Source organism: Lagopus muta, chromosome 1, assembly GCF_023343835.1.
Source record: "Lagopus muta isolate bLagMut1 chromosome 1, bLagMut1 primary, whole genome shotgun sequence".
Lineage (NCBI taxonomy): Eukaryota > Metazoa > Chordata > Aves > Galliformes > Phasianidae > Lagopus > Lagopus muta.
In genome coordinates, this window is record NC_064433.1 from 41,914,965 (window position 1) to 41,987,053 (window position 72,089).

Consider the following 72,089-nt stretch of genomic DNA (forward strand, 5'->3'; position numbering starts at 1 on the left):
AAAAGGGAGATGATAATCATTTTCAAATACCCACTAGGATTCACTTGAGTGAAGGATGAAACTCAAGTAAACTGTATTCTAAGTGTCTTTTTGTTTAATATGGTGCAGGAAAATTGATGTGCTCTAATCCCCATAGAAATCAACTGTATTGAGCTCTTTCCTGATTGAGATTAGCAATACTGACAAAAAAAGCCTCTACAAATATTTAATTGAAACAAGCAAATTTTCATGAAGAGTTTTCATAGTAATAAACTACCAAATAAGGAATTCTCATATGGTTTGTTTTCAACTATATTTTTAAAGACACTGATTTTTTTTTTTTTTTTTTTTTGTGTGTGTGTGTGTGTGTGTGTGTGTGTGATTTCTTAATATTCTGCTTGGTAGGGATCCTGTGTTATTGCAATATATTTCTGTTTTTGCCTTTCTGCCTTCATCAATTCCTACTTGATTTTTTTCCCCCCTTTTTTAAAAAAAATGTGAGTTCCAATTCACTGATCACATACACGTACTGAACATGGAGTACATTATGTTAGTGAAAACAAAAGCCAATCATCTGAAATATCATTTCATGATAGAAAATTAAATATGTAAAAACAACTTCTCCTACAGGAAGCTCACTAGTCCTTACTCATAATCATGCCCCATAAGTGATGCATATACTTACAACTATAACTGAGTTGAGCTGTTTTAAGCAGTTTAAAATAAATGCACAGCAGTGTCATATACATCTTATCTGAAACAAAGGAAAATAAGCTGCCACGGGATATATCTATTTTAATGCAATACAATACCATTACATGGTCTTACATTAATATTATCTGTACGTACAAAAATCAGTATTTAATTTGTATTTTTTACATTTTATTACTGTGAGATTATCAGTTTGATTATAGAAGAAAATAAATCATAATGCATTTAATGGAATATTTTAGATAAATTCTATTACTTTAGCTTGTAGAACATTAAAAACTGCTGAAGTGTTTGTTGCTTGACAACAAGAAACATAATTAAACTCTAGGTTACACTTAACTGCAAGATGGATGGTACTCAGTCACAGCCATTTTAAAGGATCAACAAATAGCAAGGGTCAATGTTACAACCTAGATAATTACTAATCACTTACTAGAAAAAGGGCAAAAATTATATTATTCCAATATCTTGTATACCCTTCTCACACACAGACAGCTGAATTATGTTGCATATCTAGCATGAAGCATTACAGGATAATTTACACGATCAGGTCTTGCACTACTGGAGAAGTTAATAAAGCACCTCATAAACTTCCCTTCTGAAAGATATATGGTGCTGTTCATCGTTGATAAAGAGTAGCTTGGATTGAAATACCTACATGCATCCTGGTCCCTGATCTCTCTGGACAAGCTGTTATTTATACTGTGCAAATAACATTGCCTTCCACATACACTGCAGTACAGTTGTTAAGTAGAATACATATTACATACTGGCAGTCTTTGAGCACGTAAAACCTACATTAAAGAGTCACACAAATCTTTGTAAAATAACATTGCATAAGAAGATATTTCATTATTACACTCCTATAGATGCATAAGGCAGTTAATTTTATCTTCCAGCTTATAGGCAAAGAAGTGTAACTTCTTTTGAATTAGTTATTTTTTGTTTTATCTTTATCCCTTTACAGCTTTAAGGGAAAGGAAGATCAGCGCTGAAATAAGTTCTAACGGACATCTGCGTGGACTAACTGGAGGGGAGAGGGGAGGAGCAACAATAGTCAGAAACCTCTAGCAGGAACCTAGTCTCTTTGGATCTAGACCCTTCACTGTGATCATAATTAGCCAAAAGTTTATTAAAAAAAATAAGGACAGCATAATGTTAGTGTCAGATCTTTTACATGCTTATTAGAAGTTATACATATTATCATATCAAGCTAGTAAACTTTCGGTCTTAAAGATAAAAATCACTTGTGATTGATTACATCATCTTTTCCACAAGATAATGAGCTGTTCACAACCATTATTTTAATTATGCATCAGAGTAATCTAGTTAATATTCCTATCCCATACTACTTACCCTCACATTTTATTTGACACATTCCCAGCTGGAACACAATGGAAAACACTGCAAAGCAGCAGAATAGCAAAGTCCAAGACTGCAGGAGGTAAGGACTTAGCTCAAATGTAACAGATATGGGCATTCAAACAAAGAAAAGAAACTACTTACATTCCAAAGGTCTCACATACAGAAAAAAAAAACAAGACTTCCAACAAGATCACCTTGCCTCCACTGTCAACTTTTAAATGAGGTCAGGGAGGGGGTGGATGTTGACTACACCCCTTCTAGTCACTCAAATGTATTGCACGCACTGAGGTCCTCTGGTTTGGCCCTGCCTTCCTGTCAGAGGCTCAATCACTGGTTCAAGCTATGACATAGCATTTCTTCTACATCACCTATTTCTGACTGAACATATGATTACAAAAACATTCAGGCTGCAAAAAGTTCCTTGGGTGTGTACTAAATTCTGAAGAAAAAAAATATTTCTATTTTATTAATCTGGAGAATCTATTTTATTAATCTGGCCTTCTGGAGAAGGTCCACATAGTAAATACTAATTCCAGTTCTGACAGAGGTTACAATACACAAGGACTTCATATAAACCTCAAAGGCAATTTTATATATATTTCAATTTCTCTATAAAACCAAACTGCAGAAGAAAAGATAATTAAAAATGGCTACTTTCATTGCCATTTGCACATTCATTTATTCTCTGAATTGTGGAGTTTTGTTTTTGTTTTGTGTTAGTTTATCTGTTAGTTTCTTTTTTTTTTTTTTTTTTTTTTAATTGTAGAGGAATGAGACAAAACTGCTACAGCCAGAGATCTTTTAGTCTTCAGACTAAAACAAGATATGTGCAGGCTGATTTTCAACAATATTGTTTTGTAAGTTTTTTCCCCCCAAAATCAAATAGTCTAAAGTTCTTTACCTGATAAGTATTAATTAAATCCATGATTCTCTGTTTCCTTAGTAACAATTCATAGTATCACTGACATTCAAGAGAGAGCAGCAGGTGCAAGAAACCGTAAAAATGAAAAATCTTATTTTGCCAGTTACTTATGAAATATTAGATTAAAGTATATATTACCAGCTTCCTACTGAATTCAGTGCTTTCTAAGTGCAATCCTTTATCAATCTCTTAAACAGGTATGTACTGCCAGACTTTAATTCAATAGATTTTTTCTTTGTTTGGAATTCCATATTTCTGTGTCATAGGATCGTGTACTTGCATCCATCCTTGTGATAAGATACAATTCCATGTTTCAGAGTCACATGCATAGTCCTAATATTATTTCAATATTCTTTCAGAGGTGAAATGTTCGGTTTTTATTTTTTGTTGGTTTTTTTTTTCATGTAAATTTGTGGTATTTGTAAATTTGTATGGAACTACAGAGTGCTTTAGAAACTGAGGAGATTGAATCAACATCAGCTCTGCAGAGAAAAATAGTTTTTACAGAGTAAAAGCAAAATTATGCAATCAAGGTAGATTAAAAATGGAAATTGGTAGGGCATTACATTCTGTAGTTCAACATATGAGTTGCAATGTTTTGTTTGTATTTATATTATAACTACATTTCACAAGAATCATTTAGCATTATAATTCTTTCTGCCAAAGAGAAGTCAGTTTACATCAAGACAATGTTTTTTAAAAAGTAGGGTTACTGAGTAGGGTCAGTTGGATGACAATGAAAGAAACAAGCTCATGTACTGCTTCATTGACTTGGCTAGAAGGATGAATACGACCCAAACGTAAAGGAGGCAACCAGGCATCAGATATCAGATTGGACTACCAACATCCTTATCTTATGCAACATTTGATGTTGGCTTCATTTCTAGTAAAGTGACAAAAGCCACTAATTTGTATAATTAAAACAAACAAACAAACAAACAAAAAGCACCTAGAAAGTACTGGAAAAGTATAGTAGAACTGAATTATAACCAGAAAAAAAAATAGGTCAAGATAAATAAATGTGTAAATTATCGACATATTACTTTAATTAGGATGTTAAAAAGAATTAAAAAAAAAAAAAAATTTAAGTTGAAATAGAATTCTATGTTTAATGATTTTTTTTTTTTTAATTCACTGTAACATTTAAAATGACTAAGTGAAATTTTCATGTGAAGAGATAAAATCAAAGTGTTGATTTACACCACCATATAAATATGTCAGCTCAGTGACAAGTTTTCCCCTCTGCTTGGCACTCGTGAGACCCCACCTGTAGTATTGCATCCAGATATGGAGTCCTCAGTACAAGAAACATCAAGGACAAACAAGCAAAAATCAAAACAACAAAATCAAAAAACATTTCTGGCAGTGATGTCTAAATGTTTCTTGAACTCTGGCAGCTTGGTGCAGTGACCACTGCCCAGGAAGCTTGTTCCAAAGCCCAACCACCCTCTGGTGCATAACCTTTCCCTAACACCCAATTTAATCCTCCCCTGATGCAGCTCCATGCCTTTACCTTGAGTCCTGTTGCTGACATAAGAGAGCAGCACTTAGCACTGCCTCTCTGCTCCCTCATGAGGAGCTGTAGGCTGCCATGAAGCTTCCCATCCATATTCTCTTCCCTGGGCTGAACGAACCAATGACTTCAGCCTCTCCTCAAAAGTCTTGTCTTCTAGAACCTTCACTCTCTTAATAGCTTTCCTTTGGTCATTCTCTAATAGTTGTATATCCTTCTTACATTGTTGTGACCAAACCCACCCACAGTGCCTCAAGGTGAGGCTGCACTAGGGCAGAGAAGAGAAGGACAATCTCTTCCATCAACAGCAATGCTATACTTGATGCACCCTCAAGGTTTTGCACCCTCTTTTGGCTGCAGTGGTACACTGCTGATTCATATTTAACTTCCTGTCAGCCAGAACCCAAGATCCTTTTCCACAAGGCTTCTCTGCAGTCCCTTGTCTCCCAGTCTGTACATCTAACCAGTGCTGCATCACCCCAGGTGCAGAATCACTCTTGTTAAAGTGGTCAGTGATTTCTCCGCCATCTGTGTTGTCAAGATCTCTCTCCACGACCTGTCTGCTCTTGAGAAAGTCAACAGCTGCTCTTAATTTGGAGTCATCTATAAATGTACTTTGTGTATCTTCAAGTCCTGTATTCAAATCATTGATGATAGCATTAAAGAGAACTGGTCCTGAAATGGAGTCCTGCAGAACTCCACTGAGTGAGTGGCTGCCACACTGATGTTAAACACATTTACTATAACCTTTTGAGCCCAACTCATTAACCAATCCTTCACCCATCACATTATGTTTTAATCTAGCCATGTGCTGGACTTTTTGTTGGAAAGTACACTGTGAGAAACAGCTTAAGTTTGCTCAAGTCAAAAAGGTTACATCAACTGACTTCCCTGGTCAACTAGGTGGGTAACCTTGTCATGAAAGGAAATTAAATTAAAATAAAATTTTAAATTAAAATAATTAAACTGAACTTTCCCCTTGTGAGCCCATGTTGGCTGTGACAAATTTTTTGCGTTGTCTTTCACATAAATCCCACAGTAATCTCCTCCATAATTTTACCAAGCACTGGGGTGAGTCTGATAGGTCAGTAATTAACGGTCTTCTTTCTTGACCTTCTTGAAAACTTAGACAACATTTGCCAGCTTTCAGTCAGTAGGAACCTTTTCAGATTGCTAAGACTGTTGAAAAACAATTGAGAGAGTTATTGTGATGGTATGACCAGTTCTCTGAGTACCCTTGGATGAATCCCATTAAGACCCATCAACTTATATGCATCCAGGTGGAGCAGCAAAGTCTGCAAATGTTTAGTGTTGAGTGGAAGTTCATCAATACCACAGTCATGGTCCTTCAACTTAGGGCTCTGAAGAGTTGAAGACAGAGGCAAAGAAGGCATTTAAATCTCCATTTTGTCTGTGTCTCTATTTTTGAGGTGACTATCTTCATAAAAAAATGGACTAATAATATCTACAGTCCTCTTTTTGCTATTAATATATTTTAAAATCTCTTTTTCCTTTCCCACATATTGCTAGCCAGCTTAAACTAAGTTTTGGCCACTCTAGTTTTCTCCTTGCTATGGAGAATAGCATCTCTGTAGTTCTCTCATGCCAACTAATCTTTTTTCCAGTGGTCACACAATTTCTTTTACTGTCTAAACTCTGAAGAATGTCCCTGCTCAGCCAAGCCAACCTTCTTCCTTATCTGATGATTTCCAACATTTTGGAATTGCCTGTTCCCGTAGTCTTAAAAGTGACCTATCAATACAAGCCTTCTTTTTTTCTTGATGCAATCGGTCAGGTTATGGGGGATGCATTCACTAGCCTTAGGTGACTCCTCCAAGCTGGATGTACTTTTATTATCATTTTTTGCCTCACAGCTATTGTGTAAGAATCCCTTCGGGTGCTGAAGTAGGCAGGAAAGAGATTTGCCTCTCCCCAAGTAGATTTCTGTCACCAGGTTGAGCAGTTTTTTTGTTTTGTTTTGTTTTTTACCTCTGTGCACTGTCCACAGGTGCACTTATGCTGCCATCAGATACTGATAGGAAGCTCCAGCACAACCTAAGACCTGAATGGCAGCATGTTCCCTTGGGAGCTCTGAGTAGGTACATGTGTAAGTTCCTGTGGTTGGAAAAGCCACTGAAAATGCAGAGGACATGGGTTTTTCTGAATATCATTACTGGAGCTCATTTAAGCCTAGTAAACATAAGAGGAGAATATCCACAATGCTGTTTCTTCCTAACATCTTTAGTTTTTAAAAAATAATCTCTCCATCAACTCACACAACTAGCTCTGATGTCAATGACATAGAAGTGTGCATTTTCATCCTCAAAGGAATAGTTCAGTAACTGTCTAAAGAGTCATGAGAATTACATAGTAAAATACTGATCACCTTACTGACTAGAACTAGACCCAAATTCTTCAGCAATATACTGTGGTCCTTGAACACTCAGTAACAGATTGCATAGTGATTATCCTTGATCTGATAATTTCCAACAAATTCTTTTAAGTTTTCTGAGATGAAAGTTAACAAATGTGTTCATTCTTATTGTATTTGGGAACAATGTAGTAATTTGTAGGGACTGAAAATTAGATTCTTTATTGAATTTAGATAATTAACTCACTGAATAACTAAATCAGTCTAAAAACAATGTTAATTATGCAGTAGGTGTTTTCTTAGCTATAATATCTAAAAATACCTCAGCACTATTAATTGAATAATAATTTAATTATTTAACAGGAAAAGTGCATCTCTTTTTGTTGAAATAATTTCATTTCTTCAGAAGCTAGCTGACAAAGTCTTGGAATTCAAATAACATTTATTTTCAAGGAAATTATTTCTGTGTCATACATGATATCCTTAGAAGAAGATGTATCACTTCACACTACGAATTTCACTACAAAAAATACCTAGGCTCTAAATTGCTTACTTTCAGGGCCTGAGTGAGGATGAAGACAATGCGCTGTAAGAATGTACTAAATCCAAATTTGTTTAGTAAAGATAAATTTAATATACTATATTCCTACATTTTTATTCTTCTCAGAGCTCTATTTTATCCCTACTCCTTCTGTTTCCGCTCACTTGTGGGAACTAACTGACACTCTAATCAAACGTGCACACTTAATCTTTATACAAAGTCTGCTCCAAAAGTAATGCCTCATATTTTATTATGCTGGCTCAATATCAGCGATAGATGTTGGTAGTATTTGCAGTAGAAGTTGAATCTTCCCACAAATATTCCTTTACATTTTGTTGCTGTGTGACAGATGGCAGCAGAGAGGCAGTCAGACAGAACAGCATCTGACATGGAGGAACATATGAAGCAAAAGTGTATCGCTGAATTCCTCCTTGCAGGAAAATAAACAAATAAATAAATAAATAAAATCATCCATTGGCATTCATTAACACTTGCTGAATGTTTATGTAGACTAAACAGTGGATGTGATCACAGTGAGGGAGTGGGTAGTGTGCTTCAACAGCAACAGTGATATGAAAGACAAACCACATTCCAGATGGCCATGAAGACTTGTAGGACCAATGCATGCAGGCTCTTGTTCATTGTTGGTGAAAATTCATAGCTAATGGTGGTAACTATCTTAAAAAATTAGCGTTTAGATGAGAATTTGCTCTATCAAACAGTGCTAGTGTGCTTTTTGTATATGTTGTAGTTTCCATGGTGATAAAAAGGAGGCATTGCATTCAGAGCACCTACGTATCTTAACTAGTTAATATTGTACATATATTTAGATATTTCAAATGCTATGCCAGTACAGCAACTAGATAATAATTAAATATATTAAGATCGTCTAGGACACACACACACACACAAACATGCAAAACATTTTTGAACACAGACATATAAGAACCAAATTTATTTACAATGTAGTTCAAGTCACATACAGTAAACAAATGCTATCTCTGTTACATGTCAAAGTACAATAACTATTGTAACATGCATTAAAATTGTTCTGTTGTAACAGACACCTAGCAAGAATGAACTGAATAAGAAGAATTTCCAGCTATAGCAGTGAGATTAACAAATGAAGATTATATTACCCCTCCCCCCCCACCCCCAATAATTAATTTTCACTTTTCTTGAGAACATCCCAGGCACATGACAAGATGTTGCTGATGTTTAAAGACTTCTGCATCATCTGGGAAGAATGTTAGATGATTCTTTGATAGTCTTCTCAAAGCATTTGTACTAAATCCATGCTGCTTTGGGAAAAAAAAGTAATAATTAAACAAACAACAACAACAAAACCCATAGATGATTTTATTTCACTTCTATCCTTATTTTTGTAATTAAATCTGTCATACTACATGGTCCATTTCCTGCATAACAAAGAGTCTGTTAAATCTAGAGTACAAACTAATTCTAAAGGTACTTCTAATCCAGACTTGAAGACCCGTGAGTTGGAATCACTGATATTAAAGTTTAATCAGTGCACAGTCGTTCACTGCACATAACCAGTTATTATACTAATTTCAGACTGACTTACACCCACTGTTTCATTAAAAAGTAATTTATTCTCCAAGGATAAAAGAGAAGGAAGTCCTGCCTAGCTAATTTTCTGTGCCTAATGTTGCAGAGAGCTCTGAGTGCCCTTATCCGGAAAGCACATCAGAACTACAGTCTTTGCACTGATGTTTCTGGAGCAGTTTCAATTCTGGTTCAGCGCCAGATTCACCTCCTCGCATACAGTCCATGTGGCTCCACTTCGGGAGCAAAAGAAGGGCTCAGTCAGTCAGTTGCTAAAGAAACTATGTTCTGGTTCTTCTTACCATGCAATTGTTGCAGTAGCTACTTACAGATATTCAGAGAACTTTGCAGCACAGAAACAGTGAATCTGTTCTCATTTTGCGTGCATCTCTGTAAAGATGCATATAATAGAGATTTCCAAACTGTTAAGACATTGTTATTCTGAGCATGTCTGGATGTTCCTCAGTGTTTACACTTTTGCATCTGCCTCTTCCATAAATCCAGTTAAAATGAATAAAATTGTTGTACATCAACCAGAATTGCTCGAAGCAATCTGGTGTGTTCTGAACAGATGTAGAAGATCAGATTTTCAGTCCAAACACACCTCAAGGATTTTTAGATTTAGTGAGTGGCATCTCAATTATTTTCCTTGCCTGAAATGAGTCAGGCTTCCCACACTTCCCTGCTAATTCCTTAAATATTCTAAGATGATGCTCTAGAGGAGAATATCACTAACAACAAGGTCTAACAGTGAGAATTTCAGACTGCTTTCACATTGTATTAATAATTAAGCATGTAAATTATTATGGCTCTCCATCCTGCTAATAAGGATGTTCACTTAGACCATAATGCTACCTGCATGCTTTCTTTCCCTCTTAAAAGCAAATTTAAATTTACAAATAAAATTGTTTTAGCTGGAGTATGTGAACGAGGATAGACATTGAGGACCTACTGGTACAAGTCCTAACAGAATCTTTCATCCTCTTGGCTAAAAGATGACTAAAACCTAATCAGTTCAAAAATATTAAATGGGAAAATGAAATGTAAGCATGCAGTATCTCCTGAACTGTGAGGTAAGAAGAAAGCACGTCACATCTCTGGATATAATTTGATATTCAAAGTCACAAGTTGCTTTTTATTGTTTTGCTTTGTTTTGCTTTGTTTTGTTTTGTTCTGGTGAAGATTGGAGTTATGAATTCAATTTGGAAGACTTTAGTTTCAGAAGACCAGATCCTGTCTGCTGAATTTCTTGCTAGCTAACCCTAGAAACTTTATGATAGCTGTAATTTATCTTATACTATGGAATCCCTCCATCCTTCAAATTGCTTAGGATGCACTGTCTTTCTCTGGTAGTCAGTGCTTTCTCTGTAGTGAAGTCTAAAACTTTGATTCCTTATAGTTCAGTGCTGTAGTAAAATATGTAAATATGTATATAGAGAGAGGTTTATTTTGTTTCTATTTCTGTCACATCTAACCCTGTTGTTTAATATTGTTACAGAGTACTGAGATTACTGATTTTTTTAGAATGACATGAATTTCAAAATTACCTTACTAACTCTTCATTCAAGACTTGGATTAATTCATTTTGATAACCTACCCTATTTCACTACTACTTTTTGCAAAGTTGGGAGCTATGGGACCAACAACAGGGCACCAGAACAGGCACACTCTGTCTTTAAATTATATAAAAGGCAACTGTGCCATAGAGGCTGAACAGAAGATATATTGGAAGTTCTACTAAAGCTAATGATTTTAGACTGGAAGTATCTGAAAAGAACTGTACACTCCTATTTTACGCACTAATGGTAAACCCTTGAAATATATACTAATTACTTGAAGAGTTAATTCAGGCCTTACACAAATAACACTTCAAAAAAGTAAAGTCATAAGAGTGTCTGTAGATCATATATTTCTCTGCTGCACTGTTTAATTACGCTACCTGAAAAGAGGTGTAATTGGAGCTGTTAGCTTTCCATGTTACACAGAAGTCTACAAGAAAACAGTTTGAAATGAGAATACTTAAATGTTCTGTGGATATGATGATTGATACAATTATTTGGTATTGTAATTAATAAGAGATTTCAAATGTTTAGAAAGGAATTATTTGGATCCTTAACCATTTATGCTGGTTTGTAAAAATTTAACTGCATATTTAGACTTCTCTATTATTTAAGGTAAAAAAAAAAAAAAAAAAAAAAGAACAAAAACAAACAAAAAATACTTATTTTCTATTCATATCTGAATATTAATGGAAAGACATGATTTCTAACACTAATTTTTATCCATTCTACACGAACTATTGAAGTAATATGTTGCAAGTCTATCAGGACTTGTCTCCGCAGACTGAAAATGAGGATCCATAACTCTTCAGTGCATACAGGCCTCAGTACAAACAGGAAGCATTCAGCATACCGAAGATTCAGACATTCCGTTTTGTGCCTTTTGTTGGATTGGACCACTTGAAATGTGAGCCTCCTAAAGAAAAGGAGACATCTATTTTTATATAGAAATTGCAGCGTTTGATATTGATTCATACTGCCTACGTTCCTCACACTGAAAATACTATTTACATATATTACTCACAGCATTCAAATGTTTGCATCTTTTGAATGGTTGCTTTAGTTGTCAATATATATAGAAACACTTGAATGCTGCTTTTTTAGTATATGTATATACAACAATATTGTCCTTAGCCCATGTATTAGAGGTAGTGGAAGTGAAGAGACAAGGAGATGAAAGCAGAACAGGATTTTTGAGCAGGTGGTTTATGATGTTCATTGACAGGTCCTTAAAAATGCCTTCATGTTTGCTTCCACAAATGCTATGCTCTATATTTACATAAATCAGTACTTCTTATTTACATTTCAGTTTCATAAATGCAGCTAACTTGGCATGCATCCCAAGGTTTCACCATAATGAGGATTTTCATATATATATATATAGCTTAAAATTTCTGTAAATGTACATAAGCATGTCAAAGTTGGCTTTGATTTTTTTCTCATTATTACCCCAGAAACTCATACACACTTTCAAAATCATTTAAAAAGAAAATTTCAAGGTTCAGTAGTATGAAATGCACTGTTGCCCACTCCAGAGACTGATATTACATATTGCTTCTCACTGAGACTTTCCTTCAACCACTGGTTGAAGAGCAAAGGTGGACAAGAAGTCAGGATGGTGCAAGTGAATACATCCACTGCCTCTCCCAGGGTTGTGCTGTGTAACACCCTTGATCTTTTATGCACGGGAAGGAAGTTATCTGAACTTTGCTGTCTACCATCTCCACAGGCCAGGCATGCTAGCATCTATTTCCAGATAAGTACTTGTGCATGTACCTCACTATAACATTGACAAGTTGGTTTCTAAGAACAATTTCAGCTACTGCTGCACTGTGAGCAATGTTCAGTGACCAGTTTCCTCTCAGCAGAATCAATCACTTTTTCACAGGACAAGTGAAAAAGTTTACTTGCCTTTTGTTCTGAACATAACCATTTAAAATAACAGAAATTGCAAACAGCATACATCTCCCAGATTTATTATCTGGCCTGAACAATGGACTATCTAGAAATACATAGTTGATATATAAAAATAAGTAAACTTCTACAATAAACCTGGGCTTCCACAGTGAGAAATATATAAAACGTTTGTGTCTTTGAAAAAATTCAATGATTTAAAAAGAGAGAGCGGAAGAGAGAGATGAAGATTGGGTGCAAGATCACTACCAGTAAGTAAACACTTTCTAGAATAATATCCACCTCTTCATAGGCTTTTGTATTGGGATCAGTATCTCACGATCTTAATTTTGGAAGCAGAGTAGCTGTTGAAACACAAATTTGTGCACACAAGTAATTTGTACTTATACTACCTTGTTATAACTACCTTGTTATGTTGCTGTAAAATAAATATTTTGTACAAAAATATTGTGTTTGATTATTTACATAATGTATATGTAATATTATACATTATTTACATAATGTATATGTATATAATGTATTTGGTTGAAATTTGCAATCCTTATTCAAATGCCATCCATTTTTCATCACACTGTTCTTTCTTTTCTTTTAAAATAAATTCAGAAGAACTGGAAGTCATATTAAAAGTTTTAAAAACACGATATTTCTCAGTGTGTACCTCTGTTTAGCTTGAAACTGCAGAGAGAGATTCATCGTCAGTTTTAATACACAGTGAAACAGTGATAAAAACATTTGTCATGGTTTTATGTTTTTTGGTTTTCAGCATTCCACATCATAACATCATGTAGTGCACTGGGAGTTACAGTGTTAATGCTCCAATTCTGGTTACCTATCCCTATACATTACAGAAGTCATGGGATCTGGCCCTTCCGAGTGTGGTGCTCTCTTACTGCCTGGCAGTGAGTGCTGGAGGGTGTTTTCCTAGCCCTTCCAAGCTTTTCAGGTTTGACTCGGTCGCAGGAACTCTCTCTCTCCTGTCTTATTTATTAGTCTCAATTTCAATTAAATTGTATTATATTGTGTTAGCTTGCATTCCGATATCATAGTTTGTAAAATAAGTTTTCCTCCATAGATCATTGCCTTTGTTTTTTCCTCCCTTCCTTCCTTCCCATTTTGTGGGGCTGGGGGGAGGGGGCCAGGGGCCTACTGCCCCACTGTCACAGGTATAGATTGATCTAGTCAACTCTGTGACAATGTTGAATCTAGAAAATAGCGATGCGATATTGAAAAGCTTTGAAAAAGATGAATCTGTAAATTTGTAGCACCTGAAATTTGATAATAACTTTTATAATGACCATAATTTATATTTTATTCTTGCAGTTGTTGAGTATCAGCTATAGCATCTGTTTTCCTGGAAATGTCCTGGTAACACTTTTATGTGTGACACTTATTTCCAGTGCTGGTAGTTCAGATAGGTATGGGAATTGACATACTGGACTCTACTCCCTTTTATGTGAGAATTTATGTATTTGCTAAAACAGACACTTGAGTACTTGCAATTCCTGTAAAAACTAATTATTTCTCAGATTGGTCAAAATGTTTCTCATATTTGACATGTGAGATGAGCAATACAAAGAAAACATTATTAAATAAATAAACAAGGAAAAAAGTAAAAAAGTAAAAGTTTATTTATACTTAGATCAAGAGAAAAACAGGCTGTTTATCACAGTTACTGAATTGCATACTACAGTTGCTGTGAAAACTGCCCAAGTTATTGTGATAGTTTTGGTTCACAGATGCTACCTTGACAACACTTCTTATGCTAAATTAGCTGTTGAAGTATTGTCCAAACTCGTACCTCCAATCTATAAAACTGAAGTATTGTTCTACATGAAATTCTATCACGAATGACAGAAATATTACGCATAAACCTCTGTTAACAGCATGAGCTGAAGACTGCTATAGCTATATTTTATGGCTAAAATATCTGTACACAGATGTATATTTTTTTTCAAGTCTGGAAATTTTTAATCTATGATAATCCACTGAAAACTATCACATCATAATTGTATCTATTACAATTGTGCACGCTTACAAAATATTGCTCTCATAAACTCTTTTATTAAATACCTAGTCTTTAAACCATGTTACTAAATATTATTGTATTCAAATAACTCACTTGGCAAGCAAACATACTTTTTTTTTTTTCTGGAGTTGAATATATGAATGTTCCTAAAGGACATACAAATTAATTTTGATTAATGAAAGAACAAAGCTAAATCTAATTACACACACTAAAGACGGCATTATACAAGAATCCAAAGCTTGCATTCATTTAATTGACTTTAAATTATTTCTGTAACCTTATTACTATAGGGAATTATGCTTCTGATTTTAAATTAAAAAGTAATTAAAACACTTATCTAGTATCTGCACATATCTTTAGTTTCAGAGAATACAAAATACAAAAGATAAAACTGAAACTGTGTAAAACTTAGAAGGAGTTCATGCTTCAGCTCTGAGGGTACACAAGCACCAAGCCAGACACTATGTCCTAAAGAATGCTGTTATTAAAATAATTGTTATTTTCTCTCAATGCTCTGTGGAATTTCATTTATTGTAGGTAGCCTTGAATCTTTTCTCATCTCAGGCACTTTGTTTAGTTAACACTACATGTTCTGTAACCATCCAAATATCAGTTATACTCACATACTAACATGCTATTGCTGGATAAGTATCTCCCCAATGTTGATTTAAATTCATGAAATCTTTTCCAGGCTTCTAACTTCTAGGGTGATTTTTCCAAGAGGATAAATCTTACTTCAGTTTTTCCAGTCTCGTGAGTCTGTTACTGACCTACAATGTAAAGTCATTATCAGTAACTGAATGAAGCTCTCCAGTAGAGACATATTCTAATGTGATTAAAAAAAAAAAAAAATGAGGGCAGAATGATGGGGGTTTTTTTGTTTGTTTGTTTGTTTGTTTGTTTGTTTGTTTTGTTTGTTTGTTTGTTTGTTGGGTTTTTTTCAGGAAATTGATTACAATTTTGGTTGCTCACTTTTTTGATTTTGTTCACTCCCAACATGCCCTCAGATGTAGAGAAAGCATTGCGCTATAAATATGGCCTGTGATACTTAAAGGTGTGTAACACAAGGAATACATTTTGCCCTTTCTCATCTCTAAGTCCCTTGCATGCACATAATAAGAAAATAACTGCTTCTCATTTAGGCAAAGATTTTGAACTTGAGTCAGAAAATTCCCCCAAAAATTACAGTTTCAGAAGAAATATTTTGCTTTCCTATCTACCCTCTACACTTCTGAAAAGGGGTAAACAGACTGCAGGATACCTTTATTTACCACAATCTTGCTGAACACTTTTGTTTATCTCTAATTGGAATTCACTGAAAGCTAACTAATCACTCCTCAACACTGATGGTAAGATAGCAAAAGAAATCTGGACTTTTTTTTTTCTATATTAAATATTGTAATATATACCTAACTTTACCTTTTGAACTGTAAAGTATTACTGTTTGCGTCAATAAAACAATTACAGTAAGTTAAATACACCCTGAAGGTAGAATTATTTAAAATGCTTCTTAATGATTCCTCTGATATTATGTTGAATTTATGTACTAGAATGCTGCAGTAGGGTAGTAAGTATAACATGTGAGAAGTAACATTGAAGTTTTTGATGTTTTTGATGTTTTACAGCATCTTTTCTGTCCTATCAAAATACTATCTTTGGAATGAAAGATGAGATCTATTTTCCACTCTGCTTCTTACTGAACATACTGTGGTGGTGAGAAGTGTTCTTTATGACATTCTTGTACGTGTCTGTAGATGCAAGTTCTTAAAAGGAGAAAGCAAATAAAAGGAATTTGTTATTTGCTCTCAACTATATAATTAGGATGGCAGGAAATAATTATTTTTTCAGAAAATCCCATGCATTCAGACAGAGAAGGAATAATAAGTTTGTCTGAGTATGTAAAAGTTTACATAAGCACACCTGAGACTGAATATACTGCCTATGGAAAACAGTGTAGTTTCCTCTTATTCCTCTTCTTCTTTGTTATTACTAGTAATCTGCCTCTGTTGCTACTAATAAAGGTGCTTTTAAACCCTACCACTGTTTTTAACCTTAGTATAGAGCACTTACCCTCATAAATAATCAGAGCTGAATCTGCATGTTCATTCAAACCTCCAAAATCACCAACAGTAGAAAGTATTTTGCCACTAGGTCTTCTTATTCCAGATCAGTGCATTTGTCAATATAAAAATTCTCTTTTTAACAGATTTGAGGTATGTTTTTGAATTCTAGTGACTATTTATTTACATGAATACATTTACATTTTTTTGAGAAATGTCCTTTTTCTATTTTCAATCACTGCAGGGAAAAAAATATACTGAAAAAGTTACTGAACAGTAAAAGGGGGAGGAGAAAATGAAAATGTAGATTTCTAATTATACATACACAAGATTTAAATCTGTCTTTATAAAAGTAAAACAATTCCTTATAGCACAGTGAGAAATTGTAAAATGCTAAAGCACCATCAGGATAAAATGTACTGAAAATGGAATTAATTTATTGAAGTGAAAATCTTTGGGAATGAATGCTTAGCTAGCAGAATTCCAGTAGCTACTGCCACACCTGAAAAGGTGCTCAGTCCTACTGGAACAAACTGCAATTGCTCCAAGAAGAGAAATAGGACCTGATGTTATAGACTTTGATATAGGGAGCTCAATAGTTACGAAAATAATACATCAGGGTTGTATGGGAACTGCTGAGTCACAGCCTGAACCTCTGATTGATCACCTGAGGCAAGCCATGAGCCAGCCAGAAGAGCGCAGGTGAAGGAAATTCACCTGTGCTGCCAGAAGGGGTGGAGCCAGGCTCCACCTCTTCTAGACCTATTTAAGAGCTGACTACCAGTAGGAAGGGATCTCTTCTGGAGATTGCCTTTACTGGTGTTTTGTGGTGAGCCTAACTAAGGGTAAGCCTTCCATTTATTCTCTTTTGTTGCCACAGTCTACTTTGCCTTAACTCTCTTGTTTATTTTGTGATTGTAACAGCATAATATTCTTTGATTATACAAGGGTAGACAAGAACTCACTAGCTCACCAGTTGCTGTTGTGTTATTGCTGCTGTTTATGAAATGCATGCATTTAATTTAACATTCAAAGTATTTGGTGAAGTAAGTGTCTGTGGAATCAGTTATGAATGAAAAAAAAATAATCAGGCTTCGTAAAAGAAATGTGCCTCTTATAAACAGTTCTCATTGTTTGGTAGTCATAAAGAGTACCTTGAAAATGTAAAGAACTAAGGTAGTTATTATGTCTTTTGAGCAAATATGTTTAATCTGGGCTTATTAATGTGATACATTGGTATTTGGGATTTCAATGTGCAGTAGATGTTGTGTACCTTGACTTCAGCAAGGCATTTGACACTATCTCCCACAACATCCTTGTTATGAAACTTAGTAATAGCTGGATAGATGAGTGAACAGCGAGGTGGATTGAGAAATGGCTAACTGGCAGAACTCAAAGGGTTGTCATTAGTAGTGCAGACTAATTAGAGGTCCATAACTAGTAGTGTTCCCAAAGGGTCAGTGCTGGGTCCGGTCTTCTTAAATACCTTCATCAACAACCACAATGGAGTGACAGAGTCCACCCTCAGAGAGTTTGCTGGTGATAGAAAACTGGGAGGAGTGGCTGACAACTTAGTAGGCTGTGCTACCATTCAACAAGATTTAGACAGAATGGGGAGTTGGGCAGGGTGGAACCTGGTGAGACTTAACAAGAGCAAGAGCTGAATCTTGCACCTGGGAACAAATAGCCTGTAATGTATCAGTACATGTTGGGACATGACCTGCAGGAGAGGAGTTCTGGGAGTCCTGGCAGAAAACAGGTTGGCCAGTAGCGTGCCCTGGTGGTCAAGAAGGCCAATGGAACCCCTGGGGTACATTAAAAAGAGCATGGCCAGCAGGTCAAGGGAGGTGACCCTCTACCCTCTCCTGGTGAGGCCACGTTCAGAATTCTGTGTCCAGTTCTGGGCTCTCCAGTTCAGAAAAGACAATGATCTCCTTGAAGTCCAGTGTAGTGACACAAAGATGATAAAGGGCCTGGATCATATCCCATATGAGGAAAGGCTAAGTGACCTGGGTCTGTTCAGCCTGGGGAGTAGAAAATTGAGAGCAGAATTGATAAACGCCTATAAATATTTAAAGGGAGGTGGGAGGCAAATGAATGAGACCAGGTTCTTCTTGGTGGCATGTAGCAGTAGGACAGGGAGTAATGGCCTAAAGCTTGAACACAGGAAGTTCCATGCTAACATTCAGAGGAACTTCTTTATGGTAAGAATGACGGAGCACTGGAACAGGTTGCACAGAGAGATTGTGGAATCTCCTTCTGTGGAGATATTCAAGACCTGTTTGGATCCTTATCTATGTGATCTAATGTAGGGTATCTGCTTCAGTAGGGGGGTTGGACTCAGTGATCTCTTGAAGTGACTTCCAACTCCTGCAATTCTGTGATTCTATAATTTGTCTTTTTCAAACAAGCTACTAGGAATTGTAAAATGAAGTGTTTTTTGATGAAAGATTAGTAGAATATTTCATTCTCATTGCTTCCAGAATTCAAGCTCAAGAAAGGTCTCAGCACCAGTGCAACTTTGCCTCAAGTATTTTGTACACTTTTTGGTGCCCCAATATAAGAAGGACATCATGCTATTAGAGGGAGCATCCAGAGGATAGCTAGAATAATGGTGAAGGGTCTAGAGGGCAATAGTTATGAGGAGTATTTAAGGTCTCTTGATTTGTTCAGCCTAGAGAACAAACTAAATTTTCCTAGAACAATAGTCTTGTCTCCAACCATGCCAGACATCAAGAAGTGTTTGAACAATGCTCTCAAACATAGTTTGATTTTTGGTCAATCCTGTGTGGAGACAGAAGATGGACTCAGTAATCCTTGTGAAATCCTTCCAACTTGGGATATTCTATGATTCTTTAAGCATTCAGTGTGTACTATCAATCATGAAAGCATATACACTAAAATATAATTTAAAGCAGCTTCCAAATCTGCCTAAATAAACCTTAAAGTTAGAGTAATAAACTGGACAGAGAATAACTCATGCTTGAGCCAACCCTTTCTGAACACTATCCTCAATAAAAAACTGTTAACTGCCTAATTAGCATCTTCTTGTCAATTATAAAGCTGGATAAGAAGAAATAAAAGGGTTTGCTTTGTGTAAGTTATATAGCATTTGCATAGGATTCTTATCATAGTGACAGGAAAAGATGAATTTTACATTAGAAAGAATCTTCTCCTCAAAATGAATGTTTTACCACTCTTTAAAAATTTTTAGATGTTGAAATAATTTTTTCACACCTGTAGTAACACTACTCTTTTTCCTAGTATTAAAAGAGGTGGGTAGATTTTCTTTCATAGTCAAGAAATCCCAACACATTACACAGATTAAAAAAAAAAAAAAAAAGCAATTAATGTGTTTTAAATTACAGTATTCACTAAAAGTCTAAGGCATTACTTCCATTATTCTTCATAAAAGCTTAACATCTTACAATTATCAATTTTAAAGATGTTCTCCTGCAGCAAAAAAGTTAAATCCAGTCTATACACATATGTGGTATCAAGGGCATTGTAGAGATGCTCAGATACTGCTCTTTGTAGAACAAGCACCCTCATTTAATCTTATTTCTTTCAAAAAATAATGGCCTCAGAAGGTCTTATAAAGACATTATCTACTTAATTTTCCTACAAGGTAACTAATTCTGAAGAATTTCTCGCAGGTGAACAGGATGGACCCAGACAGAGTACTGCAAGTGGAATGTCCAAAAGATTTCACTTATTAAGAAAAATGTCATAATTGTTGATATTATGATTGTAATGCTTTCAATTATGTCTATTAATACCCTTCAGGAAGTTGCTTTTCATGTAACAGTATAGATCCTCTCAAAAAATATTGATTTGAGAAACTAGAAAAAGAAATGATCAAGAAATTTCTGAAAGACATAATAGCATATTAATAAAATACAATTGTGAAGATACAAGCCTTGTATATTTGGTTAAGTACACATGATAGAAACATCTAACATGAGGATGCATGATAATATTACACTGAAGTGTAAGAAAAGCAACAAGATATGATAAAGCTAAGCATATTTAGCTCATTACAGTCTAGAAAAGAATTTCAGATATCCCAATATCTTTCCAATCTTTGCCATATTTCATAATGAGGTCCCCAATACAATAGTTTCTCAAAAGTTCCTCTTGTCAACAAACAGTAGGAAAATCATGCATGGTGCAACATTACAAGAAAAAAGAGAAAAATAATTTTAATTCTTACAGACTCTGCAAAATCTTCCAGCATTCTAACTAGTTGGAAACAAATCATCATTTATGGGGACCAAACACAGGATGTGAGCACAGTGAAGCAGTGGGCAGTGTGATTCAGCAGTGGTGACGATAACACAAAAGACAAGCCACATTCTGGGTGGCCATGTGTCTCGCTCCAATTTATAAGAGGGAGATGAGGTTCTTTTAATATCTGTATACCCGGCGTGAGATTAAGAAGCAATGGTTCAAATGTTGGTCAAACCAGTTTATTACAAATCTTAATTAGGGAAATGTGGAAGGGGAGAACGGACACTATTATGAATTAGGATAATGGGGAAGGGAAGGAGGGCAATAGAAAAGATAGGAAAGAAGAAGCAAGGAGTCTTTATAGGCAGCAAGAGGGAGATAGTCACCACCATGGATCCAGCGTGGTTCGTAGTTCAGTCTTTGATCTTCAGTAGCGGGGGGTCATCAGGCATTGCTGTTCTATTGATGATGAAGGACGACAAAGGACGAAACAAAGAAGGATTCTCACACCATGCACAGCTTTCACACCATGAAATGGGGAGCATCTTGGTCAGCTCATCTGTTCAAATTGGTTAATGGTGATGACTGTGTTGAGAAAAAAAAAAAAAGTGCTCTATCAGTGTTACTGATCTCTTTGTAGCTATTGTGGTTTCCAAGGCTGGTGGATATTTCTTTTCTTGATCAATATTCTGTATAGATCATTTAAAACTGAGCTTATTATTATTTGGATACCTTTAGTTCCCTGGAAACATATTTTCAAAGAAACACTTAACAGGTAAAAGAACATAAGAATTTGTCTGCACTGGCTTGGATCAAACCTTCCCTGTCTAAACATTTTATATAGAAGTGATGAGAATAACACTAGGAAATTCAGTACTGAAACAGGTAAAAGTGATCCTTTAGCTCAAAGAGAAGAATTCATAATATCAGTCACTACGTCACAGAGGCAGAGAATGGCTTGAGAGCAGTCCTGAGGAGAAGGATATGGGAGTGCTGACTGATGAAAGGCTCAACATGAGCTGGCAGTGTTTGCTTGCAGCCCAGAAGGCCAACCGTATCCTGGGTTGCATCAAGAGAAATGTTGCCAGGAGGTTGATGGAGGTGATTCTGCCCCTTTGTTCTGCTCTTGTGAAACCCCACATGCTGTACTATGTTCAGTTCTGGAGACCACAACACAAGAGGGGCATCAAGCTTTTGTAGTTGGTCCAGAGAAGTGCCATGAAGATGATCAGAGGGCTGGAGCACCACCCTACGAGGACAGGCTGAGACCTGGGACTCTTCAGCCTGGAGAAGAGAAGGCTCTGAGTAGACCTTATATTGGCCTTCCAGTACCTGAAGGGGACTGAGAGGAAAGCAGGGGAGGGACTTTAAGGTCATGTATTGACAGGACAAGGGGAAATGTCTTCAAACTGGAAGGGAGCAGATTTAGACTAGATATTAGAAAAAAAGTTATTTATTGTGATAGTGGTGAGACACTGGAACAGGTTGCCCAGAGAGATTATGGGTGCCCAGTTCCTGGGAGCATTCAAAGCCAGGCTGGACAGTGCTTTGAGCTACCTGGTCTAGAGGGAGGTGTTCCTGCCTACAGCAGGGGGGTTGGAACTCGATGATAAAGTTTCCTTCCAACCCAAAGCATTCCATGATTCTATGATTAAGCCAGCAATCAGAAAATATAAAATATGTGCTAAAACTATTTTTTGTTGTTGTTCTGGGTTAGGCACATCACTTTGGGTTAGGTATAATAGAAACCAGGTAGTCACACTTGTGATTAAAACTCATACAGAATTCAGGTACCTCAGTAATTCTGCTTCAACTTACAGCTGTGGAGATTTTCATATTAACCTTTTGAAAATTGATTACTGAATAGGAAACTTAGAAAGCACAAAGCAGCCTTATTTGCTACTCATTGATCAGACTCTCAGTTGATTAGGACAGCTGACTCTTAACACAGCACATAAATTTTATTTCAAATAGTTACTGAATAAATAAAAGTAATATCAATAATAATAAGCCTAGATGAAGAAACTGGAAACACAGTCCTCCTTTTCCCAGCCCAGTGTTCTAGCCTAAGGACCAAACTTCAGATCTTTATCTTAGCATTCCTTTTATTTGTGTTCCTGACTTCAAAGCTTTCAACTTTCAGTTTGAAGAATGTAGAGTATTAAGACTTAGTAGATAGGAACTCTTATAGAACAAGACAAAGGAAGCTTAAAATCCAGAACTATCGTTTCCTGAATATGTACTCAATAAATCAACAATTATCAGAAGGTAAGAATTAGCATTATCATCATTTTTGGGGTGTTTGTATGCTTTATGCATATTCATGACTGGCAAATCAAACTGTTTTTCCGAGCCTTGGACACCTGACTTTTAGATACAAAGAATGCATAGGTTATTATGCACAATTAAGTTAAACAAACAATCAAGTCAGTAGATTTTCAGAGTTTTGACGTGTAATTTTCAGGTTGGTAAGTGCATTCTTATATGTAACCTTTAATGATAACTTAACTGACAATCGCATTAAAGTGTGTTGCCTCTTGTTCAATCATATTTGCCTACTAATTACAGCAACTCATCAAGGCAACTTAGTGAGGCAGTGTTTTAAGATCTCAAAGTGTAATGATGTCCAGTTTCATATCACTAATATTTGCGTTATCTAGCTCATAAGTTAACTCTGTGCACCAATAGTTAACAGTGATGGAGACAGTAAAGAGACTTGCAAAATGCATGCAGAAAAAGGCAACAGTGCTATCTACATGCACAGAACTTTTCAATTTTCCTAAGATTTCCAACAATACAATCATAATATTTTTGCTAACTATTTATGCCACTTACTGCTGCTTAAATGGTCATAAATGGGAAAATCAGACTCCGAGTGCTTGCCATTTCAGTGTATTTCCAAGTGTCTCCTATGTAGTGCATATATCAAAACAGTTTTCTCTTTTTAATAGCTTTTGATAATAATGATGTTATCACTTAGCTCATCACAAAAATAGTCAGGTTTGTAGATGAAATCAGACCAATCATTATTTATTACACTGTTAATGTTACACTGTTACACTGTGAAGCCCTGGACCACAAGACTTGTTCCTGCTGTTGTATTATTTTTGGGATATTTAAATTGTTATTTATGCACACAGTGGAAATTATGCCAGAACCATGGATTATGCATTTTTAATTTTCAAAGCGTGAGTATGAACTAATTGGTGGATCTTAACTAAGGTGGTGTTGTGCTGGTAAAGAAAATAATAAAAACACAACCAAACAGCGATTTAAATTTGTTTTTTGTGGTTTTTTTTTGTTTGTTTGTTTGTTATTTACTAAATTCTTTAGCAGAAAGTAGTATACTCTGAATCCCTTGCTTTTCTTTTCCTCTACTGTTAAGCATCTTAGACTCCATATGTATATTAAAGAAAAAGGCAAGGCTTTTTGTCCTCATCCATGTCTATCAAAGTAGAACTAGTACATCAGAAGATGATTTTGGAAGTACTGCAAGTTTACAAACTATGGACAATTTTCATATCCATGCTGCAGAAGCTATTAGCAAAAGTGATGATAAAAATATATGCTATGTCTAAATAGTTAGCTACTTTGCTTTTTCTCAATTTTCAAACATGATTGCAGAGGTGCAGTCACTTGGGTCTTAATATCTGGTATGAGATAGGTAACATATATTCCCTATATATTTAAAATCAAAACACCTTTTGGGCAAAATTACTGCAGAATTTGATAGCTGAATTAGACAAGAGTTGTGAATGCTGAGTTCTGACTTAGTCATAGAACTTTGTTGTGACTAAAGACTGTTAATATGTTAATTTTCCCCAGACCCCCAACAGCCACTAGTAATACCTTGACACCTAACCCATGCCAACTAGTGAGCAATAAAGGTAAATTCAAAAATTTGTGTTTCAGGTATGGGCTGTTGTTTGCATGTCTTCTGGCTCTGATCATTGTGCAGGATAAATCTCATTTCAGCTATTTGACTTTAGGTGTACTAGAAAGTGATGCACTGAGGACAAAACTAAACCCTTTGTTTTTTGGCTTTGTTATTTCTGCTTTTGTTTGGAGTATAACTGCAAAAGGTTTGCTAAAATCAACTGGCCTGTATCTTCTTGATTCAGAAGTTAATTACAATAATTACAGCAGATACCTCTGTGAGAAAATGCCTGGAATTACTACCTTATTTCCAAAAGTTTCCAGCCAATGTTTTTACAATTTAATAGTTGTCACATCACAGAAGAGCAGTAACCAAAGAGGCTAAACAATACAATGCTGTTATAATTCAGCTGAAAGTTTTACTGTATGTATTGCTTACACAGTGCAAGATGAAAAACCCAACATAATAAAAATAAGAATATTAGAATAGAGTACTCACTGCTCTACAGCAATTTTAAGTCAAAGCTAATTTAATTTAACAAAAAATTCTATTAAGAAAACCACGTTATAAGGTTATCTTTTCACAGCATAAAAAGGATGTCTTTGCCCTTTAACTGTCAAAGACATTATGCATCTATATATTTGTTATAAATACTGTTTAATGTAGAACTTTTCTTGCTACTATTAAGAAATAGTTTTTTCTTTTCTTGACTAATTTTTTCACTAACACCACTATTCAACACCATTCTTAGAGTCCACTTGTTTTGATCTTACATCATATCATAATTTCAAATTCTACATTAAAAGCTACACGTTCTTACAAATTTGTATGCAGACTAGACAAACAATAAAATAGGATGTAAATAAACAAATAAAAATCTGGAACACATTCTGTGCAGAGGTAGATTGCACTTATTTCTGCATTCTCATGAAACATCTATGTGAGAGCCACCTAGCTATTCTATCTTCACTGAAGTCAATAATAAATTTTCTATTTTTGTCAAAAGTAAAATTTTCTTAAGGTTTTAGCTTTAAATCCCACTATCCATTGCATACAATGGACAGCGACATAATTCTTTCTCTGGCTAATCTGATCAACTTAAAGAATAAACACTTACACTGTGTGTCATAGTATTATTAGATGTGAGATTTTTCTTTATTTCTTAAGAAGATGCATTTATAGCCCAAGATGCATTATTTGATCTATCCGCAGCAATATCTCACGTGCCAATAAAAATCAAAATGCACTGCTCCAAATTATCCCAACTACTGGAAATTTGTACGCTCAGGATTAGTTTACATTTCACACAAATGTTGCTGTTCTCTCCAAGACAGAGCTCTTCAACTGACAAATTGGTCACTTAAAATGTAAACTTGCTTTTTTCAGTAATACCCTTTGAATGGATAACAGAGGAATTGCAGAACTGCAGTACCTGCTTGCATGTGAAATTCTGCCAAATGTCCTTTAGAGTTTATATTCCAGCAACTGTTTTGAAGATGGACTAACAGAATTTCTAGTACAGCATAATAATTATAATTCTAGTATATAATTATAATCCTTTTTTTTAGCTATTTTTATGTGACAGTTGCCTCTTTAGTACTCTTTTAATCTCTACATAAATTTCAGTATGGCTCCAGAATTGTGCCTATGACCAATCATTCAAATGAGTGTATGAAAATTCATTCATTCCTTCTTAAAAGATTTTGAACATTTGAAGTAATTTTTGTGAAGAGCTGCAACAGCTAAAAAATGAATACTATACTGTGACAAGGAAGTAGAAAGTGCTTTACGAAATGTAAAGATCTGAGATTGATTTTCTTTTATTTAAAAAAAAAAAAAGCATTATATATGGGAACTGAAGATTTTCTGGCTCTGCCACAGCTGTTCTCAGCAACTTCAGGATTAGTAAAATTTTGTCTCAGTGAAATCAGAAGGAATCTGCTGTTAATGTCAATGAAGCCAGAATATCACTATTTATGCTTATGCTCTGCTTTTCTATCAATACAATTAGGGTAATAACAGTGTATTTCGCATTCTATTTTTTTGGATCGTTAGCTGTTCAACGTAAGTTCCTCACTACATGCATCAGAAGGCAGTAAGCTTCAATAAAGTTACTAGAGCTATCCTAATGAATAAGGTTCATTGTTTAAAAAGGCATAAGTGGAATGCATTTCAGCGAACTTCAAAAGCACTACTTGCATTTCTTTAGAAGTACACATTTACAGTTACAACAATATATGTATTTGAGTGGAGAAAAAGATATCAAATATTATTCAATGTACACTTCTTATGCCTTTGTGCAAATTCAAAGTCCTTCAATGCCAATAGATAAATTTCTGTACCTTTTTATTTCCAAGGATTCCTGAAAAAAAAAAAAAAAAAAAACACCACTATTTATTTCATGAAGATTATAAAATGGTTATGGATTCTTTAGACATAAAGTTACTTGGAAAAAATATCACTACGTATACTGTTACAAAGGCTGTTCTGCAAATCATACTCTTATTAAACAAACTTTCTTACAAGTAAAATATCAATCACTCTGAGGCAGAAATTCATGTTGAAGGAAGACCACACACATTCATTAAGATTTTTATCTGAGTTTTGTTTCAAAAGCCTAAAACAGTTGCCAGCTTAGACAACTATTTGCCAGCTCTGTTTCCTTAGAAGTTTTTTAATATGACTGCAGCTAAGATACAGTAAAGTGATTGTTAATACAACCTTTTTCTTTAGAAGCAGAAATATTATTCGTTACATGCAACTGCTAAAGACTACCTATATTTTTAATACTGTTTAGTTAAAAATACAAGCACTGAACACAATAGTACATAACAATGCATATCATAAAATACTCTGCCAATTTCTATTGCTTTAATAGACAATATATTTATCTAAATTATTTTATCATTCTCACAGTTTCCTATAGAAAATATTGTAGAATAAGACATTCGTTTTGATAACACATCACGGAAGGCCCAATAATTTGCTTGGAACAACTACTAGACCTAAAAGGCAATGTCAGTAGCTGTTTGAAAATCCAAAAAGAAATGAGATAAAGAAACAGCTGATTACTTCCCTACTTTAAATAAACAATGACATTCAATTTTGCTGTTGTTGCTGTTTCTCTTCCCACATTTGGATGTAGATAGATAATGCTTCATGAAGGTGCACTAGCAAATATCAGTGACAAAGCAGACTTTTTACAAAGGTAACAGGAACACACATTCTGGATTAGCAAAATCTTTTAACACTTCATCTGAGATAGACGTATTCTCTGGTGTTATTCTGTATTTGATACCTCTCCTTCTCTTATTGTATGTTGCTATTACTGACTGATGATGTTTGTCAAATTGTAAATATTGTATTCTGCCTCTGTGTGTCATTTTGGCTTTTATTGCCAGTCCTTTCTTAGGAATTGTGTGTTATTGCTATACAGACGCCTTTCAAAAAAGGGATTAGATTAAATGATCTGTAAAGTCCCCTCCAGTCCAGTGCATCGTATTTTTAGTTTTAGAAAAAGAATCAGTTGTGACAACAGCTAGATCAGGTTTCTGCCTAGGATATCTGCTCTCCATCAAGCAACATGGCAATTATCAGGCTTACAGAATATTTGGAGAATGAAGACAAGTACAGTTGGACTGCTATTATATATGAAAATGTGCTAAATGTTCTTTACTAGCATAGTACATATATACTGCTATTTTGACTTAGATTTCTATTCATATGATAGCAGATACCTAGAAAACCTGGTGAAAATCTAGAAAAGGAAACTTACCTCAAAGAAATATGATTTCTCTAATAAAGGATTGTCATTTGAAGTAGTCACAAGGCATCTTCTCTAGCTAATAAAGCAAAGTAGTTATTTCTTACCTCTGAATTTCCTGATCCTAATGTGAGAACGTCTAATTTTTTTAGACAAGTAGAGTCTAGGATGACTAAATGTTGAGACCATCAAAAAATCAGGTAGAATGAATAACATCGTGGATAAAAAAGGAAGCATGTTACTTAAAAACCTCATAAGTGAACATGAAGTCTATCTCTATTGAAGTGAGGAGAACAGCCTTTTTCACTTATTCTGGCCCAGGGCTACTTCTGGCCAGATGCTGGAGCTTAACTTAGCTAGACCATAGGTTCCACCGTCTCTGCCCAGGTTGGAGAGATGGTTGCTGCTTTCCCTTTTGCAAGCTGAGCTTGTATGTTTCTGGTATACAATGTTGCCTTCAGCAGCTCTTATGCACATGACTCACATAAAACACGGATACAGACAGCTATGACTTCTTCCAAGTGGTGGAGACAGAAGTTCACTAGTGCAGGTACACAGACCCCACTCTTTAGGTTCACAAACACACACATATTCAAGCATCATTTCAGTACCTGGCATGATCAGATCTCTCAAGAGTCACACACAGCCTCTTTCTCCAGCATCCCCTCTCCAGGATTATGTGAGTACTGGCATGGCCCTTCTGTGCATGCAGCACCCCTGCTAGGATCCCGGGCCCTCATGCCCACTTCATAGGCTGCTTACTCTCCAGCTAGTCCAGCTTGAATTTTGTTGCAGTTGCACACATTAGCTCATCCAGGAGCTGGCGATTAGATCTTCAGCACAAATACACATGAAAAAAAGTACAGATGTGAAGAGATTAAGATTTCATGAGGAAAATATAGGAAGATAGAACAAACTGCAGTGATCAGACACAGGACTGAACAGACGAGGATGTTGACTGGCCATATTTTACACGTGACTAGCCCTTCCATACTCTTTTCTACCTATACAGCTAGCTACTGACCTCCAATTAGTCTCTGTGATACTGATCAGAACACTATGAACTCTGCTACTCAGTCAGTTCTCAGTTTATCTTATACTCTCTAAGCTTACCTACAAGGGTGTTATAGAAGACAGTATCAAAAGACTTGTTGAAGCCACAGTACACAACATCCACTATTCTCTCCTCATCTATCTAGATGTTCATGACATCATAGAAGGTTACCAGGTTGATTTCCCCTTGGTGAATCCATGTTGACTACTCCTGATAACCTTCTCTTCTACTTGCTTGCAACCAGAATAAGTTGTTCCACCATCTTCCCAGGAAGAGAGCACCATAGATGCTCTCAGTCTTCTATCATGAAATTAGCTAAACTAGGCATGCATGTAACACAACACTCTGTAACAGTACTGTTTCACCATTCAAATGCACAACAGTAGAGGACCTCTTTCCAATTACTCAGCTGAGCAGTTGGTGCTTTGTTTCAAAACAGGAAGAGAAATTCTGGTTGATTCCTGCACCCTGGAAAGTAAGGCTATTGCAAGAATCATACTTTAATATTAATTCGTAACTTTTGCTTTAAATATCTGGGTTTGAGAACCTTGCTTATGCATAAAGTGGTGAGATACTGATATGTTGGATTAAAATATTTGTCAGATCTCTCTTGAAATGTAACAAATACTATGAAATATAAATACAGCATGAAGAAAACTAAAATTGTGCTTACAGAGAAATAACCTTCCCTTCATACAAACTCCTTCTCATTAGCTACCACCTCTGACTTTTATCCTTACAAAAAAAAGACACCCTGTGAGCAAAAATGTATGAATAACGTCTTACTCCAAAATAACCTCAGAATACATCCACACATGCCAAGAAATAAGTATTTTACTGACTGCAGCCACAAGCCACAATAGTTGTATTTAATTAGCAATTTAATCTCATGTTTAGTTTTTGCTTAAACTACAAAGAATAGAAGCCATCCATGAAATTGTCAATTATTTGTCCCTCTACAATGCTGAAAGGATAGAGCAAAGATTCAAATCACACTTTATATCATTCTCTAACTTACACATTCCCTCTAGAACAACCTCTTTAGCCTCTCAGAACTTGTTCTCCCCATGCTCATTTTCTTTGAAAAATTACACTTGGCCAGTATACTTAGTCCAAATGTGAGTTCATCTTAAAAATATATTTTAAACCAAGTTCCTAACGTCTAATACTCTCTTTAAAAAACGCTTTTTAGTAAGACCAGAAGCAATAGAAAAGGAAGGGCATTTTTAGAGGTGTTACACAAAAATCAAGGTTATACAGGACAAGAATATTACAATTTACCTTCTCAAAGTGAATCTCTCATTCCCATATCAGTGCACATAAGTCATGTAATTCACTATCGGTTATAAAAACTGACTTAGAGAAAAAGAATCTCTGATTCTAAGATAAAAGTTTTAGTCAAAATAGGAGGAAAAAAGTAAGATGAGATGCAAAAAGTCCTTGATTATCAATTAACTCCTAACAGTTGGAATTGCAACTATGCTGATATAGGGTGGGATTTTTTGTGTTTATTAATGCTTTCATTATCTGCTCTCTCCTGGTATCAATCCTTTTGTGTAAATGATATTTCAAATGAGATTCAGCTACAGTTTTCTCTTTTATATTTCTAGGGCACAGAATCAGCTTTCTTTGTACCTTGAAAAGTGACCATCACCAGCATAAAAATATAGAACTGATAGACACTCAGTTTTGTGTCACCTATCTGATATTTCTTCTTACTAAATTTTCATTCTCATGAATACTTTTGTTGTCTCCTTTTCAGAATTTGTTTTGAAGATGTTTCAGCAGCACTTCTATGCAAATAGGAAGATATATTTCTGCACAAGTGAGGAGTGCTACTGGGATACTTTGATGGTTCACTATGCTCAGACATTTGATCATTTCTGAAACAAATCCAGAATGTGTTTCTTTAATGATGTGTGGATACTAATCAGACTTTTTTGGGCTAATCACTCACTTAAACAGAAATTTGGTTTTGTATGAACAGAAATGTACATTTGCAGACATAGAATTAATCATGACTATCATCTAATATACATCTCTGAGCCTTTGCTTCCTTTTTATGTATGTTTTATCTACTGTGACCAGCTTTTTTTTTTTTTTTTTTTTTTAGCATGTTTGCTCCCTTGTTCTTAACCTGTTGATAAATGACTGTCTCCAGATGGAAATTCCACAGGTCCCTCATTTTAGCAGCTTTTTCTGAACTTCCACAAGCATTGCCTGGTTCCTGAAGAGCCCCTACAGTAAAAGAATGTTAAAATATGTAAAACAGTCCTTTAAAATGCCACTATGCTGTTAATTACTGTGTTGCTAGTATCATGTGTTTACTATACCAGAATTAATCACAATTTTATTGTTTATAAAGGGCTCGTTACAGAAGCCTCTTAGCAAATATGTGCTACTATTTAAAACCACAGAGTAATCATCTCTCAAAGGAATGTGTCTATGTAAGGTTAGCTGGAAAATGTAAAAGACTAATTAGCATCTTGAATAACCATTCAGCCATCTGTTATAAGAAGGCAATGCCCAAATCTGATAAAAAGTAAGAGCATTGTGAGAAAAGTTCTGCTGTGCTTACACAGGTGATATCAGTAATATTACAAACAAAAGTTTGTTTCAAGTCATTATAATATTGTTTCTTAAGTTTTGCTGTATTATGAAGAATGTATAAATGGAGACATATATTAGATACAAGATGACACCAGCATTCCCCTTTAACATTAGTTTCCCCTTGTACAGGATAACTAGTGGAAATGAAAGCCTTCATTAAGCATAAAAAAATTATTCACAAGAGGTTTGAAATATTTGTTATGACTTTGATACAAGTGATTGTGTATTTTATGAATTTTGCTTTAAATTGGAAGCATAAATGTATATTGTGTAACATATATATATTTATATATGCACATGTTCACATAGATGCTCCAAAAGTAATATCTCCTAATTATTTCCTTTTATGTACAACAGATACAAAGAGCAAAGTAACACTATTTGATAGAGAAAATTCTCAGATACAAAACATAGTCATAAACACTAGCTGTGAATTTTCATCAGTGATGAACAAGAACCTGTATGCCACATTTGGAAAAAACTGCACCAGTAGAGGTAACCTATTTCACCACTTCTGAAACACCTCGCCATGGCTTCACTGTGCTCATATCCACTGTTTGGTCTCCATAACTGTTATAACTGATGCAATTTTTTCCATATGGAGAAATATAGTGACAAATTTTTGCTTCATATGCACTTCCAGGTCAGATGCCATTGTGTCAGATTGCATCTGCTGCCATCTCACACAGCAACAAAATGTAACAGAATATTGGTGAAAAGTTCAACCTCTGCTGTCATGCCGCCAACATCTGACACTGTGGGCCAACATAATAAAACAAGATTTACTTTTGAAGCAACCCTTATATGTATGTGCACATATGTATGTTTACACATATAAAAACACACACACATATAATCAGTATTTCATATATTTATATATAAATATATGTAATGCAAACAAGCACACTTAGCTGTTGGCATTTGACTCAAAAAATCCAATTCATCCAAACTCATCCTAATTCCTTAAGTTGGGTTAAGAATTTTAAGTTGCTTTCAATAACAAGTTCAATTACACAGTCAAGCAAATCATAGAGCTTACCACTTAATTTCCAATAAATTCTTTATTTGTGACAGACAGTCTCTTTGTTACCCAACCTCAATACTGTTGGATAAGTTGACACCTTCTGACTTATAATAATGGGGAGCTGGTGTGGAGGGAGAAAATCCTTCACAGTAATTAAACATGATCAGCTTGGACTGAGGACTGACCGAGAGGTTCCAATAATTAAGAATCCTATATACATTATCTTAGATGATTAGATTTTAGATCTAATCTGGGGAGAATTTGTGAGTAGACACATAACAGATTGAGAGCTGAAGTAGATTGTTGCCCTAATTCACCTTTCTCTTCCTGCAAAATTTTAAGTCATTTGTATCATTGAATACAGTACTGTAAGAACATCAAAAAAAAGTCAGGTAACAGATGATTTACAATGTATTTTTGTTTGCTTGCTTACCATGTTACACTGATGGTTGTGCAGCAAACTGAGGAAGTTGTTTGTCGTTTCTTAACTGTTGCAATTTCAGTCAGATATAAACTTTCAGAAAGGGAAGATTTTCTCTCCTTGAAAATATTTTCATCATGCATCTTCTGAAGCACATGTAGAAAATGTGGAGATTAACCAAAAGAAGTCATAGGCAAGCAGAGGCAATTCTTTTCTAATGGGAAATCAACTTTTAGAATAATAAGTATTGTTGTTACTCGGTTCTTAGTTTTCACAACGTAAAGCAGAAAAATCAAACAGAACTTTATTTCACAATGCTTTCCTTACATAGGCAAAATAATAACATCAAAAAACACTCTCATAAGCAGGAATCTTACATGACGCTGATTTTATGATCAGAGATTGGCTAATCCATAGCTTGAATATGCCTTCTCTATAAGCAAACACACCAGATCTTAATTCCATTTCCCTTTCTCAGTCATACTTCTTTTCTTCATCCTTCAATATAAAACCAAACATGTACAATAGCCCAAAGATGTGATATCCTGGTCAACATACTTGGTTGCACATTTTTTAATAACTATAATTTGTAGCAGAAGGCTGCATGGCCTCAAAACCAAGTTGCTGAAAGATAATAACAAAAATACTGTTAATAAGTACTTAGTTTTAGTTCCAGCAATAACGTGACAGTATTTCCTAAGGTCCCCTTTAAAATTCATTTCTTTCTCTGCTGAAAGAATAACTGAGGATGATTTTGAAATATTGAAAATTTCAACATTAAGCTGAATTAGCTGAGCTGTAAGAAGAATGGAAGAATTGTGTAAAGTCACATTTTTTATTGCTTTGATCCTATGGTACTCTATTGACAATAAGGAAGGTTTTGTAACAGCTGCTATCTAAACTGCTGTGATGCTCAAAGGTATACATTAATCTTCACAGCTGAAGCATTTTGAGTCTTATTTCTAAAAATGATAGTGCTGTGCTAGAAATCAGTGATTCTAGTTCTGTAAACATTCTTATATATTACTGTTTATTTTTCTCCTGAAAATGATCAAGGAATGTGACAAGATTTTATATCAGCAATTTCTGTCCCATGGTGTCAAGTGACACCATCATCCGTAATCTGGAAACTAAGATTAAAAAAGATTAAATATTAGGTGTTTACAGTGTTTTTAGGTTCTTAAACTGGCAATAGCTAATGTTTTATAAGGAAAAATTCCTGCCGTGGTTCAGTACACTTTAATAAACATTATCTATAACCAAAATATATTATTAGATTATTACAGATGTAGATTCATGCCTTGCTGATAGTAATACATTATTAAAAAAATAGGACTACAGGCATGGGAACTCATTTATTCATTTAATGAAAAAATTTTAAGCAGTACATGTTCCCTATTAGTATTCAGAGTTTATTAGTAATTAAGAGAACAGAACAGAGTAGAGTAGAATAGAACAGTCCAGATTGGAAGGCCACAAGATCATAAAATTCAACTCCTGTCAGGACCACCCAAAAATCAAACAATATTTCTGAAAGCATTATCCAGACACTCGTTGAACTCTGTCAGCTTGGGGCCATGACTACTGCCTTATGTAGCCCATTCCAGTGTCCAAAAATCCTCTGAAGAAGAACTTCTTCCTAACCCCCAACCAGACCCTCCCCTGACACAGCAAGAAGAATATGAAGAAACATAGGGAATTGCAACATAGAATCATAAAATTGTTCAGGTTGGAAAGGACCTTAAAGATCACCAAGTCCAACCACAACCCAACCATACTACCCTAACTCTAACAACCTTCCGCTAAAAAGATATGACTGGGGACTCTGAAATTATTCAATTTCTTCAGCACATGCCCCTATAAATAAGATATTACTGCTGCTAGACACGGGTCAGAAACTTCGTATCATCTCAACAGTACAAATACCTGAGGGTTTTAAACTTTCTCAAAATTTCCAGACAACCGTAGATTTTTAACCAAGCAAAGTTATCTAACCTGCAATAGCTGCTTCTTAGCTTTGTGAAATTATGTAGTTGAACTTCTGTTCTGATTTTCCTAACATTATCAACATATTTTTTAACTAGTAGATGGCAACTGCAGATAGTTGCTCTGTGCAGATTGCATGAGCCCAGAATGAAAAGATACGTAAGATGACAAGAGTCCTTGAAAATGTAAACATGGAATCATACCAGAAGCTGCAAGAGTATAAACAGAAGTTGGTAGAAAATTTCAGCCTTGTACGTTTGTTCCTGGGTACTATTACATTAAAAACAAACAAACAAAACAAAAGCTCCAGGGAGAACACTCCCCATTGATGTCACACTTAATCAAAAAATGATTTCACCGTTGTGACACTGGAAAGGTGAGCACAAAGCTAGAGAAAGAGGCAGAAAACCTCCATATAACAGCTTTAGCTGTTAAATATATATATATATTTTTTTGTAACAAGCAGCAATTATATAACTGAACTCAAAGTTGGAATTTGTACCTGAAATAAAGAAAACTTCCTTTGTTTGTTTGACTAATAATAAAGAATTTTTGTCTCTGCACATCAACCATATATTTTTATTAAGGAAAAAAAAAAGCCAAAACTGTCCTGGGTATAGCGTCACAAACAGAAAGGAGTTCTGTCTCTCCAGAGGAAATACTCAAGATAGATCTGAAATTTGGTATTGCTCTCATGGAGTCACGTAACTCAAGAATTCAAGAATTTTAATCAGAACTAATTTTTTTTCTGTCCTACATAAATGCATTGAGTGGTACAGAAAATCAGTAAAATTTAACAGATGGCTTAAGAATAGGGCTTGTGATAAAATTCTGAAGATGTTTGGCTGCTGGCAATATCTATGGGAAGACATTTTTTTCTTATTTAAGAAATTTCAATTATTTTTAGAGCATTGTCTTTTGGGAATAAAAGTCTAAAGCCTTATAAAAGCTTTAAAAAAGGGAAACGAGCATGATAAAGGCCACTTCCATAACTGCTTGTAATAGCATTTGTAGAAAATCAGGTAAATAAAGAAAGTGGAGTGCCACAAAGATGGTGAAGGGCCTGGAGCATCTCCCCTATGAAGAAAGGCTAAGTGAACTGGGTCTGTATAGTGTTGAGAAAGGTGTCTCTGCCGTGTGCTTCTGAAGACATATTTGACTGTGTAAAAGAAAATGAGTGTTTGTACTCTAGTGTATATAGGGTTGCATTTACTGAGAAAGAACACATTTAAACAAACACAGTTTTTAACAACTGGTGTTCAGTCCACAGGACCTACTACTAAGTCTTGAAATTTTAGTCTAAAATATTTCATTTTCCATGTTGTCAATTTTGTTCTACATTCATCACCATTGCATGGTACTTTACACTAATGAAAAGGCATAATCTTTTCTATTCATAGAAGAAGAAAAATCAATAATATTGTTTCCTCTTCCTATAATAACTAAAAAAAAAAAAAAGTTGAACACTGGCAGCTTATATTAATGATTTGAAATAGAGAAAGTTACCTAGCTTATATGCACTCCTGCTGAAATAGAAGTCATTTAATCAATTAATTACTTAAATGAAGATCAGAAATGACAGGTACTGAGTGTAAACTGAGTGACCATGCAAGGACAAATATGAGGGCTACTCTGAAGGCAACAATATTTTATTATATTAGCCCATAACATCAGAACACCATCACGTTGGTGGTATGGCAGTAGAAGCTGAATCTTCCCACTCTTATTCCTTTACATTTTGTTGCTGTGTGGCAGATGGCAGCAGAGGGACAGTCTGACACAATGGCATCAGATATGGAAGTGCATATAAAGCAAATGTATGTCACTGAATTTCTTCATGTGGAAAAAAGTGCACCCATCAGCATTCATTGACACTTGCTGAACATTTATGGAGACCAAACAGCGGACATGAGCACATGAGGTGTTGGGTAGTACATTTCAGCTGTGGTGACAGTGGCTTACCTCACTGGTGCAGATTTTTATATGTGATGTATGCAGGCTCTTTTTCATCACTGGCAAAAATGCATAGCCAAAAATGATGATGACTATGTTGAAGCATAGTGTTTTGTAGCTGAGAATTTGCTCTATAAATACTGTCATTGTGCTCTTTGTTGAAATTTCCATGGAAATAAGAGGCGTTACTTTCAGAGAGAACTATGTAGAACACTGCATTCTATAAGTCTTCTCGTGCTTAAAACTCAACATGTCCCTAAATAATAGAGTAAATCAGAGTCTGTGTTTTGAATATTATGATACTTGTGACAGCTTCCTTCACTGGGCAATGAGAGATGCACTAGAGTAACACTGAATAAATAAAAACTTCTAGTCTTATAAAACAGGAAAACATTTGCTTAATATTGATTCACTACAAATTACTTTCATAAAAATAATTAAGCAGCATGAATAAAAAGTATGTATAAAATAATAAATCTATTGAGGCTAAGAATGTTTACGACTATGTACATATATAGATGTAAATAAGAAAATGCTAAGTAGAATCACTTGCTGGTGCAAGTAACAGAAATAAAGCTTATACTGCAGTGACAACAGCCAAACCTTTCCCTCAATGACTACTTTTTAAAGTTATACATTTGTATAATCAATGGATATTAAGATGTTATAATCACAAAAAGAACAAGAGAGTTATGCAAAGTAGATTAAGATAATAAGAGAGAATAAATGGAAGGCTCACCAGTATGCTAGGCTCACCTACAAAAAACACCAGAAGAGGAGATCTCCAGATGAGATCCTTCTCCACTGGTAGCCAGCTCTTAAATAGGTCTAGGAGGGGTGGAGCCAGGCTCCACCCCTTCCGGCAGCACAGGAGAATTGCCTTCAGCTGTGCTCCTCTGGCTGACTCATGGCTCGCCTCAGGTGATCAATCAGAGGTTCAGGCCGTGACTCAGCAGTTCCCATACATACATTCATGCTCTCATTTTCACCCAGTCTTCATAATCAAGCATAGAAAAACTAAGCAATCCTCCAGCAGTTTACGTGCAACTTCTGATTTCCCCAGACACTGTTCCTGCCATCCCTTTTTTGAAGCATTCACTTTTGTCTTTGCCTTATAATCTGAAGAGAAAAAAAAATACATCCAGAAAAAAAGACATGTTTTTAAATACTTCACTTATAGAGATTGTATGCTGTAGTAGAGCAATAATAGAACAAACTCTCATCTGCAGAAATTATATACCACTCTGTAAAATTTAAGGTTACACAGCTGGCATAGGTACACATACACACACACACATATACACACGTATATACACATATACACACGCGTACGTACACGCGCGTACGTACACGCGCGTACGTACACGCGCGTACGTACACGCGCGTACGTACACGCGCGTACGTACACGCGCGTACGTACACGCGCGTACGTACACGCGCGTACGTACACGCGCGTACGTACACGCGCGTACGTACACGCGCGTACGTACACGCGTACGTACACGCGTACGTACACACGTACGTACACACGTACGTACACACGTACGTACACACGTACGTACACACGTACGTACACACGTACGTACACACGTACGTACACACGTACGTACACACGTACGTACACACGTACGTACACACGTACGTACACACGTACGTACACACGTACGTACACACGTACGTACACACGTACGTACACACGTACGTACACACGTACGTACACACGTACGTACACACGTACGTACACACGTACGTACACACGTACGTACACACGTACGTACACACGTACGTACACACGTACGTACACACGTACGTACACACGTACGTACACACGTACGTACACACGTACGTACACACGTACGTACACACGTACGTACACACGTACGTACACACGTACGTACACACGTACGTACACACGTACGTACACACGTACGTACACACGTACGTACATGTATACATACGTACATGTATACATACGTACATGTATACATACGTACATGTATACATACGTACATGTATACATACGTGTATATGTATATGTATATGTGTATATGTATATGTGTATATGTGTATGTGTATATGTGTATGTGTATATGTGTATATGTATATATATATATATGTATATATATATATATGTATATATATATATGTATATATATATATATGTATATATATATATATGTATATATATATATATGTATATATATATGTATATATATATATGTATATATATGTATATGTATATATATATGTATATATATATATGTATATATATGTATATGTATATATATGTATATATGTATATATATATATGTATATATATGTATATATGTATATGTATATATATATATGTATATATATATATGTATATATATATATGTATATATATGTATATATGTATATGTATATATATATGTATATATATATATGTATATATATATATGTATATATGTATATATGTGTATATGTATATGTATATGTGTATATATGTATATGTGTATATATGTATGTGTATATATGTATGTGTATATATGTATGTGTATATATGTATGTGTATATATGTATGTGTATATATGTATGTGTATATATATATATATAGCTGGTCCCTTTAACTTACATTTAACACATTTTGCTATCAATAGTTATTGACCTGAACTACTTCAAAAATAGTTTCCTGATTCTTTTAATTTGAATGCTATTTTTATTGGCCTCAACTTACATTGTTAAACTCTCACGAAACAGAATTGCAGTGGCAATACAAATAAATTAACATGAAACCCTGCAACTTCCTCCGATTTTCTAACATCATAGAACGTACACAAAAAGCCTTTTTATCTCTGTTTACCCAGCTTCCCTGTAACCCTCTACAACATAACGGCATACTGCGGAAACAGAAGTGTAAGCATGAAGTACCATCCAGGAAAGTCTTCTATTAAGGTCACCTTTTCTGGTCACTGTCAGAGAAGTGCAGATGCTCATTTGTGATATAGGACATGCTCTACACGTTCAGAAGAACAACACAAAATATTCTAATAAGGAGATATTTGCTTTTGTGCTCATGTGATGTCTTTGTTTTGGGGAAACTATGGCACGGACTAAAAAGTTAGCCTTTTAAGAGCTATGACAAAAACATTATGGAAAAATATTACAGATAAGGAAGCTTCAGATTGTCACTAAGAATTCACTCACTTGAATAAGTATTCCAAATGAAAGCAACATAAAACTAAATTTTGTATTTTTAAAACACATTACACATTAAAATAAATATAGCTACAGATATCAGCAGTGCTCAAAGAAATAAATGGAGATCAAGCTGAAATTCATGAAAGACATGCAACTTTTACTGAATGTGATACAATGAGCACTGCATCATTTAAGACTCACTAACAGGTAATGAACTATAAAATCTGTATTTAAATGGAAATGGAAGAGAAAGAATAGCACAAGGCATCAATGAGATAGTCATCAGGCTGAAAGATGGGAAAAATTTGTAGGCAACAGCTCACTAAAATTGAGCAAATTAAAAACTGATGGAAAAATCTATACAGATTGAATTAACCAGTTTGTGGGAGAAAAAAAAAAAAAAAAAAAAAAAAAAAAGAATAGCATGGCAATATTACATGACTGTTAAATGGATGTTCCTGCTTATGTCAAGCTTCCCAAGCAATTGAGAAAAAGACATCAGTAAAACAAAATGCACTTCTTCACATGAGACCATTGGGTTGATTGTAAGAGCATACGTTAAAAATACATTGTCCGCATAATCACTTAATTATCCAAGTTTCATTATAGAAGTACATAATGAAGGAAACTTTGGTTTATTCTGATTTTTAGGTTCAAGATTCATTTGTTTGGCATCAATTTTGAATTAGTTTTTAAGACTTTTCCCAATCTGTTTGAGAAACGGAACTCAGAACTATTCACTTCCATCATTTTCTGCTACATGGATTAATTTAACAGGATTGTTAGTTTCATTATTTATCTGGCTCACAGAACAATAACTTAAATGTCTGTAATTTTCATTTTCTTAAAGGCACAACTCAAAAATTGCAGCTAATTTAAAGAATATGATCATTTTCAAAATATTTTCAAATAAACACTATGAAAAAGGTGATATTCAAAATAAACTGGGTCATAATACTTTTGAGCTTTATCTATACCAAGTTAGAAATTTGGATATTTTTGCTCCCAATCATTCTTTCTATACATTTTCACTGTCTACATCAGAAAAAATTAAAACTTCTTTTCTGATGAATTAATTCCTATTATTTTTTTTAGCATACCAAATATTATGTTGTGAAGGAACCTATCTTAAGCGAAACAAAATAATACATATATATTAAATTAATTCTTATAATATTCCATCCATCTTGCGTGCAAGCTGATTTTTGTATGAAGTACCCTTAATATATTTCCTCCAGAGTTACTCAATAAGCAAATGAGAATTTCCATAAATTTTTATCGTTTGTACAAGCTATATGAAATACAATGACTTACCTACCAAAAAAGGAGACAGGCTTTGATTTCTAAATTTTTGTAATGTCACTCACTATTATAAAGTGCTGTCAGTTTACATGACCTTCATCACTGTAGTAGTTGTTTATTCTATGTGGACTTACACTGTGTTTGTTTAATCACGTTTTTATAAAATTATTCATTCTTGCTATGAAGTAAACAGACAGCCTCTGTGTTTTCATGGATGTGCTACACTGTTCCCAAGCTTTTTCTCAATTCAAAAACATGCTCAAAGTAGAATCCTTAACTTCAACATAAATTAAGGCAAAAATGCATGTTTTTAAGCTAATCTCAGCATGGTCTAAAAAACCTCATCCAAATGGTTTCCCTAACAATTTCAATATATTGTAATGTAATTGTAAATCAATGCCACATTCACAGAATCCTGGAATCATTGAATAAAATCATGTAATCATGATTCTATGTCACACGGTCTTTTTTCCTATATGACATAATACTACGTTTACTTATTGCCACGATTCATTCAACGTCATTACTATTTACTGAAAGTTCAGAACAGATTCTCATTACCATTCATGCCACATATATATGCTTCTTTTAATTTAAATGTTAAACTTTAGATATTTTTTCTACGTGTTTAAAATTCAAGTTGATCTACATTTTTTAAAATTATTTCATAAAAGTAATTATTTCCAACAGGTAATAAACAGTTCTAGTAAGAAAAAAATTATAAATCAATTTTGTTAATAGTTTTTCTGTGCTAGGCATCTTCATTTTTTTCTGTCAGGAAATGCTAATATGTTATATTTCAGATTATCAAAAGAGTACATTGTCTAGTAGAATAAAGGAACATGTCAGCAAGAATGCATAGAATGAGTCAAATTCATCTTCCTGTCACTGTGTGATGGATTATTTTTAACTACATACAGTTTTCTCCAGACAGTAATAGGCTGCAAATATATACATCAAGTAAATCACTGAATAAGGAGGAATGAAATGGAACAGATCTGTTAGAAAAGGTATAGTGAAGTATGTTGGCTGCTCCACTGCTGTGAAATGAATTAGAACTAGTTTTACTACACTGTGGTTCTTGAATACTAAGTACAAGACTGTAGGCATTTACAAAAATAACTGAATAACATACTGAGGATATTTGTAGATCCATATCTGACAGATTTACATCTTCAAAACACTCCTCAGAATAATAAATAGCACCATCTTGAAGTGGTAAAATACCTTGGTAGAGACATTCCATCAATTAGTGAAGAAATAACATGATTTGTATAAGACGGTGAAATAGAAATCCCTATTATTCCTGGATAACAAAAACGTCATACACTAAGATACAATTCTAAGAACGTTGTCAAGAAATGTCCAAATTTGAAGTATAAAGAAATCTAGTGATGCAGTATATTAAAAATGTACGTATAGTAGTTTTGGCCAATATTAGTTAATTTTGTAAAGTACAAAATTCAGAAAATATTTGGTTGTTATATATGGCACAGAATTTAAGGAAAACTGAAACATCCGTTTCAGTTTGTTTGTTGGAAAAAAAAAAGACATTTAAGAATACAATCAGCAGCACAACTAAAAGACACTTAACATTTAGTACCATGCTTTTTGTAAGCTGAAATTCACAGAATCTCAGTCACAGAATTGCAGGATATGGAAGGGATCTCAAGAGATTAAGAAGTACAACCCTGCTGAATCAAATATCCTACAATAGGTCTCACAGGTAGGCATCATACTGAAGAAATAACCATAAAAATAGTATACTACTTAAACATCTACTTACAACAAATAAATGACACATAATTGGTGCCAAAGATTCAAATATACCTAAGCAAAGAATGTTGCACAGACTCCATGGAAACTCAAGTATGAAATGAAAATAAACTAAGACAAGCTACATGGAAATAGGGTGCTTTTTTTTTTTTTTTTTTTTTTTTAATTCAGCAACCATATAAGAAAGGAGGAGGAAAAAAAAACACCTTTTCTATTCACCTATCTTAACTTTGACAAAGAAAATTTAGATACAATGTTATGATGACACTAAAATGACAATTATTTGGGCTTTTCAATCAGTAACTGACAAGGATTTTGTTAAAGAAAAAAAAAAAAGGTAGAAAGATGAACCTCAAACTTTTTTTACAAGGGTAATGGGATGTTAAAAATGAAGACATGGTTTCCTATTGTTACCATATCAATTATTACTGCTAGAGACAGCATCACATAGCATGAAATGCAGGAGTTGTAGGAAAATGATATTTTATATATCCTGAATTTTGCACAGTTTATAAATAATAGCCTATGGGATTAATATTTCTTTACAGTTAATGATTACCTACCTTTAGGGGCAAAACTCCTCTGGATAGTCATTAACTGTCAAGAAATGCTGACCCCACAAGTCATTTTTACTGAAGTGCTGTATAATGCATATAATAGCTATGTAAATGCTGACTATCACTACAGTAAATATTTAAATGAGATGCTTAGGAAGAGCTTACGGGTTGTTCTTAAACTGATCCTCAGGCTAGTTTTGGAAGGCAGAAACAAGGAGGCTCTGTGAATGCTTGTACACAAGGGCAATTGCTTCTAAGTACTTTTACTTTCTGATCAAAAGGGATCAAGTCTTAGTATTAGGAAAGATAAGGGTTATTGAGGGTGCAGAAGTGATCTAGTTTGAAGTCCTATCTACTCTGAAATTTGGCTTCAGTAGAAGAAATTATGCACTGCACTGTAAAATAAACAGTCCACTTCAAATGCTCTCGCTGTACTCACAGAGACATTTCCAGAACAGAAGTCCCCATTCTGCTCATCTTTCTTGGACTTGCAAAGGTAGCTCAGGTATGTCCCATGGGAACACATCTGCAACTTATCTCTAGTGAAATATATTTATGACCGTGGAGCGTCCCTGAGTTTTCGGCACCGATTCTCCTTCAGTCTGCTAGTCAGACAAAGGAAGCGGGAAGTTTTTGCTGCTGAATGTAGCCACCTGGTAAGCAGTGTAGATCAAGCCCATCTGCTCTGAATTTCAAACACAAGGTTTTCTACTGTAATAGATATACAACAGGGCTCTCTTTTTAAAATGCTGCATGATAGCAACAGTGTCCACTTCTGCATAATAATATTCAGTAAGCCAGAGTACACATCTAGGAAGAGAGCACACATTTGTTTCCTAATTATAAGAGTAATTCAGTTTACCTTACTTAATTCCCAAATAGGTATCTTGTTATCTAGTTTACAACATAGTAAGAGTCAGAAGCACAGTTGACCCTTCTTGCAGAAGTAGGCCCACTGCACAGAAAACTAGAATCAAGTACCCAGAAGTCAAACACATAACAACTATTCAACCTTTTCATTAAGCAAGGAAAGGAAAAGTTTGATTTTTTTGGTCCCTGCACCAAATAACACTCTGCTTTTTCCATTGGATCAATAACTGCAGAAAAGGCAACTACTGAGAAATATCTCTTTCTATCAACTGTTGCACTATGTACACGTTACCTCTGTAAACAGAAAACACTGTGCCTGTCTAGGACATTGAGTCTCGTTATGTATCTGAAATGTGATGGAGTCTGAACTGAAGTTGTACAACTAGTTTCTCACAATGATTCAATTCTATGAAACACTATATATACTATTATATAATATTATACATATATTTTATTTGGTTACTGCATAGGATGTATAGTTCCACGTGAACATCAACTAAATGATCCCATCTAAATCAGCTGCGGAAACTTCACAGTCAGTAGAAGACTTTGATATAGGCACTGTAAATCTATTTTATGCATGAAAATAAATGAATTGCATCCATCATACAATCTTCCATCTCCCTCTCAATGACTTTTCAAGAGCAGAAATTACTGCAATTACTACAATTATGTTTATAAAAGATTTAGTCTTAACACTGTAGCTCAAACAGGACCCTATGACAACTATAATGTATTAATGTACTTATAAGTATCTAATTAATATTAGCTAGTCAGGTAGCAGAGTATAAGCCTATTAGAATACTGTAACTAGCTACATTATATGTGTTCTGTAACATTTTGACATAACAGATAATATTTTACATAGTTATTTGTGAAAAGGGTAGAGAGATCAGGGCAAAATTGCCTGTAGGATCCAAGAAACAAAGAGTTTTACGAGAGGATGAAGAAAGTGCAAAGGGCTGAAGCTTATCCAGCTGCACAAAAGGATGGCTGACAAGATGACTAAAAATAAAAAAGAGAAGAGAAACTCTTTTGAGAGCAGAGTAGAACCCCCTAGTTGTTTTTTTTATTATTATTATTATTTTTATTTTTTTATTTTTTTTTATTTTTTTTATTTTTAGAAATAGCAAGACCACCTCCATTATTTCACTACCAATTCTTTTGTTAAAGTCCTGAAATACACCAGGGATAGAAAGACAACTGTGCTAGCTGTACAGCAGCAGCTCTGCAGTATTTTATACTCAGAGATAAGCTTAAAAACAGGCAATGAAGTCTATGTTTTGTCTATACAGCAATGATCATATATTGATGTGATAACTTATAAAGCGAATTACCATTCAGAAGTAGTGAGATTTTAGTGAATGAAGTTAAAACTGGTCAGTCTTATTAGCAGTACCATCATAGTCATTTCTGATTTCCTGATGCATGTATGTTTTGCAACTCCACAAACACTTATATAAGAAATGCTTAATATCAAAGTAAAATAAAGAGAAGATTCAGAGAGATTCACTGTGAGTTAGTCACAAATTATGCTACATTTATGAAAAATAGTCATTGCCAGAAAGGAGCTAAGAAATGACAAGTATAATTAAAATCTTTGTTTTGAAGTGCATCTGCGAATGAATCTGGTGTGACAAGTGAGTCCTATTAGGCAGCATATCTTCAAAATAAAGGCCAGAGAAAAATGACTGATTGCTAATTGTCAGGAAGATGGATGGTTTTGATTTATTTATCTCCTAAAAAATTTCCTTTCATGTCATTTTTACAGATGGAAATCCAAACTGTCTGAAGTCCACCCTCTGAGATATGACAGGGAACAGGAACAAACCTTGTCCAAGATTAATGTCTAGGTCATATTCGGATGTTTTGGGTTGTAGTAAAAAGATCATAGACCAAATGATCTAGAAATAGAGAAAGAGCTAATAAACCCATATAATTTATATATGTATAGCCCAGGTGTACTTTATTACAGTGAATGTAGCCGTACTCAAACACTCAAGAATAGAGTCACTTTTAAACCTCATTTTGTTGTTTGATCGAGATATGTAGGGCAAAATATGCCTGCACCCTCTGTGTTATGCTGCTCATGTTCTAAGCATTCTGAGAATGTCAGAAAAAAAAAAAAAAAAGGCAGAATTTTTTGTTGGTCTAGAGACTTGAAAATCCCACTGGAACTAAAAATACTTTTCTGTATTCAAGTGATATTACATAGAAATGTAGGCTCAATCTCTTCAATATCTTTTATCAACAGCAGTAGGATAGAGTGCACCCTCAGCAAGTTTGCAGATGACACCAAGCTGACTGTTGCAGTTGATATTACAAAAGCAAGGGATGTTATCAAATGGGATTTGGACAAGATTGAGAGGTGGGCCCACAAGAAATTTACCAGAGAGAATACTATCTGAAGCCCTGACTGTAAACTTCAGAGCTCAGTAGAATTTTATTAAGGTGGTAGGATGAGTCTCCAACTAAGAAACCAATCAGATGTCATGTATATCCCCTCCAGCCCACACTCAATCTTCCATTTCTGGATGTCATATTGGATATACATGAATGCTATGTACAGACTAAGATGGCCTTACTTCACAAGATAGATTTTCAGTGCTCCAGTATGCTTTCAGCAGTAGATAAGTTCTTAATAAGTTTGTGCATTTCACAGCATTAATTTTCTTGTATAAGTCTAGGTAATATTGTATTCTAGTATGTATTTGTTGAAGTAATGACTGTCACATATACTGTTCTTTGCATTACTAATAGTCCTTTATTTATACTCTCATGTAAATCGTTTTCAACTTAATTTCTGAGATTGTATGAAGTATAGTGTTAAAGGATTGTCATGCAGACATTTTTAAGGTGACCGAATTCTACTGCTGTTTTTTTTTTTTTTTCTTAGTTTAAGAAAAAAAAATCTGAAAAGAGTGGTGATTAATAATACATTCTTATCTCTAAATAAAAGCAGGCATATTGGAACAGAAACAAGCAACATAATTTAGAAAAAGAATTTCTTTTCAAGGAATTGATGTATGCTGTGCACATACTCATTTCTGCCCAAAGCCATGGGATGAAAGACTGAGTTAAATTTGACCTATTTAGCTAAGCCTCCCCCCGTCTTAAAAATAAAAAAAAAAATTTAAAAAAAAAAAAATAAAAAAAAATCACTTTTTCAAAGAAAAACTCCTTGAGGAAAAGATTATATAGTTTCCTCCACACAAAACCCTCCATTGCTTTTCAATATGCCTTACTTTCATTAGAAATCATCATCACTTTTTCCAATATTTTACCTGATTTACTTTCTACTTTCCTTGAGAAACTAAATATGATGTAAAGAACTATCTATATGCCAATAAAAAAAAGTTATCAAGAGTACTTAGGAAAAAAAACACAAAAGAATTACAAAAAAAGCTGTATAGCAGAACTGTATAACCAAGCAAAACCTATTTTATCCCCTATTTCTGGTTACAAGATAACATATCTCAGTGAGGAAAACTTGAAAGGAATAATTTAATTGTTCTTTATACCCCCAAGAACATAAGAAATGCCATATTATGAGGGACGAGTTGGAATTTTGTATTAGATGCTATTGGTCTTCAAGAAAAGATGAAGAAGTATGTACTGAGAGCACAAATACATTGTTTTCAGAAGCAGTATCTACACTAGTGAACACAACAAACGAAGTAGAAGACTAGCTGTCCAGCATTCATTTATTCAGACTTCAAAAAAGCAATCTTAGGTTTGATATGGATTGTTCAAAGCCTACAGCTTTTAAAATAAAAACTCTGTTGCAGAAAGTTTTAAACAGAGTAGTGATAAATGAGAGATAGGTACAATAGTCTCAATAAACAAATTTTAAACATAAAAAATAATGATACTGTGAAGTATTTTTACATTTGACAGGATTTTTTTTAATAAGTGAATTATAAATGCACCATCAATATTAAGTAACTGGGATGCTATCTTGAAGTATGAATAGTGCCAATGATTAGATTCCACAGTTTACTACATATTTTTCCCAGAGAGTAATAACAGTGCTAATCCCTTGTAACAAAATAAATAAGTTTGATATCAATGTTAAAGTCTTCATTCTTGTGTGCTATATTATCACACAGTTTTCTTGGAAATATAGATGTATGCCACAGGCTTTACTTGGCTTCTCATTACTTTTCTTCATCTATTTATTAAATTGTATAAATTAACACAGCAATGCCTGCAATAATCTCATCTATATATGTAAAGATGTAAGCTCAGAAAACAAAAATCACAATACCTAAACTCTGTCAGGCTATTTTCCAAATTACTGAAGAGAAAAAAATTAGTTATTCACTTATGATTTTCAAGTCAGAATGTTATAGCATCATCATAAATCTAGAAGAAAATTGACATTTTCTTTAAAACATATTGTGTCCAGAAAAGACTTATGACTTCTTCAGTAACTCCTAAGAAATTACATATACTTCACATGCATCTATGTACATTTATACACACAAAGCCCTTAACTTGTTCTGTCTTTTACAGCAGTTAAAATATAACTACGTAGTTCTTAAGGAATTGCTAGTAAAGATTCAGAAGGAAGTATTAGTAAATTCACAAGGCTAGTCAATCTGACTAAGACTACTGTCTGATCTGTGTATCTGTATTTGCTATAACCCAGCTTGCGTTACATGATTCAGATTTTTCTTGCTCACCGCAGAACATACTATTTTTCTTTCTGTAGGACTATCGTATGGCTGAATCTGTTCGTCTTTCCAGTAAAGTCAATAAGACCATTTATTTTAATTTAAGCCATGCTGAATGGGCCAGAACATCTCTCTTTTTGTGCTATAAAGCGTTAGTCAGAAGAGCTGTAATCTGTGCTCACAATTATTGTCATTACATCTGATAGCAATGTATATGTTCTATTATGTGAACAATTAGAAATGCACCAAAATAAAGCCTGTAAATAAGTCTAATTGCAAGAAATTTTATAGCACTTTTTTAATTCACTGTACACATACCACACAAAATTTAACAAATTTACATTTCATGAAATGTTTTACAGAAATGTAAATGAATACACAGCTATAAAATTATTTTCTTACTCTTTACACATAAAAGTTTATTCCTATTCATTTCTCACTCAAGTCTTACCAGCCAGTGATACTTAAAAGGAAAGATTATGAAAAAAAGGGGAGAGGGACTTTGCATTACCTTCTAGAAGTCAGCAGTCTTTGGAAAGATCAGAAAAAAATAAGCATCCAGAACTGAAGATCTTCCATTTCAAAAGATTACGTGCTTAGTAAAAGCCCTTCTATTTAACACAGAAGGATGTTTCAAACATACTACAGCTATCATATAGTTACGCCTGTTTTCCCATTACCTTATCACACCCTGCTGTTATAAACATAATACCAAATGATACTTGCACCCATCTTTGCTTTTTGGTGTGCAAACATTGTACTTATAATTTTTTTTGGTGTTGTTGTACAACTCCAATTCTGCAATACTTAAGAGTCTATCTGAACTTCCATTAGAATCCCTTGGTACATATTACAGTATTGTAGTTACGCCTTATTTGAGGAGAAATCATTTAAATGAGGGTAAACTGATTCAGATCAAATCATGGATTTTTGCCATTAGTGCTAGAGCACCTCCCACACACAAAAAGCTTGAGCCATCTTGTGATGGGCAGGGTATCATTTGGAATTTTAAATATAAATTGAACAGTGAAGAAAAGCACATGATTCAAAGTGGATACAGCACATATCACGCATATGTTATGCAATTCTTCTCAATAAAACTGAAAATCTTTACTGTTGGAAGTGCAGTAATTTAACAAAGTTTAATTAGCATACCAGTGATTTACCAGTGATCTAAAAAAATCGCCCACCCCTGCACAATTTACATAGTATCCAGCCCACTCCTTAAAAGACAACTTTCCCAATGCAGAAACTTTAACCATTTGAATTCTAATTTGGTTAGCTACCTATAGGTCTGAATAATTTACCAAACACTTGAATGACATGAAATTGCTAAATGACTTCAAAATTATCATCTGTCTGAGAACACAGATCACATTTGCCAAAAATCTCAATGATATATAGATCTCTCTCTGTCAGTGCTAATACATTCAGGGATTTAACAGACCCCTCTGAGTCTACATTGTCTTCTTTTTAGGTTTGAGAAACCTCACAACAAAGAGTAGACAGACTCTGGGGATGGGTCACTCCACAAGCCTTACAGGGCACAGATAGAAGACAAGTACCCTATTGGTTACTTAACGCTGTATTATTTTTTTTCACATAATCCAGTGTATGTGATTTCATGAATTTATCAAGAGTTATTTTCTTGCTTAAAAATTTGATTATAAACCCCTCCCCTTTTTTTTTAAGTAGTAGAAGTATTCAAATCATCTTTATCACAGACTCAACATCTCGAAGCACGCTGAAAATAATACCCACATAATAATAAATAACACACAGAGAAATGACAAGATTTTTCTTCTGTTTCAATGCTCACAGTTTTAGCATGGATACAAACCAAGTTGTACAATCAATGAACATACAGATGATATAGTATATCCAAGAACTTGGCTTATGTAGTTATTATACTAGAGCAGAAAAGAAGGACACTTACCCCATCCTGGGCCCTCACGGGAAACTCCAGTGGAACGGATCTCCAGAAGAGATCCTTCCCCACTGGTAGTTGGCTCCTAAATGGGTCTAAGAGAGGTGGAGCCAGGCTCCATCCCTTCCAGCAGCACAGGTGAATTGCCTTCACCTGTGCTCCCATGACTGACCCATTGCTCGCCTCAGGTGATCAATCAGAGGTTCAGGCCATGATTCAGCAGTCCCCATACACAAGTATAAATATAATACCAATATTTATTCGTGTCTCTAAAGTCAAATCTTTTGGAGTACTTAGACTACATTCTAATCTAATCTAATTCTAGTCCTCTTTCACTCACATATGCATAAAATTGCTAATGTACTCTTTATGATGGATAATAAGTTCCATGTTGCAGAAACAGTAAGATATACAACTTTTTCTGACTTATCTATGCAATGTGTTGAATCTTTTCTCATTCATAATAACATAATTGTGTAGCAGTCTAATTGCGTGCATCAGAATGAAAAATAAAATTTTATCTAAAAAGGGACCTCTGCTTCTAGGAAGAGTGATAAGCAGGGTTAAAAATAAAATATGAAGTGAAATAAAAATGACCTTGACAAAAGTATTAATATCTAATCATGTAGGAACAAAGAACTAAAAATTATTTAGCATCAATCTAACATATTTCAAAACACATCCACTACATATACCTAAGAGGGGAGTTAGTCTTCAAGTGAAGTCTTCCCACTTAGAGTTTTGCAAAATAAAATGGAAAAATAAATGCTCTAATTTCAACACTTTTGAATTACTGTATAATTAGGTAATATGCAAAAAAACTAACAATACTACCTTCATTATTTCATCATCATAATTTTTTTTTGCATCTAAACAGCATGAATTATGTGAAAACATTCAGTGCAGAATGAACATCTTACTGCCAAAATAACCTACTACATTACTGTTTGAAAGACAAAGATATCTGCAACAGCATAGCCCAGTTAATTTATCTCTGAAACTGTAAAGTTGTTTCAGTGGCCAAGAGTCACTCCATGTAAAAAGAAATTACAGCATTCTTCCTTTTCTTTTTGACAAGTAATACTCTATGGTGTCATGCTTCTCAGTAGATCACTAGAACTGGTGCTTTTTTGTCCTTTAAAATTCACCACTCTCAAGAATATCTTGAGACAACAAGATTGGTTTTATGCATATCTAAATCTACAACTTTTATGACGAGAGATTTAATCTACAAGTAAAATATTTAATCCAGAAAAAAATTGAAATTATGTACCAAGCAAACATTGAAGTATCTTGAAAACACTTTTTTTTTTTTTTTTTTAACATTTTTATTTTATTCATTCAATTTAGAAGGATGAGAATAAGTAGCAAGGAGTGAGGCAAAGAACATGGACAGTACTCGGTTGTCAGACTCAACTAAAAGTCAGTGATGTCAGGTATTAAAGAAACTGGCAGATCTAAAGGATTAAGAGTCAAATTTCTGAAGAGGCAATGGGATGAAATGATTTCATCAGAAAAAAAAAAAAAAATCTTTCTTCCCTGCATACTTACTAATCCTGGAGAGGACTTAAAATTCCATGCTCCTTAGGGCAGTGTTCTGTATTCACAAAACATAACAGCTCCAGACTGTCTAGTGTCAGTATATGACTAAAACTTTGTTTTTCATGCAGAAGCATCAATTTCTGTTCCTCATCATAAAACAGTATTTTTTTTTTTCCCTGATGCACTAGATTCCTTCCAGTTTTCCATTCTGAAGCAGGGAGTTTATTTAGGGATAAAGAAGCCCTAATACCAGCAGTGGAAAAGGAGAAAGCACTTATACCTACAGTTGGACATGCACAAGCAACAAAAAATAGAGAGTTGCTCAAACTGATTCCGTCCATGCTGAAGTCATTTTAACTGTGGTAGTCAAAATACTATAAAATTTAAGAAAAAGTTGATGCTTCCTTTGTTAGTGAAAGGTGTGGGTTGGACTTGTTCTCTAGAGGTCCTTTCTAATCCCTGCAGTTCTGTGATTCTGTGAATTCATATCACATATTACTGAAATTCAAGGAAAGTCATTGATTTCTGGGTCAAAGTCCACTTAAATAGTATGAACTTTGAGTGTTCACATGCAAGCCTAAAAACATCTATTATATCTGTATCACAGAAAGATATGTATTTTCTTTATAGACAGAGATACCGATTCAGAAGAAGAACAAAGAATTGCAGAATTGTGGAGATTATAAGACCTCTCTGGGGACAGTGTAGTGCAGCACCCCTGCTTAAAGCTGGGTTACCTGGAACAAGTTACGATGTTTAGTGTATGTGACAAGGTTTTGTTAACAGGTATAAGAAGACACCAAGAGCTGTCCAGCATCAGATCAGAGCCTGCTCCAGTTGCCCCAACAACAACATGGAGAGAGGAGTGACAGAAAAAGCCCTGCTGACACCAAGATCAGTGCAGAAGGAAGGCTGGAGGCAATCCAGGCATGGAGCAGAAGTTCCCTGCAGCCTACAGAGGAGAAAGCTGCCTCCCTCATGTTGTAGTACATCAGAGCACATGTCTAAGCTGCAGAGCATGGAGAGCCCTAGGCCAGGACAAATGAGCCCATGAAGCCCATGAAGGAGCAAGCACTGTCAGGAACTGCGGGAAGAACCCACAATGGTCTGGGAAAAGAAGTGGAAGACAGATCAGTGGAGTTACATGGATTGATTACAGCCCCCATTACTCCTTTCCTCCATGTCACTTATAGAAGTGGTTGAAGAAGAAAACAGATGGAAGGAAGGTGTTTGCAGTTTGCTTCTAGTTCTCAGTAATCTGCTGCTTTAATTGGCAATGAAATTAATGTTTTTCGAGAAGATTTAGTTTTGGCTGTGACAGTAATTGGTGAAAGATTTTCCTGTCTATATATTAGTCAAGTCATTTTATCATATTTCCCCCCCTCTCTCACTCAGTCACATTCAGCAGCAAGCACACATTTTCCCTTCTTTTTGCTATTCATGTACTTCTGTGGTCTCTTCTTGTTGCTCTTCACATACCTTTCCAGATTTAACTCCAGGTGGGCCATGGCTTTCCTATTCCTGCACCTTCCATGCTCCATCCCGTCACAATCATTTTAGCCAGAGTTAAAATGAATTCCACATTCCTGAAACAATCCTTCCTATAAGTAGTAAGTCCAGTAGAACCTGTGTCATGGAGTTGACTAGATCAATCCATGTACATGACAGGGGCGTCATGTCTCCTTGTTTGATCCTCAGTCAGTACTAGGAAGCTGTCATCAGTGTACTCCTAGAACTTCCTGAGTACCTCATGCTATGGTGAGTTGTCTTTCTGGTGAAGAGCAACACTGATAGGAATCTTTGGCTGAAGCTGGAATGTTAACTTTGGCTGTTGCTATTGTTTTAGATCTCAGTCAGTACCTTTCCATGGATTAAAAGATGGGTAACTATTTTGACTAGACATTCTGGTAAAATTTTGATGCTGAAGACAAATATGAACAGTGGAATAGATAGCTGTGTTACAGAATGCATCACACATTCCTGCAATTTTTAACATGCCAGTGATCCTTAATGTATGGTATGTAGGTCACCCCAAAAGTAACAGCTCCTATTTACTTCTTTAAAGCTGCAACAACAGCACAGTAACTCTATTTGATAGAGCAAGTCTTCAGCTTCAAAACACATTTTTAACATGGTCACCTCCATTAGCTGTGCATTTCCACCACTAGTGAACAAGAGCCTGCAAGCTGTGCTTGTAAAAATCTGTACCAGGTGAGGTGACCCACTGTCTCTGCACCACTATCATTCATCACTGTGCTCACATTCATTGTTCTGCCTCCATCAATGTTCGGAGGGTTACGAATGAATGTCAAGAGGTGCCATTTTCTCCACAGGGAGAAATTCAAGACACACCTTTGCTTCATACTCACTTTCACAAATGACACCATTTTTTCCCTCTGCTGCCATCTGTTGTACAGAAACAAAGCGTAAAGCAATAGTGGTGCAAAGGTTCAGCTCCAGCTGCCATACCACTAACAACTGCCTCTTAACTGCCAGTGTAATAAAGAAGGAGGCATTACTCTCAGAGCAGCCCTAGTATTCATGATACTTTCAATTTAAAAAAAAAAAAAAAAAGCCCTCAATTTTCTGCCAAAAGTACTGAAAAGATTAATAAATATTTTACTGCCTGACTCACGCTGCCAGGAACAAACTTTAATGAATTATATTTTAATGCTGTAATCCAAGCATTAAGCTGTCAAACATGATTAATAGAGTTGCATTCTAATAAATTAAAAATAACTCTATAAGGGAAGAGGATTTTGTTCATCATTACTATGACAGTGGTGTGATGAGAGTACTGCATCATCAAATATTTTGCTATAGTACAAGTTCTGTAGAATTACAGAGAAAGTGGACCTTATGAAAATGTATTTGAATTACATAGTTTTTAGAAGTAGCTATAACAATGACTACTGCATTAGTATTGCCACTTTAATAGTAAAGAGTAGAAAATGATATCAGCATTAAGATCATGAAGAGCTACTTATTGAACAAAATACCAAATTTAGGATCAAACTGAACTGTGTTAAAGTTATTTCAAGAAAATGAAAATATTTAATTTTTGTTTCAGCATGAAAACCAGTTTGATCTGACCATTTCCACAATTATTTCGTTCAGTCAATGAATCAAAAAAATCCATTAGCCTTGTTTTTGTGGTTCTTGTCATACTTGATTGGTCTTTGGGAGACTAAATAGGATAATTACCTGGAGAGAATAATCTACCATCAAACTCAAATAAAAGTTCTCAAACTAACACATATATTTATATACACATATTAACACATAGAATGTATATTAACAAAGAACTCTTATGCCTTACAGAAGCATTTACGGATACATGACATAATACATATTGTCCAAGTTATTTTCCTTTTCTTCACTAATATACACTTCAGAAAGATCTAAGAAAAGGCAAGCTACATTCCATCTCTATGTCCATAATTATTTCCAGAGTATTAATCAAATACTGATGCTTTATTTATGGTACTTAGGAAGAATGGAAGCATAGGAGTGAGATTTTAGAGTATTTCATCATACAAAAGTAAAAGATTTTGCCCAGGTTGGAAATCTGACTTCAGATTTGTCCAAGATACACTTGAGCAAATTCTACTCATATGAGAGTTGCTAATACTCATCTCCTATGCACTTATGCATAATTTGGTGCTCTGGTATGAATCATCTTGCCATGAGACACATTGGCATAGAAAACAGGTATAGACTTATGCACACATACAGACACATAAATTTTAAATTCTATTCACTTAATCTATAAGTAATGTAATCCTAATTTACTTACCAGTAAAAGATAACACTTGTTATTCTACTAAAGAGCACAGTGATAAAATGAAATGACAGACTTTTTCCCTTTGAGAAGTTGAGGAAAATCCTGTTAAAAATAACTAACATTATTGTTTCTGCAACCATTAACGAAAAATAATATGAATAGAGATAAATCTTTGATTAAAGTAGTTCATTTAGAAACATATTTCTATTTTTTCAAAAGCACCAAGGTCTGAACCAAACTCATTGGGTTAGATTTTTCCTGTACATTATTATAATTAGCAAGACCACAAACTACTTGTAGAATATACTTAATATTTTTTAATAAAAAAACAACAAACAATGCCACAAAGACTCTTTGTGAAATTTAACAATGAACTGAACATCCATTTGTCTTTAGAACAAGGAAGGAGTAAACGTTTTGACTTAGGAGAAGATAAATAATTATTTGGCCTTAGTTACCATGTAACAAGTGGTTGAATTTAAAATTGGTGAGGACAGAAGGAAAACTGCCACAAAAGCTTCAAATCTAGATATAGTGAGAGCAGAATTCAGGCTGCTCAGGGATCTAGTTATTAAGTTCTCTGGGGAAGCTGCTTTTGAAGGCATAAGGATCCACCAATATTGATTGCTCTTTAAGTATCACCTCATAGGAGCACAAGAGCAGGCAATTCCAAAGTGTCAAGCAGATGGGGCAGGAGGTTGGCTTGGCTGAATAGGGATCTTAATTAATCTAGAACTTAGGCAGAAAGAGAAAGCATATAGCCACTGGAAGAAAGATCAGGTGATACAGAAAGACTACAGGAATGCTATTAACCTTTGTAAGGAAAAAAGGTATTCAAACACCAGTTTAAGCTGTGACCTACAGCTCCCCTACAGTATTGTTGGAAGGAACAGGAAGGTGATGTTTTTCTTAATTCCCTTTTGTGACCATGTTACCCATTTAGTTGACCAAGGGAAGCCAATGCATGTTATCTCCTTGAATTTTAAAGCTTTCAATACTATTTCTCACAACATCCTTTTTAACAAAACATCCAGCATATGATTATACGAAAATGGGTAATGGGTGAGCAATTGGCTGCTGGGTCAAGCCCAAAGGATTATAGTAATTGGGGTTACATTGAGGTTGGTTGTCAGTCACTAGTGGTGTTCCCCCAGGGCTCCATTTTAGGGTTAATTCTCTTTAATATTTTCATAAATGACTTGGATGTAAGACTAAAAGGTGTTTTGAGCAAGTTTGCTGATGATAACGAATTAGGATGAGCTGCCAACTTCATTGAGGGTAGAGAGGCCTTGCAGAGAGATTTAGACAAATTAAAAGATCTAGAGAAGCATCAACTCAATGAAGTTTTACAAAAGAAAGTGTAATATTCTGCATCTGGGAAAGGGCAGTCCTAGCTATACACACATACTGAGGGATGAGATGCAGGAGAGCAGCCCTGCTGAAACAGATTTGGAGGCTTTGATAGGTGGCAAGTTGAACATGAGGAAACAGTGTGCCCAGGAGCCAGGAAAGCCAATCATATCCTAAGGAACATCACGTACTGCATTGCTAGCCAGTCAAGGGAAGTTACTGTCCTACTCTACACTCCACTAGTGTGGTTTCACCTCAAATATTGTGTGCAGTTTGGTGCACAACAGTACAAAAAGGGCATAAAACTACTAAAGGGCGTTCAAAGGAGGGCTACAAAGACAGTGAAGGGTTGGAGGGAAAGACATATGAGGAGCAGCTGAAGTGCCTTGATTTCTTCTGCTTGGAGAAGAGGAGAGTGAGAAAAGACACATCGTATGTTTGGAGTGACCCACGTACAAGTTTTGTCTCTCCATTTTTTTGTCATCCTGTATGAGTAAAGACAGTACCCAATATAGTAGAAGTAGGACCTCTATGCCTTCAATGAATATAAAAGGTGTCCAAGAGGGCCAATGGCATCCTGGCCTGCATTAGAAACAGTGTGGCCAGCAGGAGCAGGGAGGTGATTGTCCCCCTCTGCTCAGCACTGCTGAGGCTGCACCTCGAGTACTGTGTTCAGTTTTGGGCCCCTCACTACAGGAAAGGTGTTGAGGTCCTGGAGCGTGTCCAGAGAAGGGCAATGAAACTGGTGAGGGGTCTGGAGCACAAGTCTTATGAGGAGCAGCTGAGGGAGCTGGGATTGTTCAGTCTGGAGAAGAGGAGGCTCAGGGGAGACCTCATTGCACTCCACAACCTCCTGAAGGGAGGCTGTGGTGAAGAGGGATTTGGCCTCATCTCCCAGGCAACGAGCAGGGCACGGGGCAATGGCCACAAGTTGTATCAGAGGAGGTTTAGATTGGACATAAGAAAGAACTATTTCTCTCAGAGAGCGGTCAGGCACTGGAATGGCTGCCCAGGGAGGTGGTGGAGTCGCCGTCCATGGCAGTGTTCAAGAGGCGTCTGGATGATGTGCTGTGTGATATGTTTTAGTGCTTGTGGTGGCAATGGTGATGAGGAGACTAGATGATCTTATAGGTCATTTCCAACCTTATGATTCTATGATTCTATGAAAAGCATTGTACCATTTTCTTACCCTTCACTTCACTTCTGCTAAGTCTTTGACTACTGGATATGACATCCCAGAAAGAAACAGGATGGGAATCAGATCCAGTCCTGTACTTCTACATCTAGGCTACATGTGTGCTAGATATCTTAACTTCCATGGAGACCACTCACATCAGCAGACACTGGATAGCTCATCAGTTGTGTAACAATATTTTTGAAGCCATGCAATGTTTGATGTATGATAAGCAAAACAGAAAATATCTACTTTCCTCTTTGGCAAGGCAAGATCTCTGGGGACACTACAGCATCCAAGATGAGGTGAATTACCTTCTGCCTCCACTTATCAGATCTTCACTGATAAGTGCTGATATTTAGGAACCACATAGAAATAGACACATGTAAATACTTGAGCAAACAAACCTGACATACCAGCTAAATTAAACTGTAGATGTTAACAATAGTTAAAGAGTCTGAAAAATTTTGGTTTCAGACAACATAGTATCTGATTAACTCATCACTGAGGGGTAAACATCATACAAAAGGCAGCCAAAGATATATAGGATGCTTTTTAGATTGCTGAATATTACTAAATAAATAAACAAATAAACAAATAATTAAAAGCATTTTAGTACACTGAACTAGTTAGTTATATTTTTTCTTACCTCTTATACAGGAAGTTTTAAACAGAGCCAAACTACTCAAATTATCATAGAATCATAGAATGCTAGGTTGCTAGATTAAAACTTTCATATATTCTTTTATTTTTTTTTTTAAACCAAGCCTAGTTACTGAACTCTTTACAAGCAAAAATGTATAATATATGTTAATTTCTAAGTATGTTGATCTTGAAATATAATTAGGCATTACTGTAGAGCATTACAGAGCTTAGGGATTTTAAAGAAAGTGTAAATATTTTGAAACTGTTTCCTTCATAGATGAAAGCTCCTATTCAGGATAAGATGTAGAAGACATAAAATATTTGTATGCAGTAGAGAGAGCTAATATAACAATCACATATCTACCACTATCTAAAGGTGAAATTAACTATCATAAAACAGACACACATACACAAAAAAGTCAGTATATAACAAACAAACAAACATTTATTTCAGAGGCCCAAAGTTGGAAGGTTTTTTTTCTCCATTTAGAAATCCAGCGGGCTTTAGGAAATGAACTGAACATGCAGAACTGAAATCTCTTCTTCATCTTAAGAAGTTTTAAGTAAATGTCTTATCTTTCTAGTGAAAAATAAAAATTGCAGGAAATAGAGCAGTATTGACAGTATTGACAGTGTCTACATAACAACAATGTTAAATCTAGTAAGTATAACTCCTATGTTCATCTGTATCATCTGACTTTCTGGATTTAGTTACTTTTAGCAATTTTAAGAACAAAGATCTCACTGTTTTAGTCTTCATCTTCACCTTTTCATGTCTGTAAAATGTAATTTCTGTAACAGTATTTGAAAGCTTTCAATTTCCAATTATTCTACCTGTCATATTCTGAAAAAATTAAATCTATTATGATCAAGATGGTAGATACATTTCCTGAAATCAAAGAGAATATTTCAATATTTTTTCTTCACCTACCTGAAGGGATTTGACAAGTATTCCATTTTAGAATCAAGCTATCAAAAATAAAAAATCTTGGTTCCAAGAGAAAGTATGAACTCACTGTTGAAATTAAATCTAATTTAAATGTAAAGCAATTACAAACAAACAAACAAATAAATAAATAAAGATATGCTGTTCCACCAATGACTTCCTGTGTAACCTTAGTGAAATTGGACAACAAAATACCAGTAAAGTAAAACATGTATGACTGGAACTTATACAAGAAGTATGGAAGCTGTAATGGTCAATGATTTGTATTTTACTTTATAAGTCAATGAAATATTTGTGTACAGCATCTTGCAAAACATATCGTAAGAGGAAATAAATATTTGTAAAATTTTTGAGATACTAGAAATGTGTGAGAATTATGAATAGTACATAAAAAACTGGACTATTATTGAAACTAAAATGGGAAAGCTTCTGAAAAGATCATATTGTTTGAATTCATTTGAAGATCTAACTACAGCTTGTCAGCATGAGAGAGGAGATGGAGTTTACGATAAAAATAAGGATCTGCAAATTCTTATTTTAGGATTTACAAAAACTGAAAAAAACTGAGCAATTATCAAACTATTCAAAACAGTATGTTACTGCAGTGCACTTAAATGCTTGGATGAAAGAGAAGAGAGGATAAGAACCATGCTTCATGACATGTAGCATCATTCATCTCTCTATGGAAAGGAAGATATCCAGCATTAACAAATAACAGGATAAGAAAAAAAGAAAAAGCATTATTTTTTTATTTTTGAAAATACATACATTGAATATGAAAAGATATTCCAAGTAACAAGTTGCTAGTTTTTGGTGGCATCTCAAAAGTCCAACAGTTGACTTCCACAATGAAAAAATGCATGCCTATTATGTTGGACCATTACTTCAAAGTCAACTGAACTCTGCGGAGTATATGCTATTTCACAAAGAAATCAGAGACAGGTAAAATTCTCCTTTCTTCTATATCTTAAGAAAAAAGAAAAATCAACTAAAACTGATAAATAGTAATTGTTAAGGCAATTATTTTAACAGACTTTCAACTGATATCTGGAACAGATTCTATTGAACAGGAAATACAGCTGAATGGGCCAAGGACTGCACCTTTAAGAAAAAGTTTTACAATATTTAGGAATTTGAAAAAGACTACAAACAATATTTTGTAAATCAGCTCACCTTAGTGATAAAGTTCTTCCATGGTCTATCGTAGAGCAGGGGTTTTGAAGGCTAGTATGCTAAGTAACAAATCCTGAGCTGAAGTGTGTTCAACATTTTTTAGAACTTATTAGAGAAACAGAGCATTACAAAATTCAGTAAAGACTAGCATGGTTGTCCTGAATGCATTTTGGAGCAGCAGTCAGCACTGAGATCAGCCTGATAGGTTGGGCCAACACATAGGAGCTGGGACAAAGAATTCAGCAGTCCTTTCAGGAAGCACATTATGGAAGGGAGAGGAAAGAATTCTGGCATGCTCCTGCAGTTCTTACAGAATCTTCCTTCAGTGATCAAAATCTCACTAGCTAATACTTCCAGCATAAGAACAATGTTATAAAGAATAACAAGAATAAACATTTATAGCTCATAATAGCACTACAGAACTCAAATCTACCAAGTAATCAGGCAACACAGTGATGAGCCTTACTGAGAACATCTGTGAAGAGTTAAGTTAACCTTTAGAACCAACTTCCTCATTCCGCAGGAGAGCATTTCTGTGTCATGACACTAGGAATCATGAATGGAGCAAAGATCTGTATTTTGAAATTAGACGTCTGTATATTATAGATTTATTTTCCACTCTTTTTCCTTGTGGAAACAGTAAATATAACTCAATGTTATTTAATAAAGCAATGGAATTGCTTTGAATAGAAAAGAATATTGCAGCTTCATAGTAGTTGACTGGAAAAATTCTTGTCTGCAAGTTAGAAAAGCCTACAAAATAAATACTTATAACACTAGTACATGGATAATAAACAATAAAAACTACAGTTACTGCTAAACACCCATAATAATTGCTAGCATGTTGCATAATATCATGGAATAAAGATGATTTTCCAGGATAAGGAGAACTTTTGTTACCCACAAAGGACATTTGAAGCTATATATAATGAGATTTAGTTAAAAATAAAAGAGCATGATTTATTTTTATTTCTTAAGCTGGACAACATAGCTCCGAATTATGCTGCTGTGTTTTTTTTGTGCGTGTGTGTTTTGTTTTGTTTTATGTTTGTTTGTTTGTTTGTTTTTAACTAAAAAGACATAAAGTCTCTATCTAACAAGTTCCTGCTTGTAGCCAGGACTGTAATTTAGTGCTGTAAAGAGAAAGACATAAAAAAGAAAAATAATTAGAGCTAACAACATTGAAACCTAGCTGCGTGTGCCTTGTTTACTTCAAAGAAATTGTGAATCATCACAGTAAAGAGGGGGAGAAAAGAGATTACAGTCTGCCATTGTTCTGTTGGGTGACAGCATTCTAGTCTGGAAAAATGTTACTATTATTTAAGCAAATTTGACAACAGGAAAATCAGGCTATAACCCTTTCTCTCAGTAACAGATACGTGTGCCATCACAGGATCATAACCATACTCACATTAACAAAAAATGTATTTCTGATTCATAAGTTCAAAGATGACTATAAAATGTTTTTATTTTGGGAAGCACCTTAAACTACATTTCTTCTGAAAGTATTTTGAAACAGAAATGTTGTGCTTCAAATGTTTTTTGAAAAATTGTGATTTTTTTTCTACTACTTAATTTTCTAAGTCTTTTAAACTCCTGAAAAAGTCTCTCATATCCAGATAATATATTAGTGAGAAAACAATAAGTCTGTAATTAACAACAGCATCAGAAGAAAAGAAAGGCCAAGACAATGAAATGGAAAGTTTTCTTTCTCAGAGTTTTGATTATCTGCACTGAGAAACAGCAGATGCTGGGGCTCCTATTTTCACTTCAACTTAAAAATGATTATCCCTTACAGCTCCACCTCCTTTGGAGACAGGAAGAATTTGCAATCCAGAATGCTATCCAATCTATTTTGCATCACGCCATGAAATGAAAGATGCTGAATACGATCAACAAGCGTACGAGGGGGACTACATCTTGTAAAGAGGATTTTAAGCAGACAGAAAACTAAGTGAAAAGAGATTGAGCATTTTAGAGTTGCATAGGTCAGCTGCAGAAGAGTAGGACATCCAAGAAAAGAGGGATGAACAGAGAATTTAAAAAGAGAGAGAAAATCCACACATCTCAAAATCTTCAAAACTTCCTGCTTACCTTTTCTTTCTAGAAACCTGTTTTCCTGGATCCCTGAATATCACTTGTAGCCTTCTTTTATCCCCAGACAAGCTTTTATATGTTTCTAATAGAAAATCTTATCTAATCTAAACAAATTAATATGAGTCACGAAAATATACATTGTTTCCATTATCATATCCTCTAAAATGTGAAGAAGGACCAGAATAAAGTTCAGAGGAGCAGTGTATCATGTGCACCTGTGCTCGTGATCTGATATGTGTGATACTAGACAATGGTGGATTTTAGTATCATTTTGCCTGTTTAGAATGAAGATACTTGGGGCAGAGGCTATTGCTAATGTCCAAAAAGCAAGCAAACTCAGAAATGGAATATACTCAGATGACTTTTTTTTGTTGTTTTAATATTATGTGCTACAAGCTTTTATTCATATATCTCTACGCTATCAGCTTCTAATACTACATATTTCTATTCACAACATTAACAGGAACTATAAAAGAAATTAGAGAAATATTAACCTAATTGCAGTAAGTTTAATTATGTACTTCAAGGCATCAGAAGTGCCTAAGCTAAAACATTTGTATCTAATAATATATTTCTTAAAATATAAAGAAGCGATGTCTGGAAAAGAAAAAAATAGAAAAAAAAACACAAGTGAACCAATATTAAAAACATAGTTTGACTTTCCTGGAAAAAAAGAAAGGCCAATTTCTACAAGTTTTGTTAAATATTTCCATATACTTTTGATTTAATTGGATTTTGAAAATCTTGCATATAGCATTAGAGAAATAGGCTAAAACATTTTGATTGACATTTCATTTCCTTAGCTGTTTTCTGCATAGTCTTCTTAGATCAGTAGGTCAATTTAAGTCAGTCCTAACAGGCCCAATACATTACAAATAGTCTTTGAAATTATTACAGAACAGACTTTAAAGAGTTTTATGTGATAACTTATGCTTGTATTTCACAGAATCACAGAATTGTAGGGGTTGGAAGGGACCTCCAGAGATCATTGAGTCCAACCCCCCTGCCAAAGCAGGTTCCCTACAGCAGGTCGCACAGGTAGGCATCCAGGTGGGTCTTGAATATCTCCAAAGAAGGAGACTCCACCACCTCCCTGGGCAGCCTGTTCCAGTGCTCCGTCACCCTCACTGTAAAGAAGTTCTTGCGCACATTTGTGTGGAACTTCCTATGCTGCAGTTTCCGGCTGTTTCCCCTTGTCCTGTCTCCACACACTGCTGAAAAGAGTCTGGCCTCGCCATTCTGCAGTCCACACCTCAGATATTTATAGACCTGGATCAGGTCCCCTCTCAGTCTTCTTTTCTCAAGGCTAAACTGATCCAATTCACTTAGCCTTTCTTCACAGGGGAGATGCTCCAGGCCCTTCACCATCTTTGTGGCCCTCCGCTGGACTCTTTCCAGGAGATCCCTGTCTTTTTTGTACTGGGGAGCCCAGAACTGGACACAGTACTCCAGATGAGGCCTTACCAGGGCAGAGTAGAGGAGGAGGATCACTTCCCTTGACCTGCTAGCCACACTCTTTTTAATACACCCCAGAATGCCATTGGCCTTTTTGGCCAGAAGGGCACACTGCTGGTTCATGGCCAACCTGTCGTCCGCCAGGACACCCAGGTCCCTCTCTGCAGAGCTCCTCTCCAGCAGCTCATCTCCCAACCTGTACCGGTGCATGCAATTATTCCTCCCTAGATGCAAGACTCTGCACTTGCTTTTGTTAAAAGCAAGTTTTTTGTCCATAAATACCAAGGATACTTTACAAAGAATCGGTTTTTCTTCCTGATTCTGTTATATGTTTCAGTCATCTAATTATATTATATAATTTAATGAACAAACTGCATATTTTAGTAATCAACCGGTACACACCTATGATTACACACCTATGATTTTTTTTATATTTTACTATTGGAGAACTTAGATGTTTTATTGATTGAGTTGTACAGTTAACTGATACAATGCATACTGATACAATGATCTTTGTTTACTTTAGATATTAATTAGATAAAAAATGCTGTAATTTTTGACAGTTTGTCTGGCAGTCCAAAGCATTCTATGCTGTGTTGCCAAGGTACTTGTTCCCCTGCAAGCTGGCTTAAAAGCAGCACAGGAAAAGGTTTTCTACTTTTTTTTTTTTTATAACAATCTTGTCGACCTTTTCCCCAAGTATCTGAATAAGTATAACTTAAACAAAGTGTTATGGGTAACCATGACACTATCTGTTACCTGTAAAGGGAGAACGGAAGCAGTTATCTGCACAATTTCCCTGGAATGGTAATGTAACAAGGGGTCTTTTTAAGAACAGGTTTATAGATTGACTTTTCTCTGGGCATTTGCATATATTAAATACTTAGAAGATGCTGAAAGGAGAACTAGGAGAAAGATCAACTCCATATTACTAATTAAATATATGAAGACAGAGGAACTGAAACTTTTTTGAGGTACCAACTTCATGAAATTGCTGACTGGCTTCTCCCATGAAGGAAAAGGACACTTAGCATCTTCAAAAATAATTTAAAAAAAAAGTATTACTGTCCTACAAATCTGGAAGTAGATAGGAAAGTATGGGCCAAGAAGAAGGCTATGGAAAAGTATCTTTCCTATGAAGGATCGGGAGAACTCATTGCAGGGAAGATTAATAAGAGACTCCAGGAAAAATTCTGGAGTAACTTGTAGAGTTACTAAGGTGCAGTTTAGAAGATGAAAATATTAGGGCAAAAAAGAGGATTGTGTGTTGGGATTTTAAGAACACTTTTTTGGAGTAAATGACTTTACACAATAGAGTTTTAACTCCAAATGTTTCTGATCATGTGCTGGAAGAAACATTAATGAAAATGTTGCAACTGTTTCTTTGCCATACAACACTCATAATGATGGGTTAAATGGAAATTACATTCTGTAATTTTGCATCTTAGTTTATAGTCCTTGAATTATATAATTTGAATCCTACTTTCTTATATTTCAAACTATTGATTTACCATGCTTTGGGTAATATGCTTATGGAAATAGCTGCACTTTATTTCTACTACTGCTGAGCTGCTACAGTTAATTTGTTGTTTCTGTACAAAATGTTTCTGTACAAAACATTTCTACTCACACACACACTTATATGTGTATATCTAGCTCAAAAGAATCACGTAGGTACTTTTTTGCATTTAAACTCTCCATCATTCTTGACACAGTATTTCTATGCTTTTATAACAGCTTTGTCAGAGTCCAAAAATACACTGCCAGTGCCCATTAGGCAAGAAACATTCCTGTTCACTTTGTTATTCAGTAGGTTAAAATTTAATCTATTACTATCTATTACCATAACACTAAAAAGAATGTTGAGCAAGTTACTCTGTGTGAATAAAGTATTGGAATCAGGCCCTAAGGGAAAGCTCGGATGTAATGGTTATATGCATAAGATTGATACACTTCCTTACACATAGCATTCAAGAGAATAGGATCTATGCTGATAGTTTCTAAAGTGGTACTTCAGTTGAAGTAAAACAGAAAGTGGCATCTCTTTTATGATCCCTACATTTGCTCTCATGGGAGCAAATCTTATTTTTGAGGTAAATATTCTTTAATTCAGTTGGACAGTTAAAAACTCAGTTATTAATCTCTGCTCATAATAATCTGCAAATGTGTAAGAGAAAAGGAAAACCATTTCTTAATTTCCTTACTTCTTTATAATCAAGTATTATTTTGAAATGTTAAGATATAAATATTTTTAAATTAATTATTTTCAAAGAAACAGTTTGGTGACAAGAGTAACGTGTAGCACTAGGCATAGAAATTGGAAATGGAAATTGAAGAAATTAAATTTGTTTGAGGTTCCACTATTGGGTTTTGCATACAGAGGAAGATTCTTTTCTATAAAAGAACTGAGAACTCTATCATACTTCTCAAACTTGTGGAAATGAGGTGATATTGACTATTCAATACAGGGGAGTTGGACTTGATGGCCCCCAGAGGTCCCTTCCAACTCTAAAGATGCTATGAATCTGTGATATTATGATTATGTAACTGACCATGAGTCATTATACATCTGTAGGAAACAGTCCTTTATTCAGCATAGGTCTTCCATTAGCACACAATATGCCTTTACATCATTTCAGTTTTAAATCTTTTTGTATGAAGTCATCACTCTCTTTCCCGTTTTGTTGCCCTATTGTAAGAAGAACTGATAAAAGAGGCCAAATATTTCCTTATAAAGATTTCATTAAGAACTACTTTTGATATACAAGCCTGTTCTGCTCTACCATTTGGCTAGTCAAAATTAATAGAAAAAAAAACACTGTCTGGAGGAAGAAAGAGAATTTTAAGAATACCTCAGAATCCTAATAAAATAATAAAAAATTAAATAATATTTTTATTTTTTTAAAATTAAAATTTTAAAATTTAATAATATTAAAAAATAATAATAAATTAAATGCTCTAAAAATAGAGGTCTCTATTTACTAAGTGTATAGGAACTGCTGAGTCACGGCCTGAACCTCTGATTGATCACCTGAGGTGAGCCATGAGTCAGCCACAGGAGCACAGGTGAAGGCAATTCACCTGTGCTGCTGGAAGGGGTGGAGCCAGGCTCCAGCCCTCCTAGACCTATTTAAGAGCTGGCTACCAGAGGGGAAGGATCTCTTCTGGAGATCCTCCTCTTTGATATCTTCTAGTGAGCTCAACCCAAGGGTAAGCTCTTCTACTTATTCTCGTTTGTGATCCTTGTTTGCTTTGCCTCACTCTTTTGATTATATTGCAATTATAATATCTTGGTTATACAGCTTTGCCTTACTCTTTTGAGTATATTGCAATTATAACATCTTGGTTATACACTTGGCGAGCCAGGCAGGCTGATTATACTGAAATTAACATGTCTTTCCTGTGGAACTTCTATAAATGGGTCAAGGGGGAGAACAATACTCCCCTAGAGAAAATGATTCCAGGGCAGATCCCAGGATTTGAGGGATCGCCCTATTACGAGTTAGCTGCCATCATTGAAAAATGGGGTCCCTTACGTGTTATGGGCAATCTCTCCCCATATCGCATGGCAGACTATTTTCAAGGACTTGGCAAGGACATTCTCATCACCAAAGAAAGACAATTGGCTGCCTCCATGGTGGCATGGCCACTATTAACCGCTTTAAATCATGCGGACTCAAGAAATAATACTTTAGAAACCGAAAATCAACTTTTGAAAGATCGCATTGAAAAGTTAGAGCACGAACTTGGCGTTTTAACGGGGAAGAAGCCAATTCTACATCTTCCTGTAAGCCAAATTCGTAATATTTCAATAAATGATGACCAGGCTCCTGAATCAACAGACTTCGTTGATCAGGACAACAAGAAATCCAAATCAGACCTTGAATGTCCAATTCAAACTGATCCATTGGAGGTCCATCCTGTGATAACCCAAAAAACAAAAAAAGTACAGGACAGACCGGCAGGGGTGCCACCTGATCAATGGCCCCCTGCCCAGACTCATTTACATGTGACAGCTCGGCCATACACGGCGACAGAATTAATGGACTTAGTACAACGATTTCGGCAGAAGCCCAGAGAAAGTGTGCCGGCTTGGTTATTGAGACTGTGGGATTCTGGGGCAGAAAGTGTCTTGGTGAATGGCCCAGAAATATCTAAGTTGGCCACCATGACTGTCCATCCTGCTCTTAGGCAAAGGTTATACGTGGGCAATCAATATCGTGATGAAAACCATTCCATATTAGAATGGTTAATGGCGGCCTGCCGTATGGTATGGCTGAATAAATCAGACATACCGTTACATACAGGTATGTGGTCCTCCATGGAGGACCTTCAGAACTATATCCGTGAACTGGGTGTAAGAGAGGCCATCTATGAAGATACATTTGATGGCCCTGATATGGTTAAATTTTCAGCAGGGATGAGAGATTTAATTCTACAACAAGCTCCCTCCCATCTGTACGGTACCTTAGTTTCAATATTAAATCCCCTTGTAGCATCAGAAGCCGTAGTCCAGCAGGTTGCCCAGTTAGTTGCCGATTTGGGAGAAACAGAACGCCTGCGGACTAGGCGCAATATTCGGTTTTTGGAGGAAGCAGAGGTCCTGCCGGTAAATAAAACCAGAATGCCGGCTACTCGAGCTCCTCGATCGGGACCCATAAGGGTATCCCGAAAACAAATGTTTAATGATTTAATTCGGGCTGGGGTCCAATTTGCTAAGATCGACCGCCAACCCAATCACGTCCTTCTCCAGCTCTGGAGACAACTAAAGGACAATCAAAAATTCCAGAGCTACCCTAAGAAATCCAGGGTAAGAGCTATAGAAAGGGTTCCAACAACAACATGGAACCTAGAAGATTTTATTGTTCCAAACAGGAAAAAGAAGCCACCTCAGGTGTCTCGGGCCACAATGCCTGAGCCATCAGAAGCAAAAGAACTGGCCCTAGCACAATTCATGCAGTGACAAGGGGTGTTAGTCCCCGTAGGGCCTCCAGACGGGACCGGAGGCCCTATGTAGAATTAACGATTTATTGGTCCCGAAAAAATATTCAGAGAGTGATGGCACTAGTAGATACTGGAGCAGAAACATCAATTATCTATGGAGATCCGGAAAAATTTCATGGCGACAGAGTGATGATTGGTGGTTTTGGGGGACAGACTATTCCTGTCACCCAAACATGGTTAAAATTGGGGGTTGGGCGTCTCCCACCCCGGGAGTACAAGGTGTCTATTGCCCCAGTCCAAGAATACATCCTGGGCATAGACATTCTATGGGGTCTGGCTCTCCAAACAACTGTGGGAGAGTTCAGACTTCGACAAAGATGTATCAGTATCCGGGCGGTGCAGGCAATATTAAGAGGCCATGCGAAACATGAGCCTGTTTGCCTGCCGAAACCGCGCCGGATTACTAACGTTAGACAGTATAGACTCCCGGGTGGGCAAGATGAAATATCGAGAACGGTGCAGGAATTAGAAAAAGTGGGCATTATAAGACCTGCACACAGCCCGTATAACTCCCCCATATGGCCAGTGCGAAAGTCGGATGGCACATGGAGGATGACAGTAGATTACAGAGAATTAAATAAGGTCACGCCGCCTATTCATGCGGCCGTACCCAATATTGCTTCCCTAATGGACACATTGAGTAGGGAGATAAAAACCTATCATTGTGTCCTAGATCTAGCAAATGCATTCTTCAGTATCCCAATTGCTGAGGAATCGCAAGATCAGTTTGCGTTTACGTGGGGAGGCAGGCAGTGGACCTTTCAGGTCCTGCCACAGGGGTACGTGCATTCACCAACATATTGTCACAATTTAGTGGCGCGTGACCTGGCTGACTGGAGAAAACCTGATGATGTTAACCTATATCATTATATTGATGATCTCCTGTTGACATCCGACTCACTGGAGGTAGTAGGACAGGCAGCTGATTCATTAACTGCCTATTTGCAACAAAGGGGATGGGCTATAAATCCCCAAAAGGTGCAAGGTCCAGGCCTGTCCGTAAAATTCCTGGGGGTGGTTTGGTCAGGAAAGATCAAAGTGCTACCCAGTGCTGTTATAGATAAGGTTCAGGCATTCCCAGTCCCTACAACATCAAAGCAGCTGCAAGAGTTTCTAGGTATATTGGGTTATTGGCGTTCCTTTATACCTCACCTAGCGCAGCTGCTAAGGCCACTATACAGACTCA

The 72,089-nt window shown here is 35.4% G+C and overlaps 2 long non-coding RNA genes across 2 annotated transcripts in view; both read right to left on the reverse strand.

Moving 5' to 3' along the window:
* Nucleotides 1–2,140, reverse strand: part of LOC125688474 (uncharacterized) — a 4,006-nt gene extending 1,866 nt beyond the window's left edge. The window contains exons 1-2 of the long non-coding RNA XR_007374737.1: nucleotides 2,047–2,140; nucleotides 665–733 (exon numbers count right to left, since the gene is read on the reverse strand). This is a non-coding gene — a long non-coding RNA (uncharacterized LOC125688474). The remainder of the gene's footprint in view (nucleotides 1–664; nucleotides 734–2,046) is intronic.
* A 27,838-nt stretch (nucleotides 2,141–29,978) lies between these two features.
* Nucleotides 29,979–51,815, reverse strand: LOC125688473 (uncharacterized). The gene is made up of 3 exons (XR_007374736.1): nucleotides 51,743–51,815; nucleotides 33,519–33,652; nucleotides 29,979–31,689 (listed from the first exon to the last, which is right to left on the reverse strand). It is a non-coding gene; the product is annotated as an uncharacterized LOC125688473 (long non-coding RNA).
* Between the last annotated feature and the right edge of the window lie 20,274 nt (nucleotides 51,816–72,089).